The sequence below is a fragment of the Triticum urartu genome, chromosome 3A (assembly GCF_056163025.1).
Source record: "Triticum urartu cultivar PI428250 chromosome 3A, HENAU_Tu73, whole genome shotgun sequence".
Lineage (NCBI taxonomy): Eukaryota > Viridiplantae > Streptophyta > Magnoliopsida > Poales > Poaceae > Triticum > Triticum urartu.
Window position 1 is genome coordinate 700,329,861 of NC_141875.1, and position 72,089 is coordinate 700,401,949.

General features: G+C 46.0%; 1 pseudogene across 1 annotated transcript; it reads right to left on the reverse strand.

The window, feature by feature from the left end:
- Positions 1–14,991: 14,991 nt before the first annotated feature.
- LOC147981829 (uncharacterized) lies at positions 14,992–20,267 on the reverse strand (annotated as a pseudogene). The gene is made up of 2 exons (XR_015599056.1): positions 17,322–20,267; positions 14,992–16,027 (listed from the first exon to the last, which is right to left on the reverse strand). The product of XR_015599056.1 is annotated as an uncharacterized LOC147981829 (transcript).
- Positions 20,268–72,089: the final 51,822 nt, after the last annotated feature.

Genomic DNA, 72,089 nt, shown 5'->3' on the forward strand with positions numbered 1-72,089 from the left:
TTGTAACCGACTTTGTGTAACCCTAACCCTCTCCGGTGTCTATATAAACTGGAGGGTTTTAGTCCGTAGGACAACATACACAACATACAATCATACCATAGGCTAGCTTCTAGGGTTTAGCCTCTCTGATCTCGTGGTAGATCTACTCTTGTACTACCCATATCATCAATATTAATCAAGCAGGACGTAGGGTTTTACCTCCATCGAGAGGGCCCGAACCTGGGTAAAACTTTGTGTCCCTTGCCTCCTGTTACCATCCGCCCTAGACGCACAGTTCGGGACCCCCTACCCGAGATCCGCCGGTTTTGACACCGACATTGGTGCTTTCATTGAGACTTCCTCTATGTCGTCGCCGTCAGGCTTGATGGCTCCTACGATCATCAATAGCGATGCAGTCCAGGGTGAGACCTTCCTCCCCGGACATATCTTCATCTTCGGCGGCTTCACACTGCGGGCCAATTCACTTGGCCATCTGTAGCAGATCGAAAGCTACGCCCCTGGCCGTCAGGTCAGATTTTGAAGTTTAAACTACACGGCTGACATCCGCGGGGACTTGATCTTCGACGGATTCGAGCCACTGCCGAGCGCGCCGCGCTGTCATGACGAGCATGATCTAGCTCTGCCACCGAACAGTGCCCTGGAGGCCGCACCCGCGTCGGCTTCGACCCTTAATTCGGAGCCAACTGCGCCGATTGAGGATGGACGGTTGGACGCCGCCTCGGGGCCTGCGATCCCAACGGCCATCGAGCCGAACACCAGCCCCGCACTCCGCGAGACTCATGACTCTAAGGAGCCGGGCTCCTCTCCGGACTCCGAACCCTCCGCGCCCCTGCCGATCGACTCCGATTGGGCGCCGATCATGGAGTTTACTGCCACGGACATCTTTCAGCACTCTCCTTTCGGTGATATTCTGAAGACGCTAAAGTCTCTCTCTTTATCAGGAGAGCCCTGGCCGGACTATGGCAGCAAGGTTGGGATACGGACGATGAAGAAATTCAAAGCCCACCCACCACCCACTTTGTAGCCACTGTCGACGATTTAACCGACATGCTCGACTTCGACTCCGAAGACATCGACGGTATGGACGCCGATGAAGGAGACAATGAAGAACCAGCGCCTATTGGGCCCTGGAACGCCACCTCGTCATATGACGTATACATGGTGGACGCACCAAAAGATGACGACGAGGAGCGGAAGGACGAACCGAAGGCCTGTTCCCTCGAAAAGTAGTCAAAGCGGTGACGCAAGCGCCGCCCCAAATCCCGCCTCAATAGAAACAGCGATCACACAGACCCAGCGCTGGAGCAGGGCGAACCGCTACCGAACAATGGCAATCCGGATAATCAAACCAAACAAACAAATGCTATCAAGGATAATGGTCCGGATGATATAACGCCGGACAGGCACCCGGAGCAGCAGAATGCCCATAAAAGGCTTGTTGCCACCGCGAGGAGTCTTAGAAAGCATAAGCAAAGGCTCAAGGCTGCGCACGACACACTCCAAATCAGATGGAGTAAAATACTCAACACAGCAGCAAGGTACGGCGACAATCACCCCTCCAAGAGCTACCCAAAGCGGAAGCTGCTACCAGAATTCGATGAGGAGGCCTCAGACCCCCCACAACCAAATATAAAAGAAGCCACCTGGTTGGATAGACGACCCCTCTACCAACGCAGAGCGGCATACAACGCCGCTCACAATACAACACGCGACCCATGCGAGGGCTCGCACCCAAAGGACAGCGCAACAAGATCCATCTATGGACCACGCAAGCGCGCCCCAGCATACAATGCAACACAACAAACATCCGAACAACGCAGTACACCCAGCTACAGGGGTGCCGCACACCCCCTATGTTTCACCGATGAGGTGCTGGACCATGAATTTCCAGAGGGATTCAAACCCGTAAACATAGAGGCATACGACGGAACAACAGACCCTGGGGTCTGGATTGAGGACTACATCCTTCATATCCATATGGCTCGAGGAGATGATCTCCACGCCATCAAGTACTTACCCTCAAGCTCAAAGGGCCAGCTCGTCACTGGCTTAAAGGCCTCCCCGAAAGCTCCATTGGAAGTTGGGAAGAGCTCGAAGACGCCTTTTGGGCACATTTTCAAGGGACTTATGTCCGACCTCCGGATGCAGATGATTTGAGTCATATAACTCAACAGCCCGGAGAGTCAGCCCGGAAGCTTTGGAACAGGTTTCTTACTAAAAAGAACCAGATTGTCGACTGTCCGGACGCCGAAGCCTTGGCAGCTTTTAAGCATAGCGTCCGTGACGAATGGCTCGCCAGACACCTCGGCCAAAATAAGCCGAGAATGATGGCCGCATTAACAAACCTCATGACCCGCTTTTGCACGGGTGAGGACAGCTGGCTAGCCAAATGCAGCACTAGCAACCTCAGTACATCTGAAGTTAGAGATGGAAACGGGAAATCACGGCGCAATAGCAATGACAAATGCCGGAATAAAGAAGACCACACGAAGGGCACGGCAGTAAACGCCGGATTCAAAAGCTCTCCACTACTAGGGAAAAGCCTACCAGCAGTGAGGGTTTTGGGCCTCTCAGTAGCGCGGGCACCGGCACTACTAATAAGGCGCTACAGCTAATGTATAGCAGTAGCACCAGTTGTCCCACGCTACTGCTATACATGAATAGCTGTAGCGCTCTTTGGGAAAGGGCGCTACTGATATTGTCTGCAGCGCTGTTTGCTGGGATGCGCTATTGACAATGCGGCGCTACTGCTAAATTTCCCCCCTCGCTACTACTAGTTTATTTATTAGTTTTTTTCCTGCATATTTGTTTTGTATTTGAATAGGCTTTATACAATAATCTTTAGCATATCATACACATACAAATGTAATCATAGCATATACATACAATTAGTCTCATCAAATCATGTCATCATCATAATCATCATCCAACACAAAGTGGTCTCTCGTCATCATCTCGAAAATAGCGATACAAGTCTCGAATGATATGTAAAATACATTGTCATCCATCTAAACAATGATATACGCGAGAAGAGCTATCACTTTGAGAACATGAGTTCGTATCCCTCTTTCGCATTAGCGTGAACCTCTAAACTAACTACTGCCTGTCGCTCGGAAACCGGAAGGGCCTGACACTCCGGCCACTTGTCGTATATATACTCCTGGCATAGCACTTCTTCGCCATCTATGATCTATGCACCTGCATCATCACATGAGTCGATGATATGCAACATATATAGTTGAGCAACAAAAAGAGATAGACTTGGCAAAAATAAAAAGAACATATTATAAGCATAAATAACAAAGTTCATCGTACCCCAAAATGCCCTAACTAGAGTGATTTTCGCTAGTCGAGGAGGAGGACGGTTTAATTACATCACAAATAAAGTTTCACCGTGCATAACTCAAAGTTTTGTCATACAGAAAGTATGGACTAAACGGACACATTGTCATATATCGGCAATCACTCCAACATGTCGTTCCATCCATCCAAGTCAGGGAGATAGTCCCCGAGCCTAGTGAAAGGCTTCAGGTCGAGACGCTGAGAGGCTATCCATGTTCGGACGTCTTCCCGCGACATTTGTCCTTCTTCGTAAAACATCCCTGTTTTTCCGACGACCTCCTTCATGATGATTTGGGCAAGTTCGCGCTAGATGTTATAGAACTCAGCTCGAAGTCGATGATCCTCGATATCTCCTATGTCCTTTGCCCATTGCAGAATATGGGCATCGCAGGAAGAAGGTGCCATGCGAAGGTTCTGGTGATCCCGCCTGTACTCCAACATGTGGTGTAGGACATAGAATCCATCATTAAGAGAATCGTCCGGTTGCTGGATGCAGCAGAAGTTGGTCTTATGGCCAAAGGCGACTCTGCTGCCCCTCATCTTCTTGTCCCTGACCTCTCTACCTAGTGATTGGTAGTGATACATAGCACTGTCGAGAACATCCTTGATGTGGGTGTAATCCTTTTTGTGAATGTTCTTCGACGTGTCCAAGTAAAAAGCGTGGGAGAATCGGGGGTAGAGGATGATGAGGACGGCGCGCCCACCGCTGCGCAAAATAAGTCCTCAAATTAATTAGCCTCCACCGTGCAAATGAATGATTGAAATCGAAGGAAGGATAGAAGCGCGGATGACTTACATGGGATGATAAGGCACGAGAATCGCCCCCTTGTCCTTATTGGTGAGCATGAAACTGACGATGTAATCCCTCGCGTATTCACGGTGATTTGCGCAGACTCCCAAGAAGCCCTCGTGCATGTAGTACAGGTCAGCGACATAGATATGAGATATCTGGTCAACCCCGATGGTGTAGTTCATGTGCAAGGCATAAAGGCAGACAAACGTAAAATCCAGCTTCTTCACGTGAAACATGTCGAATATGTAATCGAATCGGAGGAAGAACTTATCCGCGGGGAAGCTGTTGACGTATGACATTTGCCGCGCAACGTTAACCACATAGAGTGGGTATCCTAGATCTTTCGAGGCGATGAGGTCTTTCTCTACCCGCAGCACATCGTCATGAAGTCTCTTTAGATCGCCGAATCTAGCCCGTAGCGCTGTTGCAGGTAAGATTGGTTGACCGGGGATATGCCATTTATCCGCACCGGGGATATTTATACGGTCTTGAAGCCGAGGCTGCTGAGGCGGCTGGATCATAGAAACATCTTTTTTGCCTTTCCTCGCTCTCTTCCTAAACTTCTTTACTACCGGAAGGTCGTCCATAATATGTTGAGACGGCAATTCAGGCACCGACTCATGGCGCTCAAACCCTGAGGAGGCGCCAGTATAGACATACTGTTCAGCAGCGCCATCGTCGTCCTCATCCTCATCCATGGCGACGTCATCAGCGACTAATGGAGACTCCTCCTTACCCCGCCCGCTATCACCCAACCCGACACCCGACGATAATTGGGTAGGTGGGGTGTTGATGTTCATACCTTGCTGAGGCTGCGTGCTCGTGGGTGTGCTCCCGGCCGCCTCCAGAGGCAACAGACTCTGGCCACAACAGGACCCACCTAGCATTGCAACAAACACCAAGCCGCCATGGTGTCTCGTCGTCATCCCCCAGTAGTACTGGAGGAGGCAAATTCTCGTGGCCCGGTTTGACACTGGCCACGGAAACCTTGAAGACGTTCGGGGGGATCGGCCGGCTATGGAACAATGGTTCCTTCGGCTCCATTATCATCGCCTTCCCCACGTCCACCTTCTGGTCGCCGATGGTGTACAATATGGTGCACGGGGTTTCGTCGGCCTGCAAAGAAAAGTTAGCGACGTGAGACATCCGAACAGCAACGAAAACGGGAGATTATACATTTATATTGAAGGGTGCCGGTGTGACAGATACCGTGAGGGCGTCGAGATCAGCCAAAGACGAAGCACCGCCTGGCACGTCTGGTGCGGGAGCCGATGCGGGAGCCGGTGCGGGAGCAGGTGCAGCTACAGGTGCTGGTGCAATGCTAGTCGAGCTGCTCCCCGCCAAGAAGTCAGCAAGGGGAAAGTCCGCTGCATCTTTTTTTGGATTCAGCGCCGGTCTCGATGCCGGTCTGAGTCTGAGCGCCGGTCTCAGTCTCAGCACCGGTCTGCGTGTCGGTCTCAGTCCCCGATGCCACCGGTGGGCCCAGCAATAACATCGGTTGATCATCGGTAAGGCTAAAAAATTTGTCTGCCGCCCAGTATGCGTCGTCGCAATCACCAGAACCCTGTCCTTCATCGTTGCTAGCCATGTTTCCTATGATTAAATCTAGTTAATTAATTCTAGATCTAATAAAATGAATAATGACATAAAAAAGGCCTATTGTTTTGCAGGAATGTTGACTCCTTCCTGGTGCGGCAAATCACGGGCACTCGATATGTCCTAGTTTGTAGCACAAGTCATGCCGAAATTCACAGAAAATTTCGGCATGAGCTTTGCTAAAAAGTGGACAAATCGAGAACCTGAAATTTTCCGGAAAAGAAATGAATCAACATTCCGGCAAAACATAGGCCACTAAGCATCATTCCCTGCAAACAGTGTCCAAATATACACGAGCAACCACATGTGCAAACAGTGTAGAAGAAAATTCATTTAACTACTAATAGAACAAAATTTAGTTAACTTTAGTGCTCTATAATGATGACAGGAAAAAAATTTCAGTTAACTACTAATTTCATTCATTTAGGTTATTCATTTAACATCACCTAATTAACCTACTGTACCAATACTACTAGCAGCACTACTAACCTAATTAACCTAGCAAAACTCTAGTGCCCTAACTGAAAAACATCGAATTAACATCTAATTTTTTCTCTAAAATACAGAGAGAGATGAGTGAGGAGGAGGGGTGGGGGACTTATAGAGAGGGGAGAGACGGTGGCGGGGAGGTGCTCAGTGAAAGAGGCAGGGGCGGAGAGGGTGGGCTCGGGAACGGGCAAGGGCGGTCCTGGGCGGTCTCGGGCGGCGGTGAGGTGGAGGGCACCGACGGTGACGTGGAGGGCGGCCTTGGGCGGCAGCTGTGAGGCTGAGGGCGGCCTCGGGCGGCGGCTGTGAGGCTGAGGGCGGCCTCGGGCGGTGGCGGTGAGGCTGAGGGCGGCCTCGAGGGTGAGGCTGAGGGCGGCCTCGGGCGGCGGCGGTGAGGAGACAGCGGCGAGGGCGAGGGACGATTTGGGGAAGAATTGGTGGCCGGGGGCGGGGTGGGGGGAAACCACTGTTTAAGTGAAACGTAACGATAGCGCGTTTCCAGAAACGCGCTATAGCTAAGTTACCTATAGCGCGTTTACTGAAACCCGCTACTGCTATTCCTTTCTCCTTTTTTCCCTTTTTTCTTTTATTTTTCTTTACATTTTATTTTTTCCCTTTCTCCTTTTTCTATTTCTTTCCTTTTCATTTACTTTTCTACTTGTTTTTCACTTTATTTTATTTCCGTTAGCCGCAGCGCTTTACACGTAAGCACACTGCAGCTAAGGAGATTAGCAGTAGCGCTGGGCCATTATACGCGCTACTGCTAGGTTGGGCTAGCCATGTGCGCCCAGTTCAAACGTAGCAGCAGCACTTTTCGCTAGTACGCGCTATTGCTAAAGTCATAGCAGTAGCGCGGTTTATTTACGCGCGCTGCTACTAAGTAGCAGCAACGCTTGATTTTGTATAGCGCTACTGGTAAAATTCTGTGTATAGGCTTTTCCCTAGTAGTGTTGGACCAGGTCAAAGCCGCCCTCTAAAGGCACCAGGGATGAACTATCCAGCCTCAACAAAATTCTGGACCAAGTATGCCAGATCCATAGTACCCCTGGTAAACCTGCCAATCATACCCATAGAGAATGTTGGGTCTTCAAGCAGTCCGGCAAGCTCAACGCCGTACACAAGGGGGAGGATACACCAAGTGCAGACGAGGACGAGCCTCCTAAGCAAGACACGGGGGAACAAAAGAAATTTCCACCAGAAGTCAAAACAGTAAACGTGTTACACGTGATCAAGGGAAAAAACAACACGGCACTCCCAGGAAAATATACCCAAGTGCCTGTCACCGCGAAGTCCTGCCACTGGTCGTCTCAACCGATCACTTTCGACCATCACGATTACTCAGCAAGTATCCGACACGCAGGATGGGCTGCCCTGGTATTAGACCCAGTAATTGGCGGATATCACTTCACACGAGTCTTGATGGACGGCGGCAGCAGCCTAAACCTAATATATCAGGATACAATCCGCGGGATGGGGTTAGACCCAACACAAATTCTCCATAGCAATACTACCTTTAAAGGAGTAACGCCAGGCCCAGGGGCTCATTGTACGGGCTCCCTCCTACTACAGGTTATATTCGGCTCCCCCGATAACTTCCGTCGCGAGCATTTAACCTTCCACATCGCTCCGTTCCAAAGTGGCTATCAAGCACTGCTCGGACGCGAAGCTTTCGCTCGCTTTAATGCAATACCATACTACGCCTCCCTCACACTCAAGATGCCCGGTCCACGTGGCATCATTTCAGTGCACGGAAATATCAAGCGTTCTCTGCGCGGCGAAGAGAGTGAGGCTGCCTTGGCAGCCGCACACTAAAGGCGCCCGGACCAGCAAAAGCATCCAATAGGTCGTCACGACCTCAGACACAACTAATCGAGTCTGGCGCCACTACTTATACCGAATAAATGGTCACACCCCTATTTGTCAATACAAGGAGCTCAACGCGTGCAGACAAGTGGCAATTTCTTCTCATCTTGAATTATACATGGTTTCTTTAAAAAACTATCTTTTTGCACGACAACTTTTTCACTTAACTTCCTCTCTTTTACAGACGATCATCATGCTACACCCATCCAGGATACGGCACAACGGAGACACAGGCGCAGACGTGCAGCAGGGACCCGCTCCAAGGATTCTTTTTAGATTAAGACCCTGCGTAAACCTTTTTTTACTGTCTCTTGTTGATACATATCCACCGTTGAGAAGGATGTTGACGTCTTGGCATGTGGCCACGCCAGAACAATGCACGTACCTGGACACAAGGGGCTTCTTACAAAGGCCATTATTTAGGCCTGGTTTATACCACAAAGACCGAATACCTTAGGGAGTGTTCGGCGTCGCGAGTTTGGCCCTATATGCATCAGCTCCGAATCATTGTCTTTGGTCAAATGTTGGGTTTGCCCGGCTCCTGTGTTTTTGTGCCTTACGTTCCACTTTATCGGCTAAGATAGCACCAGGAGAACTACTGCAATTGTGCCCTAGTTCATCCGGACGAGCACCTCAGTAGAGAAAGCCGAAAACTGACTGTCATGATATAGCGTGAGACTGGTCAACCACTCGATGACCTGTGGGAATGTTAGAATTCCTCCGCCTTAATGAAGGGCCGTTTTCCGGCCAGGCATGTACGCACCCCGGGATCGGGAGAGTGCGAAGCCACCAGGGGCTATCTAGTAGCCCCACTGTCAAACTCCTATGGCTGAGTCAAAGTGTTAAAGCATTATAGTCCGGTTGCCTCGCTCGCTCCGCTATCACCTCCTTAATAGGACCAAGACGTTGGGTTAAGTGTGAACACGTGTTTTTGCGAGCACCTCCACATTATATGCATGGGGGTTGAAGCTGACGACTGCAATCTTTCAGGTTATACACATGTATACATAAATGGCCGCCCAGGAGGCATCATATTACTTTCAGGAAAAAGTATAAAAATAGCCTTATAAAAATTTATAAAAGCATTTAGTTTACAGTGACATTACATATCACTCAGACATAATATTTTTTGAGCACTGGGTCTCTATCAAACGAGCACCCTCAAGAACTTCTTCAAAGTAGTGCTCAACAGCCCTTCGACCTATGGCTGAATCCGCCGCTGCAACAGTGGTAGCATCCATCTCCGCCCAGTATGCTTTAACACGGGCAAAGGCCATCCGTGCGCCCTCTATGCACGTCGACCTCTTCATCGCATTAATATGCGGCACCATGTCAAGGAACTGCTGCACCAAGCTGAAATAGCTGTTCGGTTTTGACCTTTCCGGCCATAGCTGATCCACAACATCCCTCATGGAGAGTCCGGACAACCTATTCAGTTCGGCCCATTTGGCTAATTGGTCAGTCAATGAAAGCGGACGCTCGGGAGAATGGAATTTTCTCCAAAACAGCTGGTCTAATTTACGGTTCGTTTGACCCTGGAAATACTTGGCCGCATCGGCAGCGCTCGCCGCCAAATCGATATATACATCATCCGAACTCCACAGCCGATCCAGATGGGCATACTGTGGATCTCCGAACTTCCTCTGCAACATAAAGGATTTCCCGGCTACAATATCCCCGGCTTCCCGCAGCTCCTCCTTCTTTGCCCTCATAGCAGAGCCGAGGTCCTTTCTCGTCGCAGCAGCCTTCCCAAGGTCCGATGCCTTCGCTTGGTTTTCCTTTTCAAGAACCCGGCAACGGTCGGCGGCGGCTTTTAATTCTATGGCCATTTTGGCCATCTTGTCTCGGCTCTCACCATGCGCAGCCTTCTCGTCTTGCAACTCTTCGGCCGCCTTCAAAGCAGCCGCATTACCCAACCTCGCTTGTTCCTTGGCTCGGGCAAGTTCTGCCCGCAAGGCTTCAACAGTGGAAGCTCCATCTGCAGTCACAACATATTAAAGATACTGGCATCATGCTGCTCTTCCTATGTGGCATTTACCAGATAATGACACTTACCCTGTGCCTCGTCAAGCCTTTTGTTAACAAGATCGATGTCGGCGTCTGCCGCATCCAACTGTCGTTCTAAATGGGCAAACTTGCTAGTCTGGCTAGCCACCGGAGCTTCCATCACCTGCACATAGAGGCAGTATGGTTACTACCTAGGAATATGATCCTTTGTTCGTCGTCGTTTCTGACGACAACCAGAGTCTCAGGGGCTACTATCTACACAGGGCACATCTAGCATGTGCAGGACTATCATACATTCTTTTACGTACCTCAAAGCTTGTCAGTAGACTCATAAAAGCTTCGTGCGATCCGCTTTCGGCGGACGATATTCTCTCCATCACCGTATTCATCAGCACACGGTGTTCATCTGAGATGGCCGCTCGCCCCACCAACTCCCTCAGAACATCCGATCACACACTAGACGGTGCCGGACTCTTTTGTCTGCTCTCTTCGGGAGCCCGACACTGGGAGCTTCGGGGGTCAACGGGATTATCTTCTAGCCTCACCGGACTCGGAGAGGCCCTCCGCAACGACACTTCAGGGTCGCCCACTTCCGGAGCGGAGGAGTCTGGAGGAGGTGTTTCACTCTCCATCATCTCTGGAAGAAGATCCCCCGAAGACGAGCTCATTTGAGAGGGGCTAAGGCCCGAACTGCAAAGATATATGCGGTGGTTATTTTCTCAGAAGAAAAAGATGGCATATCTGTACTATTAAAGTATTTCGGGTCACTTACGACTCGCGGGAGACTTGATCCCCCCGCGGACTTTGTGCGGCAACAGCGCCCCCCAAGGTAGGACCCTCTGTGGGAGACTTCTTCTCCCGTTTGGAAGCTTCGGCTTCCGAATCCCCGGGCGCAGTCCTTTTCCTCTTCTGGTCGTCTTCCTTCATGGAGACGCTCGCTCCCTCAGTTAGAATGGGCAGCGTTGGGGGGCCGTGTCTGCCCGTATTATCCTCCATAGTATCTTCCTTCAAGGGCTCCGGGCAAGGTGCGGTCTGGAGCATTTTTTCCAATACCGGATTTTCCAAACCCTCAGGGAGGGGAGCCGAACACTGAATCAACTTCGCCTTTGTTAGCTAGTCCTAGTCAAAAAGCGAACTCTCAGAAATAACTTTGTAACAAAGAAGAGATAGTATGTTCGGCCGGAAGATGCCTTACCTGTTCGGCGGCGCGGTTACTACTCAGGCCCACGTCCTCGGTGATTTCCGGACACTCCACCTGAGGTCCAAAGAATGACTTGTACATCTCCTCGTGCATCAGGCCGAGAAAATTTTGAATGGCACGCGGTCCCTCGAGATTGAACTCCCACAGGCGAAGAGGCCGGCGTTTGCAAGGCTAGACTTGACAAACCAGCATAACTTGTATTACCGCAACCAAACTGAAATCTCCATTGAAGAGATCTCGAATGCGGCTTTGCAGTATAGGCACGTCCTTGGCTGGACCCTAGCTCAGACCTCTGCTGATCCATGACATTAGTTGTGGTGGAGGGCCCGAGCGGAAAACAGGGGCGGCCGCCCACTTGGCACTTCTAGGAGCCATGATGTAGAACCACTCCCATTGCCACAATTCAGACACCTCTGGGATGGAACCTTTGGGCCACGGAGCTCCCGTCATCTTGCGTATTGAGGCACCTCCACACGCTGCATGTTGCCCCTCGATCATCTTCGACTTTACTTCAAAGGTCTTGATCCATAGGCCAAAGTGAGGGGTAACCCGGAGGAAGGCCTCGCACACGACAATAGATGTCGTGATATGGAGAAAGGAGTCCGGAGCTAGATCATGGAAGTCTAGCCCGTAATAAAACATCAAACCCCTGACGAAAGGATCCAGAGCAAGGCCTAGACCTCGGAGGAAGTGGGAGACGAACACGACATTCTCGTTGGGTTCGGGGGTGGGGACGGCCTGTCCTCAGGGAGGCAGCCGATGCAAAATCTCGGCGGTCAGATATCTGGCCTCCCTCAACTTTTTGATGTCTTCTTCTGTGACGGAGGAAGGCACCCATCGGCCTTGAAGGCTAGATCCGGACATGACTGAAGGTTCGAAGCACCTGACCTGAACTTTGGGCGTTTAAGCTTGAGGTGGGGGAAGGATTCGATTAAGCACGGGAGGGAAAAAATAAAAGCCTTGTCCCTTTATAAAGAGGGTCAATATCAAGCGTCCTCTCCGTGTCCACTTGCCTATAATCTAGGAGTCCTAGAAGCGGTTGGGTTACCCACGCCCGTATTGATGAGAATCCCGGAATAAGGGGACACGATCTCTGCTTTAACAAGACACGCCAAGGAAACCACCTCGCATGACGCGCTGAGGTGGGATAATGAAACGACTCGGATAAAGGCTTGGTCGTGGTGTGTCACACCACGGAATACGTCAGCAGATTAGATTTGTGTAAATATTATTCTCTCTATGGCAATATGTGGAAACTTATTGCAGAGCCGGACACTATCTTTGTGTTCAAAATCTTCTATGAAGTACTTGGAGGAGGAACCCACCTTGCAATGCCGAAGACAATCTGTGCGCCGGACTCGTCGTCATTGAAGCCTGGTTCAGGGGCTACTGAGGGAGTCCTGGATTAGGGGGTATTCAGATAGCCGGACTATACCTTCAGCCGGACTCCTAGACTATGAAGACACAAGATTGAAGACTTCGCCCCGTGTCCGGAAGGGACTTTCCTTGGCGTGGAAGGCAAGCTTGGCGATACGGATATGTAGATCTCCTACCATTGTAACCGACTTTGTGTAACCCTAACCCTCTCCGGTGTCTATATAAACCGGAGGGTTTTAGTCCGTAGGACAACATACACAACATACAATCATACCATAGGCTAGCTTCTAGGGTTTAGCCTCTCTGATCTCGTGGTAGATCTAGTCTTGTACTACACATATCATCAATATTAATCAAGCAGGACGTAGGGTTTTACCTCCATCGAGAGGGCCCGAACCTGGGTAAAACTTTGTGTCCCTTGACTCCTGTTACCATCCGGCCTAGACGCACAGTTCGGGACCCCCTACCCGAGATCCGCCGGTTTTGACACCGACAACACCCTTTTAGTTCGGAAGGGGGGTTTAGTGAGAGCCGGAGGGTCCCAAAATTTTGTTTGGGTTTTCCAGGTGCTTTCCATTGCACAGTACTTTCATACTATGGCCGCCAAATCAGTAAAGTGTGCTATCTCACGGCGACTTATGGCGTTGAGGATTCCCTTGTCCGTGCAATTTTTGCAAAAGAATGAAATTGCGTCTTCCTCGCGATAGTCCTTGACCTTTCTCATTATAAGGAGGAATCTGACCCAATAGTGATGTACTGTCTCTTGGGGCTCTTGTCTAATGTGGGAAAGATCACTTGAGTTTGGGTGGGTGGGCAGATTTAGGTCCGAACCCTGACCCGATCTAAGTCCCAGGGGCGGAGGAGTTTCCGAGCTTGACAGTTCGGACTCCGGGATGTTGCCCAATAGTTCTGGCCCGCTGTCTAATTCTAGGTTCGAAGCTTGGGCCGTGTCCTCCTGTGGATGGGTATCCGGCTCGGAGAACTCAGGAATCCGAACATAGTTTGTCCTCAAAATAGAGGAAGAATTGCTACATTGCTCTTCCACCACCGCTATCTGATGGGTGACCGGCGGAGAGTTAATCTCCCTTTGGTCGGGTTTAAGCCCGATCCGATCATAGTCCATTGCGACTCCCAGGGTGGCGATGCGATCCAAGAGATCGTTCAAGGAAGAGAGCTCTATTGGATCCATCTGCTCAGTGAATCCTGAGTCGACGTGGAGGATGTTTTTGATGATCCGAGAAGTCATTGTCGGCGCGACGGCCGAACACGCGATCATGATGAAGCCGCCCAGTCGGAGAATTTGGCCTACAGCGAGGGCTCCCCCCGAGGTAATGTTGTCCTTGACAACAAGACGAGCCATCAAGCCTTATCGTGGCGGCACAGTGGAACTCTCAATGAAAGCACCAATGTCGGTGTCAAAACCGGCGGATCTCGGGTAGGGGGTCCCGAACTGTGCGTCTAAGGCGGATGGTAACAGGAGGCGGGGGAGACAATGTTTACCCAGGTTTGGGCCCTCTCGACGGAGGTAATACTCTACTTCCTGCTCGATTGATCTTGATGATATGATTATTACAAGAGTTGATCTACCACGAGATCGTAGAGGCTAAACCCTAGAAGCTAGCCTATGATTATGGTTGTTGTTGTCCTACGGACTAAACCCTCCGGTTTATATAGACACTGGAGGGGGCTAGGGTTACACAGAGTCGGTTACAATGGAGGAGATCTACATATCCGAATTGCCAAGCTTGCCTTCTACGTCAAGGAGAGTCCCACCCAGACACGGGACGAAGTCTTCAATCTTGTATCTTCATAGTCCAACAGTCCGGCCAAAGGATATAGTCCGACTGTCCAGGGACCCCCTAATCCAGGACTCCCTCACTAAGCCTATTAGCTGTTGTGCGGGGTCAGAGCCCACGCTACTGATAAGTGGGCCGGGGAACTAGGCACGGGCTGGCCACAGTAGCAGCGGGAGTTATGGAACTGCGCTACTACTAACATTCTTAGTAGTAGCGCAGTCCGGAGACCCACACTGCTACTGTGGCCAGCCCGTGGGGCACTGTGGTCCCCTTGCTACCACTAAGCATCTACCTATAGCCATTTCCCTAGTAGTGAATATGAATAAACCCCATCTTTTTATTCTTAATGGCAACAATAAAAATACGTGTCATGTCCCTTTCTGTTACTGGGATTGAGCACCGCAAGATTTAACCCATCACAAGGCACCTATCCTATTACAAGAAAAATCAATCTAGTTGGCCTAACTAAACGGATAGATCAGAGATAAATACAATGCTATAATAATCATGCATAAAAGAATTCAGAGAAGTCTCAATTAATATTCATGAATAATCTGATCATAAACCCATAATTCATCGGATCCCAACAAACACACCGCAAAAAAAGATTACATCGAACAGAACTCCAAGAACATCGAGGAGAACATTGTATTGAAGATCAAAGAGAGAGAAGAAGCCATCTAGATACTAGCTTTGGACCCGTAGGTCTATGGTGAACTACTCACACATCATCGTAAGGGAAACAAGGATGATGTAGAAGCCCTTTGTGATCGATTCCCCCTTCGGCAGGGTGCGGGAAAAAGGCCTTCAGATGGGATCATGGAAGAACAGAAACTTGCGGTGGTGGAAAAAGTGTTTCGGGTGGCTCTCTGATGTATTGGGAATATTTAGGAATTTATAGAGGTGGAATTAGGCTAGGAGGCACCGCGAGGGGCCCACAAGCCTGGGGGCATGCCTGCTGAGCTTGTCGCTTCCTCGTGACTCCTCAGGTCTTCTCCCGAACCTTCGTGGGTCCCTTCTGGTCCAGAAAAAATAAATCCAAAGTTTTTTCTCTGTTTAAACTTTGTTTGATATTGATTTTCTAAAAAGCCAAAAACAAGCAAAAAAACAGCAACTGGCACTGGGCACTAGGTTAATAGGTTAGTCCCAAAAAATGATATGAAATTGCATATAAAACATCGAAGATTGATACTATAATAGTATGGAACGATAAAATAATATAGATACATTCGAGATGTATCAATATCAAACGAGCTCCCTGTGGGCTCCCCAAAATCCAACCGTCTAGACAATCCGGGCTCCACCAAATCCACTCCATATATGGGGAATAAATGTGGTTGTCCGGACTACCCGTCATGTCATCTCACGTTGTCTTAGAAAAACCCCATGACGCACCCCTCCCTTTTCTTGACAAACCCTCCCGTTCCTGCTCAGTTTCCCGCCATTGTGGAACATTTCTCGCTGGAGCCCTCTCCTTTAAAACCAGATGACGTCCACATTTTAATCACGCCGACCTCGACCTCTCTTTGATGACATTTCCTCTTAGCCGTAGTCTCCTCCCCGCTCCTGCAACAGGCAGGGGCCATGAGCATCCTCCCATGTGAGGTGAATAAGAGATAGACATATCCACAAACACAACGGTAGGGCAGATGCTAATGTAGCTAGCCTGCGCCCAGTCTGCATTTTCAGCTCAGGTCCTCAAGTGACGCTTCCTTTTGATTTTCTCATGATTCCTAAAGCAAGCATCATATTCTCATTGACGGATTAACACTTCAGGGAAGTAGTGAGTGATTTAAGAAGTGAATGAGAAGCTAGGCTCCTCCAACCCATACAACATGAAGTAGATGGAGAACGGAAGGTTGTAATACATTAATGACTTAGGTCAGAAGCGCATTGATCATTCGGTCTCAGTCAAAGCCTTGCCGGTGGGTGTATGACGTGGCGAGCATAGAAACCGTGTGCGAAGCAGGGAAACATGACTGGAAAAAATGCACCGCACACCCAGGAATTTACCCGATCGGGAGCAGACGAAAGCCTCCATACCATCTTTGGAATGAGCTAGCGACACATCCCGACCATTCCATGGATAGTAGATAACTCGTCGGGTGCCACATGTAGGTGGTAATCATAGCAACACAGACGCGACAAGCCTTGCAACACACACACGGCAAGCATAGCAACGCGGCTGGAAGAAAGGCATGATTAAGCAACTATACATCACAAGTGTACAATACAACCGAACAAGCATGATTCCTCCCTACCCATCGCAAAAAAACACATGGTTGTTCTAAATGCACAAGAATGGATACATTGGTCAATACATAGTTATAGATGAGATGAAAGCAAACAGGAGGGAGGGATCATTGTGTAGCATAAGGTGGCATCTTTGTTGCATGTTTGGTGTATTCGGCTTTGATCTTCTTCAGCGCCACGACCACATCATGCATAGTCATCCTCTGGTTAGGTGAGTCACTAGTACAAACCAAACCTAGCTCAAATACCGACTCAATAAAGCCATTGTCCAAGCCACAACTAGAAAGAGATGAGTCTTGTAGTAGCTGGCCATCGATGACCTGGACAAGCTTTGTGGGAAATGCATTGTGAACCCATTGCCTAAGGTTTAGTTGTGCGCCGAATGTGCCATCAGTGGGTCTCCTTCTAGTGAAGACTTCTAGGATCATGATTCCATAACTAAACACATCACTCTTCCTTGATGCTTTTCCAAGTGACCCGTACTCTGCTCAAGAAAAATATAAGTGGAAATTAAGCCTTATCCTTGTTGTTTTTAGTGAATCCATATATTTTACCAATGATTAACAGCTTGGTTGATAAAGATAATAAGTGCTAGCTAATTGAGTACCTGGTGCCATGTACCCAACTGTTCCAGGCATGCTTGCACTTATGATGGAGTTGTCCTCTAGAAGCAATCTTGCAATCCCAAAGTCCGCCACATGCGCTGTCATCTCCTCATCAAACAACACATTGCTAGGCTTAAGGTCACAATGCAATATCAACTCGTAGTGCTCGTGGTGTAGATAATTCATTGCCATCGATACATCGAGCATGATGCTTAGTCTGTCAAGAAATCCCAAGCACCCTGCACTCTGAGACTGGTGTAGGAGCATCTCTAAGTTGCCTTTGGGCATGTACTGAAGTACTAGTGCTCGGAAGTCCAGGTTGGAACATGTATTGACTATCTTTATCAGATTACGGTGTCGCACCATGCGAAGCACTTGACACTCGGCATCAAAACTTTGGATGGCTTGCTCCAGCCGCATGTCAAGAACTTTTATCGCTACAACCAAACCATTGCTCAATTGACCCTTGAATACTTTTCCAAAGCTTCCGGACCCCAATATGCTATCTTCACTAAAATTATTGGTGGCACGAATGAGCTCATGATAGGAGATAATCTGATGTCCTATGACATCAGGTGGATCAACAGAAGTTTCGTCATCTCCTCTCTCAAGTTTCCTTCGAGTCCATAGGAATAGAAAAATGGCTATGGCGCCAAAAGCTAATGCAAGTATTGGGAGTAGAAACAGAAGCAAGTGTCTTTTACTTGTGGGGGATCTGTTGTGGCATGGCGGAAATCTTAGGCGTGTGTTCCCACATAGCCCAACATTGCCAACCAAAGATTCCGAGGTGAGGTTTGAGAAAACACCCCCCTCGGGTATTTGGCCTTCTAGACTATTGAATGAGAGGTTCAAGGTAGTCAAGTAGGTAAAGTTGGCAAGAAACATGGGAATGGTGCCAGAGAGATTATTAAATGAGAGGTCTAATGATGCTAAACTTTTTAGCTTTTCAAGTGGGGAAGGAATTGAATTGTCAAAAGAGTTATGTGACAAATTTAGGTAGGTTAGCATAGTAAGTTGTCCGAATGAATTTGGGATGCTTCCAATCAAGAAGTTGGAAGAAATGTCCATGTAATTGGTTTGTCTTAGACCAGAAACATCAGCTGGTAGTGCACTGACAAAGGAATTCTGAGAAAAGTCTAGTTTGATCAGTTTATCTAGATGGAAAAAGCTCGTGGGTATCATGGAACTTAAATTGTTACCGGACAAGTCGATGTATTCTAACAAAGTTAGATTACCAAAGTTGTTTGGTATGGATCCTAAAATTTTGTTTCCTTGGAGAAACAAACGTTGTAGACTCCCAAGCATACCTATTTGTGTTGGGATAGGGCCTAACATTTCATTGTGAGAAATATCAAGCAATACCAGATTTTCCAACATACCGATGGATTCTGAGATTGGCTCGGTGAAGAAGTTGTTACTAAGATCTATCCGTTGAAGGTTAGTTAAGTTTGAAATTGTTGTTGGAATTCTACCGGTTAACTTGTTGTCACCCGCAGTAAAAGTGATTAGTTGTGAACTAAGGTTCCCCACATGGCCATGGAGGACGCCTGTGAAATAATTAGACTGTATCATAAGGAGTTGGAGTTCCCTGCACTTGGAAAGAGTTGATAAGAAGTCTATATTTCCCTCTAAATTGTTGTTTGTCAAATCAAGCGTGTTTAGAGCCGAATTTTCTCCAAGTGTTGTTGGTACTTGACCGGACAATTGATTACTTCCCAAAGAAAGGAAATACAGATTGGATAGGTTGCCAAGGGAAGCTGGAATTTTACCTGTCAATTGGTTGCCTCCAAGGTACATATACGAGAGTTCATGCATAAGACCTAATTCTGGTGGAATCTCCCCTATGAGGTTTCCGTTGGATATATCTAGATCAGTAAGACTAGTGAAATTGCTGAGAGCAGTTGGGATTGAACCAGTAAGGCCACTAAAACCTAAGAATAGTTGTTCTAGGTATGGCAAATTGGCTAACCATGTCGGAACAACATCCACAAAAGAATTTTCACCCAGATCAATTACCTTCAGGTACTGGCATGATGCAAGCCCTACCGGAAATTGACCAAAAAAATTATTATTATCTATTGAAAAAATTTGCAACACTGGGAGGCCGAAACTTTGATTCCCCGGAAACATTCCAGTTAAGTTATTTCCGGTGAGTACAATGTTTTGTAGACTAGACATGTTGTAAATGGCCTGTGGCACTAGGCCGGAAAATTGATTAATTTGTAGGTTGAGGTACTCTAGCATGGATAAAGATGCAATGGTGTGTGGTATAGGACCTGACATGCTGTTATTTCCAAAATCGATGACCGTCAAGGAAGGCGTGTTATTGAACAAATATGGTGGAATTTGACCAGTCAAATAATTTTTGGCGACAGCAACGACCTTAAGGTTGTGCATATGCGACAACATCTCAAAAGGGAGTTGGCCTGAAAGTTGGTTTAGAGATAGACCAAGGTACTCGAGCTTTGTGAGGTTCCCTAGGGAAGTAGGTATAGCATTTGACAGGCTATTTCTTGAGAGACAGATATACCTAAGACGATGTAGCCTACCAAGTTCAGGTGGAAGGGAGCCCTGAGATTGGTGCGGGTGAGATTGAGGACAGAGAGAAAAGAGAGGTTACCGATATGAGGTGCCAAAGAGCCAACGAGAGGCATGCCATGGAACGATAGAGCAGTGACGCGTTGCCTGCGGTGGCTGCACGAGACACCGATCCAATGACAGAAAGAGGTGCTAGTGGTCCAGTTGCCGGCAAGGATGCGGAGAGGATCGGCGAGCTGGGCTTTAAAAGCCTGCAGCGCCGCAAGGTCGGTGCCGCTCACGCTGCCGGTGGTCGGACTAGGAGAAAAGGCTGTAACAGCTGAGAGTAGTATGAATGCGAAGATAGGGATATGGGCGGCCATTGAGCTAGGTGGCTGAGGGTTTGCCTGTGTGGTTGTGTGTGTGCAATGAACAACGGGGGTAGAGGTGAATTTATACGGGATTTCCGTTGAGCCTCATCCTTTTGTGGGCCACAAGCGCAAGGACCCTTCGATCTCAGCCAACGCCTCTTGCCGGCGGGCCGACGGCGTCGCGAGAGTAGCAACACAGTGCAGAGCGGAGCGGCACGGCTGGAACGAACGTGCACGGCACGCCCAGGAATTTATCCGATCGGAGCGGACGAAAACCTCTACACCAGCTTTGCAACTAGGTAGCTGGACTTGTCGACCATTCCATGGAAGTCAAGTCACCGAGCGGCAAGCATAACAACACGGACGCGCGCGGAACTTTCTAACCTTGTCCCGAGCGATACTGCTCGAAACTGCACCGCACGTCCACGAAATACCCCCATGGAATCGGACGAAAACCTCCACGCCAGCTTTGCAACTAGACCCGCAGGAAAGATGCTTCATGCGTACTAGTCAAGCGCTCATCGGTAATATCTTTCGTAACGTAGCGGCCGGGCTCGGGGACAAGCCAACATTCACGTCGCCGCTATAGGAATGCTGCCTCAGGTTTCCAAAAATTGTGCTGTATAGTTTTGGTCTTACGCCGTTACGCGAACGTGGCTACATAGCCGCGACCAGTACATTTTCTCGGTTTTGTTCTGGAAAACAATTCGCATCATGTAACGGTAAGAACCATCATCATTCTAGAAATTAAGAATATACTTTTGAAAAACTAATATTACATAGTTTGTCCTTGTTGTCAATTCGTTTGCTATAGTTTAAAGCCCTCTTTGGTTAAACATAATTTATTGCGATTTTGTAGGATGAGTGCCTTGCAATCTTTCTTATGAGTCTTCAGTCATAGGAATTCCTATAGGCTTCACATTCCAGTCCATTCCGAAGAAAATATTCATTGGGTTCAATCTACTGAAAATTTTCACTATTTCTATGACCACTAATGCATGTACCTAAGCCGCTAAGAAAATCCAGTTTTTTTTTCTCGTATTCCCATGTTCTCAATTCCTACAGAAAATGCAGATTCCAGTCCAGAAAGAGGCCTATCAGCCTCCGCAATGTCATTTATAAAATTATCTCAAAGTGCCTAGTGAACAGATTGAGGCCGCTCCTTGATGGTATGATCTCGCCAACACAAAGTGCTTTTATTCCTGGGAGATTGATATCTGATAATGCGCTTATTGCGTTTGAATGTATGCACTCCTAGAACACTCTCAAGGATGGGCGGGGTGAGTTTTGTGCGTATAAACTTGATCTAGCTAAGGCTTATGATAGAGTGGATTGGAATTTTCTGAAGTGTATGTTGAGTGTGCTCGGGTTTGCGAGTGGATGGATAAAGTGGATTATGGCATGTGTTACCTCGGTGAAATTCTCTGTTCGCTTCAACGGACAACTCTTGGAGTCATTTACGCCTTCATGTGGTATCACGCAAGGAGACCCTCTATCTCCTTATTTATTCTTGTTCGTGGCCGAGGCCCTCTCTGTGTTGTTACAGGATGCGTGTAATAGAGGAGCGCTGCTAGAATTCAAGGTGAACAGGCAAGCGCCGGGTATTTCACATCTATTGTTTGCAGATGACTGTCTTTTATTTTTCAAGTGAGCCATTGATTAAGCGTTGACAATTAAAAATATTATTTCAACATATGAGAAAGGGACTGGCCAATTGTTGAGCCCAGATAAATGCTCTATCATGTTTGGTAAAAAATGTAGTATGGAAGTTCAAGTGGCTGTTATGGTAATTTTGTGCATTACCGCCGAAGGATTTGAGGACAAATATCTTGGTTTACCGGTGCCTCAAGGTCGAATGAAGGCGGGCAAATTTCAATCCACTAAGGACAAAGCTCTCAAAATACTATCGGACTGGATAGAGAAATATGCTTCTTGTGGGGCAAAAGAAACGTTGATTAAATCTGTTCTGTAAGCTCTTCCGGTGTATGCTATGGGTATTTTTAAATTCCTGGCGCTCTGTGCGAGGAATTATCTCAGATTATAAGGAATTTCTGGTGGAGGGATGAGGAAAACAGAAGGAAGACTCATTCGTTGGCTTGGGATAAGATGACAAAGCCTAAAGCGGAGGGTGGTATGGGTTTTCGGGATCTCAGATTATTTAACCAGGCTCTTTTAGTGAAGCAGGCATGGAGGCTGGTGGTGAATCCGGAATCTCTGTGTGCCAGAGTGATCAAGGCAAAATATTATCCACAGGGGCATATTTTAGACACAGCTTTCCCGCAGTCGGCTTCTCTCACATGGCAAGGTATTCTGCATGGGTTGGAGCTGCTTAAATCCGGAGTTATTTGGAGAGTGTGTGATGGGGCTAATATACATATTTGGAGAGATAATTGGCTTCCTAGAGCTTCTGGACTTAAAATCTCTGCAAAGAAGAATAGAACTAGAGTTAAATGGGTTGAGGAATTGTTCATGAGTGGTGAAAGGAGATGGAATGAGGAGCTGGTTAGGCATTTATTTTACCCTTATGATGCGGATGAGATTTTGAGGATGCGGATCCAATCAAATGGGGAGGCAGATTTTGTTGCTTGGCATTATGAAAAGTCAGGGTTGTTCTCAGTTAGGAGTGCGTACAAGTTAGCGCTCACCCTTAAGGATAACAAAGAGGATGAGGGACAATCCAGTGAGGTGGTAGGGACGGAGAGGAAAATTTGGAATATTATTTGGAAGGCAAACATTCCTCAGAAGATTCGTATTTTTGCATGGAGGGTTGCTTCCAATAGCTTGGCCGTACAGGTTAATAGAGTGGCGCATCATCAAGCCTCTGTTAGTACGTGTTCTATTTGTGGCATGGAGGATGAAAATACCTTCCATGCGCTTGTCTTGTGCTCGAAGGCGCGTGCGCTTCGCATGGCCATGAGGAACATTTGGGCTCTACCTAATGAGGAGATTTTCAGATATACGGGGTATGATTGGTTTATTGTTCTCCTGAGTCAATTAAACCCCGTAATGCGAGACCAAATTATATTCTTATTCTGGAGGACCTGACATTTGAGAAATGATTTGATCTTTGGTAAAGGAAAGGAATTAGTTTCAGCTTCTGCTTGCTTTGTGGAGAGTTATTGGGCGTCCTTTGGTGCATATCATTCTCCGAGGCCGGTGGATTTTCAAAATAAAGGAAAAGGGCCGTTGGTCCGGATTAGCGGAGTTCCTAATTCTCTGGATGCGAGTAGTGGCTGATCCCCGCCTCCTGCAGGTTGGTTCAAGATTAATGTCGATGCTAGCTTCGTGGAGTCCATTAGAGAAGCCAGTGTGGGGGTGGTGGTCAGGGACGAGGAAGGGGAAGTTATTGTTTCGTCGTGGGATTTCATTGGTGCCTGTCAAAGCGTGAAGGAAGCAGAGCTTAGATCTTGCATTGCCGGTCTCTACATAGGTATTTCTCTTCATAATCCTATAATTTTAGAGACTGACTGCGCTTTTGTGGTAGCGTCTCTTGCATCAGGGGACTATGACAGGTCTGCTATGCATGACCTGAAGATGGAAGCGTTGAGTATCTCGAAGTTGATCAACAATCTTCAATTGTCAAAGATTAGCCGTACGGCCAATATGATGGCTCATTTAATGGCTAAGTATAGCATTGACAATAGATTAGATGGTATTCTTGTAAATGATGTACCGCCCTGTATGGTGAATATTGTATTGAACGAGTGTAATAGTGTGGTTGGTTAATTAATATAAGTTGGTGTTCAAAAAAAAATTCCTACAGAAAATGCTACTCCCTCCTTCCATCTATATAGGGCCTAACTTCTGAATCTCTCGTACCAAGGCATGTACGCAGAAGGAGGAGCAGATTTTGGGAGTAGTATTTGACCAACCGAATTTTGAGTCCCGTGTAAATCTTGCACGCGGCCTCTTTTAAATGCCTAGCCGCTGGCCTCCCTCACTTAATCCTTCGCATGCAAATTTATCTCTTCCCTTCTCTACATGCATGCCCAATCATAACTCCTCAAATGATGCATGCATTGGCTGAAAGTTAGAGCTCGCTGCTCCATTGGAAATATGGTGGCGCTATGCATGCAAGCAAATCAATGTGGCGGCCAGCGAATTTTCACGAGGAATGGGCCACACACGACTTGCAAGAGATAATTAAAAGGGAGACACATCGGTTAGCTTATTTGGCCTTGTATAGATGGAAAAATGAAATTTGGGGTTAGACCTTATATAGATGGATGGAGGGAGTATGTCTTATGCACCTAACTCTATGGTTGTCACATTCCTGTGTTTTGATAATAATGTGAACAAAAGCTGTGCTAAAATACTCTATATATATGTGCACTGAGACCTAGGAATAATATAACATACTGTATAACACAACTGGAATGGCGCTGACGCCGAGTGCATCACGCCGGGTACTCGTTAAGAGCATGGTTAATAGTATATCTAACATCCGACTATATGTAGTTGCCACATCACATAGACACAACCTAATAGCCTGCTAGTACAATTGTTAGTACTACTAGTATACTATATCATTAATATGTGGCCCACTTTTTGTCTCACAAAGTATGTTGGAACTCGTATTACAGCCGGCTACAAGCTTACAGTCCGCTTCTCTTCTCTCTCCTCCAACTAAACACAAATATTATATTATTTAAATCCTTATAGCCTGCTTACATCATCTTATTGTACTTACTCTAAAGACCCCCATAAACCGAATGAAGAGAAAAGCACTTTCGCCCTTTGCCAAGTGTCGGCAAGAGAACACTCGGCGAGACATCAACTCTTGGTAATGGCCGACATGTTCCCTGCTCACCATAGTTAAAGGGCGGGAGGGTGGGGGGTTTGACTGCGTTGCCTCCTTTGCAAACTGTTGGCAGACATCTGAGACATGTGGCGCACGACACTCTGGTAGCCCCTCCAGGGCCCATGGTAAGCCTTTTTGCCAAGTTATCTTTGCCGAGGCTGGCATCTGCATTCTACAAACATCTGGACACGTGGTGGCCCCTAGTTGCTTCTAGCAAAGCATTGCCACATGGAGCGTCCATCTCGGTCACTTTCCCGTTTGGTTGCTTTTTTTGCCAAGTATCCGATGTAAAGGACTCAGCAAACATCGCTTTGCCGGACCGGGTATGACCGAGTACTCTTCATCGAGTATTACCTGATAGACCTTGTGGATCGGGTAGGTCAGATCATCGGTGGTCTTACCTTCACTTGTGGCTCGAGGAGCTTCCGGTGCCGGCCATGATGATGGTGTCCGGTGATGGCAGAGAGTAGCGGTGGCGGTGCTTCCCGTTAGCACTGCACTAACCCTAGATCGGTAGGGGATGTGGTGGGGAGTACGGCATCGCGACAAACCTCGTGTTGCAAGCCGCGGCCCCCACCTCTTTATATAGTGCAGGTGACAGGGGGGCGTCAACCATAGTGGGTTGAGCGCCCCCGATAAGGGCGCGGATCTAAGGGCCCGGTGGGCTGTTGGGCCCACACGCTGGAGATCATCTTAACATTCTCCCCCTTGATCTCAACTTTTACTTTTGACCTTATACTTATACTTTACTCGTTTCATAATAGATCAATACATAGAACATGTTTCATCGTCACAGCTCAATTGCCGATGGAATCAGACAACCACAACATACCTTTCTGTTTTGAAACAAATTCTTTAACCTTGGGCCCTTTGTTATCCAAAAATCTTAGAATATACCATAAAACCCATGTCGACTGTGCGTTCTCCGAACACACTGGGCGGTAAGCCTTTAACATTCTCCTTTGCAAACTGTTGGCAGACATCTAAGACATGTGGCGCACGACACTCTGGTAGCCCCTCCAGGGCCCATGGTAAGCCTTTTTGCCAAGTTATCTTTGCCGAGTGCCCTGGCATCTGGACTCTACAAACATCTGGACACGTGGTGGCCCCTAGTTTCTTCTAGCAAAACATTGCCACATGGAGCGTCCATCTCCGTCACTTTCCCGTTTGGTTGCTTCTTTTTGCCAAGTATCCGATGTAAAGGACTCGGCAAACATTGCTTTGCCGGACCGGGTATGACCGAGTACACTTCATCGAGTATTACCTGATAGACCTTGTGGATCGGGTGGGTCAGATCATCGGTGGTCTTACCTTCACTCGTGGCTCGAGGATCTCCCGATGCCGGCCATGATGACGGTGGCCGGTGATGGAAGAGAGTAGCGGTGGCGGTGCTCCCCGTCAGCACTGCAGTAACCTTAGATCGGTAGGGGATGTGGTGGGGAGTACGGCGTTGCGGCAAACCTCGTGTTGTGAGCCGCGGCCCCCACCTCTTTATATAGTGAAGGTGACAGGGGCCCGTCAACCATAGTGGGTTGAGCGCCCCCGATCAGGGCGCTGATCTAAGGGCCCAGTGGGCCGTTGGGCCCACACGGTGTAGATCATCTGAACATTCTCCCCCTTGACCTCAACTTTTACTTTTGACCTTATACTTATACTTTACTCGTTTCATAACAGATGAATACATAGAACATGTTTCATCGTCACAGCTCAATTGTCGATGGAACCAGACAACCACAACATACCTTTCTGTTTTCAAACAAATTCTTTAACCTTGGGCCCTTTGTTGTCCAGAAATCTTAGATTATACAATAAAACCCATGTTGATTGTGTATTCTCCGTACACACTGGGCGGTAAGCCTTTAACATTCTCCTTTTCAAACTATTGGCAGACATCTGAGACATGTGGTGCACGGCACTCTGGTAGCCCCTCCAGGGCCCATGGTAAGCCTTTTTGCCAAGTTATGTTTGTCGAGTGCCCTGGCATCTGCACTCTACAAACATCTGTACACGTGGTGGCCCCTAGTTGCTTCTAGAAAAGCATTGCCACATGGAGCGTCCATCTCCGTCACTTTCCCGTTTGGTTGCTTTTTTTGCCAAGTATCTGATGTAAAGGACTCGGAAAACATCGCTTTGCTGGACTGGGTATGACCGAGTACTCTTCATCGAGTAGTACCTGATAGACCTTGTGGATCGGGTAGGTCAGATCATCGGTGGCCTTACCTTCACTTATGGCTCGAGGATCTCCCGGTGCCGGCCATGATGACGGTGGCCGGTGATGGCAGAGAGTAGCGGTGGCGGTGCTTCCCGTCAGCACTACACTAACCATAGATCGGTAGGGGATGTGGTGGGGAGTACGGCGTCGCGACAAACCTCGTGTTGCGAGCCGAGGCCCCCAACTCTTTATAAAGTGCAGGTGACGGGGGCCCGTCAACCATAGTGGGTTGAGCGCCCCCGAATAGGGTGCGGATCTAAGGGCCCGGTGGGCCATTGGGCCCACACGGTGGAGATCATCTTAACATTCTCCCCCTTGATCTCAACTTTTACTTTTAACCTTATACTTATACTTTACTCATTTCATAAAAGATCAATACATAGAACATGTTTCATCGTCACAACTCAATTGCTGATGGAATAAGACAACCCCAACATACCTTTCTGTTTTGAAACAAATTCTTTAAGCTTGGGCCTTTTGTTGTCCAGAAATCTTAGACTATACCATAAAACGCATGTCGACTGTGTGTTCTCTAAACACACTGGGCGGCAAGCCTTTAATAAGCAGATCTGCAAACACTTGTTTGTTGCTTTTATGCTTCAAGCATTTCTACATAATTCTGGACTTTCTCCTTTACAACACATAACTTTGTGCCAGTGTGTTTGGCATCAACACTTGACTTGTTGTCATAGGAGCGAAAAACATAAAATGGTTATCGCTGTTGTCAACCATTATCAACTCTGGGTACAGGTCTCCTTGACCATTTTTCATATCCCTCAGCCTCATATCAAGCTATAACATGTCTTTGCATCACATTGATGATAATTGTTTTATTCTTTGGAGCTTTTCCACACAAAAACTCCAAGTGTGAAATTTAGCATAATTGTGGATTTCACTATACATTTCATAAGTCATGTATTTGTACTCACAATCTTTTGAGAGCACTTACTTCTTTCAGCATGAGGCCGATATCTTTGACTCCATTCCAGTGGTCTATATATGGACTGGACATTGCCAAAACAACCCGGATACGTGGACTCTGTCAGGGTAATATATTGAGCGTCCAACAGCTGAAGCACATGGCACCATATCCATTTTCAATCTTTTCTCATCAACTTTTGGAACACTATAGTTTCCAATTCCATTACCCTTTACTATAAGAACAGGCGTAGGTTTTCTCGCATGCATACTTTGGAGACCTTTCTTAGCATGCCCATGCGACATTCCTAATAACCCTTTTATTCTTTCCTTGGTGAATCTCAATACTTATAACGAGAGACACTCTACCGAGAACATTCTTTTGAACTTTGAGGACAAGAACTTCTTTTCTCCTCCTTCAGTAGATTGACATCACCACTAGCAAGTAGGACGTCATCCACATGCACATGATTAGGAAATGAGTTTCCCATTCTATAACTTTGCACGAATACAATTGTTCTCACATTTTCTTTAACGCAAAATAACATCTGACTCTTTAACTTTAAATGCCACTGTCTAGAGACTTGCTCTAGGTCATAAAAAACTTCTTGAAGCAGTATCCCTTGTGTTCTTTACTTTCATCGGATGTAACTTAGATCATGATGTCGGTCATGATGTCCCACAAAACTCATTGTAATTTATTCATTCTCTTTGCACAAAATCTTTCGATTTAAGTCACACTTTACACCTTTACATATTTCCTTTGGAGTCACATTGACCTTGTAGACCCTTTACAGCCTATTGTTTATACTCCATTGGAAATTACTTATGAGTCCCAAACATCGTCGGGATTCAGCAATTTTAGTTCATCTCATATAGTCTCTTATCATTTAGACAAAACATACACTTCATTTCAACTGAGCGCTTTAAATGAGGTGGGATCAACCTCCATTTGGATTTCACTAACATAGACTTTATAGTAATCAAAAGTATCTAATTTTCTCATTCCTTGAGACCATCTATGTCTCAGGTACTGGCACTTCTTTCATATGGGGCTGTTGTTGCTCTGTCATTGCCAAGAGGCAAATTAATTGTATAGTCTTTCATTTCCAAGAGGCAATAGGTTTTACAGAGACCTGTGTCACAAGATCCATGTGTACTCATTCATCCTTTATAGAGCTAACATTAGGCGTTGTATAGGTCATACAACATGCTCCCCCAGATTACTCCATCTTCACTAAAAAAGGCGTATCTTTAAACTTTATTATTTGGGTTTATTCTGTTAAAACTTTCTTCTTTATGGCACTTTAAGCTCCGTCTTACTATTCCTTAGTCTGCATTCGGAACTGTAAAAGATCCAGGAATACAACTATTTCTTTTCTTTATGGGGTATTATTATGATCGTCGTACTCCCCTAGATGATCACATTCTTCATTAATGAATCACTTTAGATGCATAATGTGCATCACATTATTGAAAGTATAGAGGAGTTTCATCATTCTTAATTTATCTCATATTTCTTTCTCCCCCTCGAAATGTGGCAAGAACTTTTCTGCCACAATTTTGAAAAACCATTCGTAACTCCTGTGAATTGAGGAAACTTCGACTATCTACTTCATTTATCTGATTACTTCATACGAAATGAAGTTATCTGTTAACTGGTATGGGAGTACTTTTTCCTAATTCCATTTCAGAAACTCAATAGAGTTCTTTATCATTAGTACTTTTGCAAGTCACACTTGCATATCATTCTTATCTTTATGTTTGTCTTTAACTTTTATTCTCTTTCGATTTATTGAGTGCTTAATGACCGTTACACATAAGGTGTATGGTCGATACTAGGAAAGCATAATAGCTACTCCATACTTTTCTTCCAGAGTGGGACACATTAAACGCACATGAGTCATCATATCTTTCTCCTGTCATACATGATAAGTCCTTTGCCTACATTTCTCCTGCCATATAGGATGTTTGACATAATACTATGTCAACTTTACCCAGTTACGTGGGTATTTTCCCAGACTTTCCCTGCCATGCGGGTTTTATCATAATCATCTTTTCCCACTATGCGGGTAATTCCCTGTAAGGGACATAAATGCTAGAATTGGCTCTTTTGACTGCATATTCAATCATCAAATTCAAAAATAAATCCGAATTCTCTTTGACACACATGCTTGATCTGACGTTAGTCAAATTAAACACGCATGTTGCTTGTTTCATCTCAAACAATGTTGACTGAAAAATCTTCTTCATAGAGAGTACATGAAAGACATTCGTCAACCAAGATTTTTCATAGCGGAACTATCTAAATCCGATTTCACCCACAGGGGAAAACATTGCTAAAAACAGTTCTTCCAATTAAATTTTCCCGTTGGTTCCAATTTAATTTAAAGATAAAAGCTTTTACTTTGCAGCGGAAAACATGAATAAAAAATTCATGAAATTTTATTCTGTCAGAAGAATTTCCTTTTTCCCTTTTTTCAAAAAGGAAATTATATTTATTTGCAGCGGAAAAACATGAATAAAAAAATCATGAAGCTTTTACTTTTCAGAAGTATTTCTTTTACTTTTCTGTCCTCTAAACAAAATTTGTTTGAATAATTTTGAATAGAAAAACTGTACTGAAATTTCTCCAAAAACTGGACAAAGAACAAAAAACAAAAAAATGCAGCGGGCCCGGCGCACGGCTGCGGCCTCTGCCCAGTGCCCCGCGCGCGCCTGCGGCGGCTGGCCATGGCTTGGCGGCGGTGGCCTGCCTCCACTTCCAGCCCAAAGCCACGCTCTGAGCTAGGTACGGAGCTAGGGTTTCAATCCCGGCCGTCGAACGCGATCCAACGATCCAGCGTCGATTGTGCGTGAACAAAACAGACCCCCGACCGATCCGAACACCCTAGCCCATTTCTGTTTCTTCCCTTCAATGTCTCTGTCCCACTCGCCGTGGCACCGCGCCTCGCCCAGGGCGCCGGCGACGGTGGCGACGGCGTCGACCACGACGCCGTGCGAGCCCCAGCCACCTTCTCTTCCTTCCCCCCTCCATTTCATCCACCCTCCTACGACAGAGAGAGACAGAGGCGCAACCTAGGCCCTCCTCCGCTCCGCTGTCAGCTCGAGTGGCAGCGCGTTCGGGTTGCGCCGGCCGCCGGCGACGAGTCCAACCAGCAACCGCGCCACGAGTCCCTCCCCTTTCTTTACTCTCTTGCACTGCTCGTTTCCCCTCTGAATCAAGATCGACGACGACGGCAGAGCTACAAGCGGCGGCGCCGTTGCCTCCCCGTCACTGGTGACGCGTTTCCCTTAGCGGAAGTGCGCCGCCGTCGAACGGCGTGGCTGCGGTGCCCCTTTGCCCTTTGCAGGGTGATGTCCTTCTTTCAGATGCCTTGGCTTGCCGATGCGCATCTAAATCGAGAGGGACGACGCGGCCTTGCGGCGGCGCTCTTTGCCGGCGAGACCCGAGGCCCTTCTCCGGTGAAATATTTGCCTTGTCGTTTTAGGGTTCTTTGGGGAGGAGGGGGATACTTTCTTTCTCTGTATATCCTTTTCTACCGAAGATCTAAGCCTTCATGGCTCTGATACCATTGATAGACCTTGTGGATCGGGCAGGTCAGATCATCGGTGGTCTTACCTTCACTTGTGGCTCGAGGAGCTCCCGGTGCCAGCCATGATGATGGTGGCCGGTGATGGCAGAGAGTAGCGGTGGCGGTGCTTCCTGTCAGCACTGCACTAACCCTAAATCGATAGGGGATGTGGTGGGGAGTACAGCGTCGCGACGAACCTCATGTTGCGAGCCACGGCCCCCACCTTTTTATATAGTGCAGGTGACAGGGCCTGTCAACCATAATGGGTTGAGCGCCCCCGATCAGGGCGCGAATCTAAGGGCCCGGTGGGCCCTTGGGCCCACACGGTGGAGATCATCCTAACATTACCCTCAGGAAAGCCTTTTGCTGAGTGTAATTCTCCCATAGCATCCAATAGTGATAGCTCTATACAAGAAGAGAAGCCTTTTTCCAATTTGCGATAGTTCTGTGACCACTGTCCTAAAACCCCCCTGTTAGTTGACATGCTATGAGTAGATTTGTTTACAGTGATGTATCATCTATTCGTTAGGAATCCACATCATCGTCCAATTGAGAGTAACCAAAGTCATCTAAGCAAAAAAATAGTAAAGAGTAAATCACCTTCAGCTCCAGCCAAACAGATTCTGCAAACCGAGGTGCGACCTCCTGTTCGCCAACAACCTATGGTTGTGCATGAACCCCAACGTACGTGTTCAAAGCTTCAACTGACTGAAAACACACATAGAGCTGCCTCTATGTAGGAACTTGTGCAAGTTTGGACTTCTTTTTTGTCTCTCTCTCAGATTCAGAAAAGGAGAGGAACATGGCTTCTCAGCAGGAGTGATTCCCCGAAAAGAGATTGTTCCCAACATCCTTGAGTTCGTCGTCTCTCCGCTGTCATCGGTGTGCATGCGAATAAGGCTATTCCTAACTGGTTGGGCGCGCAACCAGTATCGGAGCCGTTGCTGTGCCTTGTGGATCCGCGCGAGCCCGGCCCACATGGCCCCACCCGAATTTGGCGATTTCATTTTTCTGAGCGCAATACGAAGCGAATACAGGTCCTATTGTATCTGGCTCCTACCTACGCCGGCGCCTAGCCCGTACTCGCCTACTCCGCCGTCCACTACCCCGTGACCAGGCTGCCCCATCCACCAAGCCGGACGAAGTTCCAAATTCGAATCTCGTCTGGCAGATACAACTCCATCGACCGGCGGAACCACACCCTCCCCATCGCAGCGCCTGGATCTCGAGATTTCCTTACATATCACCAATGAATCGTGGTGGGGAGTCATTCACGGATCTCCTGTTCAGGTATCTCCACTCACAAGATCCTCTTCTTCTTTCTTTGTCTTCTCCAGCAAATCCTCAAATCTTCATCTTCTCCTGTTCATGTGCAGCTTTTGTTCCCAGCCGGTCGCAGCCGAGGGCGTCCCAGATCTGCCATTACTAGATAGAGGAAGGGGAGGACAACGACGAGTGCAGGGATGGAGGGGAATATAGTGTTACCGATTCTCCTTCCGCAAGTTCTGCATCTCAAGTTCATGAAGCCACAAAAGAATTTTTCAATGTCCCAGATATTGACAACACCAACAGTCACAAAGTGCCCTCATCTGAATCACATGCACTCCAAGTCCGTGGCCTCAAAGGTAGTACCTCAATCGCTCAATCGACCCCCCCCCCCCTCCCTCCCCGCCCGCTATGAGATACAACTTTCAGTCAACTAGTCCTGTTTTTTCAGTAAAGTAGTTTGCTTGATGAAGATTTGAGCATTCTAGTCAGACTGAAATTAGATAGATCAATGACATGTTCAGTTTCTCGTTTTCAGTAGAGTAGTTCGCTTGATGAAGATATGGGCATTCTGGTCAGCCTGATTTTTCAGTAAAGTTGTTGGCGTGATGAAGATTTGACTGCACCTAAAATAATTAGGGGAGCATCAGCACTTCAATCTTTATCACCAACATTAGGGGAGCATCATCACTTCAGTCTTTATCATGGACATATACATGAACAGGAGGAAGTGCTTGATAGGGTTCCGTTATTTGCTGTCAAGAGTTTGTCTATCTGGGGTGCAGTATATGATCCAAATTCTTATTTGTGTCAAGGAATCATAATCTCGTCTCTTGGTTACAGTTCATTTGATAGTCAGACTTTGTCGCCTTTTATGTTGGCTTTTATACTGTCAAATTTGCAGGCTACATTGTTCATTATTTTGTAGCAATTGGTTGTTACATATTAGACAGATTCTGCTTTCATTCCAATTGAGGTTAACATCTCAGACATATTTAGGGTCCGACTTGGGAAGATACCCGACCGCCGCGCGTCATTATCAGGAAGGAAAAGTGCTTTGGAGAAGACCATGAGAAATTAAGCAAATAAGAAGTCAGGCATCGTCGTCAAGCCGGAGATCAGCCAGGAATTTGATTCTTTGGACGAAGCTGAAAGAGAAGGATCCAAATTTTGTCGATAGTGTGCTTGTGGATGAAGAGAGCAAAATCAGAGCACTTATGTGGACAGATGGTAAGAACCGCCACAAGTACAAATTCTTTGGAGACGCAATAACTCTCAATGTTGGAGTTCACTCGCTTTGAATTGCTCAATGGTCTGCTTATACTTTTTTTTGGATGTCCTCTGCTCACAGAGAAACTTAGTGCCTTTTTTTTCACCCGGAAAAACTTAGTGCCTTCTGTTGTAAAGTGATGAACAAATATTTTTTGCTATTCAATAGAGCAATTCTATGTAAACTTCTCACTGCTCATTGTGCACCAACTTGAAAACTTATTGATGTTACTGTTGTGGAAGATAAAATTCCATCTTATCTTAACATTTGCTGTACATTTTGCCCAAGTCTCTGTAAATTTCTCCTTGTTCGGATTGTCCATTACTTAAGTTAATCTAATCATGTCGTTGTGAAGTTTACATGCATGATTATTCTTCATTCTGCACGACACTATTTGTGCAAGATTAAGACCATCTCATCAAGCTGTAGAAAAGTGTTCCAGATTACGTTAGTGCGCACTTTATATTCCAGGTTGCGGGTCTCGTCCTCGACCACGAAGAACCTTACAGTTCGAAGTCATATTTTCAGCACTTCATATAACCTTTTCCGACACTCATTTTGTCGTTGATGAAGAGCTTTTCCTTATAATGTTACTAGCCATATAGTCGGAATTTTATAAGATCAATTCTCGGCAACTCCCTCTTATGGTTGACCGTGGAGAACTTTAGAGATAGCAGCCATATATACTCGAAGGCGGGCCTCTTGCACTCGACCATGAAGAACTTTAATGTTATATCTATCGATAAACTTTTTCGTTGGCGATCATGGGAAATCAACTGTGATATTGTCATCACTAGACACCGCGTCCCATATAACCGTTGATGCGCACTTAATATCCTTAGTTATAGTCCTCTTATGGTCTTTCGCGAAGAACTTTAGAGATAGCAGCCATATGTACTCGAAGGCGGGCCTCTTGCGCTTGACCATGAAAAACTTTATTGTTATATCGATTGGTAAGTTTTCTCATTGTCGATCTCCGAAAACCAACCCCGCAATTATTGTGATATTATCATCACTAGACACTACATCCCATATAACCGTCGATGCACACTTTATATCCTCGATTCCGGTCCTCTTATGGTCGATTGCGAAGAACTTTAGAGATAGCATCCATATGTACCCGAAGGTGGGCCTCTTGCACTCGGCCATGAAGAACTTTAATGTTATATCTGTCGGTAAGTTTTTTGGTTTGGGATCTTGGAAAACCAACCCCATAATTACTGTGATATTGTCATCACTAGACACCACGTCAAATATAACTATCGATGCACACTTCATATTATTGGTTGAGGTCCTCTTATGGTCGACCGTGGAGGACTTTCGAGATAGCAGCCATATGTACTCGAAGGCGGGCCTCTTGCACTCGATTATCAAGAACTTTAATGTTATATCGATTGGTAAGTTTTTTTCATTGGGGATCTTGAAAAACCAACCCCACAATTACTGTGATATTTTCATCACTAGACACTATGTCCCATATAACCATCGATGCATACTTTATATCATCGGTGTTGGTCCAATTATTGTGATATTACCATCACTAGACTCTACGTCCCATATAACCGTTGATGCACACTTTATATCCTCGGTTATGGTCCTTTTATGGTCGACCGCGAAGAACTTTAGAGACGGTAGCCATATGTACCCGAAGGCAGGCCTCTTACACTCGACATGGAAGAACTTTATTGTTATATCGCTGGTAAGTTTTCTCATTTGGGATCTCGGGAAACCAACCCCACAATTATTATGATATTGTCATCACTAGACACTATATCCCATATAATCATTCATGCGCACTTTATGTCCTCGGCTACGGTCCTCTTATGGTCGACCGCGAAGAACTTTAGAGACTGTAGCCATGTGTACCCGAAGGCGGGCCTCTTGACTTGACATAGAAGAACTTTATTGTTACATCGGTCGGTAGGTTTTCTCATTGGGGATCTCGGAAAACTGATAACCCACAAGTATAGGGGATTGCAACAGTTTTCGAGGGTAGAGTATTCAACCCAAATTTATTGATTCGACACAAGGGGAGCCAAAGAATATTCTCAAGTATTAGCAGCTGAGTTGTCAATTCAACAACACCTGGAAACTTAATATGTACAGCAAAGTATTTAGTAGCAAAGTAATATGATAGTAGTGGTAACGGTAGCAAAAGGTAATGATAACAAAAGTAATGTTTTGGTATTTTGTAGTGATTGTAACAATAGCAACGGAAAAGTAAATAAGCGAAGAACAATATATGGAAAGCTCGTAGGCAATGGATCGGTGATAGAGAATTATGCCGGATGCGGTTCATCATGTAATAGTCATAACCTAGGGTGACACAGAACTAGCTCCAATTTATCAATGTAATGTAGGCATGTATTCCGAATATAGTCATACATGCTTATGGAAAAGAACTTGCATGAAATCTTTTGTCCTACCCTCCCGTGGCAGCGGGGTCCTAGCGGAAACTAAGGGATATTAAGGCCTCCTTTTAATAGAGTACCGGACCAAACCATTAACACATAATGAATACATGAACTCCTCAAACTACGGTCATCACCGGGAGTGGTCCCGATTATTGTCACTTCGGGGTTGCCGGATCATAACACATAGTAGGTGACTATAGAATTGCAAGATAGGATCAAGAACTCACAATATTCATGAAAACATAATAGGTTCAGATCTGAAATCATGGCACTCGGGCCCTAGTGACAAGCATTAAGCATAGCAAAGTCATAGCAACATCAATCTCAGAACATAGTGGATACTAGGGATCAAACCCTAACAAAACTAACTCAATTACATGATAAATCTCATCCAACCCATCATCGTCCAGCAAGCCTACGATGGAATTACTCACGCAGAGCAGTGAGCATCATGAAATTGGTGATGGAGGATGGTTGATGATGATGATGGCGACGGATTCCCCTCTCCGCAGCCCCGAACGGACTCCAGATCAGCCCTCCCGAGAGGTTTTAGGGCTTGGCGGCGGCTCCGTAGCGATAAATCCTTCTCCTTTATTTTTTTCTTCCCGAAAGTGAATATATAGAGTTGGAATTGATGTCGGAGGAACTCCAGGGGGGCCATGAGGTAGGGGGCGCGCCCAGGGGGGCAGGTGATACGTCCATTTTGCATCATGCTTTTATATCGATATGTATTGCATTATGGGTTGTTATTTCACATTATGTCACAATACTTATGGCTATTCTCTCTTATTTTACAAGGTTTACATAAGGAGGGAGAATGCGGGCAGCTGGAATTCTGGGCTGGAAAAGGAGCAAATATTAGAGACCTATTCTGCACACTCCAAAAGTCCTGAAACTCTACGGAATACCTTATAATAAATAATGAAAAATCCTTGCCAAAGATGAAGACCAGGGGGCCCACACCCTTTCCACGAGGGTGGGGGGCGCGCCCCCTACCTCGTGGGCCCCCTAGTGGCTCTCTGATGACCATCTTCTCCTATATGAAGTCTTTCGTCGAGAAAAAAAATAAGAAGCAACCTTTCGGGACGAAACTCCACCGCCACGAGGCGGAACCTTGGAGGATCCAATCTAGAGCTCCGGCAGAGTTGTTCGACCAGGGAAAGTTCCCTCCCAGAGCGGGAAATCATCGCCATCGTCATCACCAACGGTCCTCTCATCGGGAGAGGGCAATCTCCATCAACATCTTCATCAGCACCATCTCATCTCAAAACCCTAGTTCATCTCTTGTATCCAATTCTTGTCTCGAAATCCGGGATTGGTGCTAGTAGGTTGCTAGTAGTGTTAATTACTCCTTGTAGTTGATGCTAGTTGGTTTAATTGGTGGAAGATCATATTTTCAGATCCTTTATGCATATTAATACCCCTCTGATTATGAACATGAATATGCTTTGTGAGTAGTTACGTTTGTTCCTGAGGACAAGGGAGAAGTCTTGCTATTAGTAGTCATGTGAATTTGGTATTCGTTCGATATTTTGATGAGATGTATGTTGTCTAGCCTCTAGTGGTGTTATGTGAACGTCGACTACATAACACTTCACCATTATTTGGGCCTAGAGGAAGGCATTGGGAAGTAATAAGTAGATGATGGGTTGCTAGAGTGATAGAATCTTAAACCCTAGTTTATGCGTTGCTTCGTAAGGGGCTGATTTGGACCCATATGTTTCATGCTATGGTTAGGTTTACCTTAATACTTTTGTTGTAGTTGCGGATGCTTGCAATAGAGGTTAATCATAAGTGGGATGCTTGTTCAAGTAAGAACAACACCCAAGCACCAGTCCACCCACATGTCAAATTATCAAAGTACCGAACGTGAATCATATGAACGTGATGAAAACTAGCTTGACGATATTCCCATGTGTCCTCGGGAGCGCTTTTCCTTATATAAGAGTTTGTCCAGGCTTGTCCTTTGCTACAAAAAGGATTGGGCCACCTTTATGCACTTTATTTACTTTTGTGACTTGTTGCTCATTACAAATTATCTTATCACAAAACTATCTATTACCACTTATTTCAGTACTTGTAGAGAATACCTTGCTGAAAACCGCTTATCATTTCCTTCTGCTCCTCGTTGGGTTCAACACTCTTACTTATCAAAAGGACTACATAGATCCCCTATACTTGTGTGTCATAAAGACTCTTTTCTAGCGCCGTTGCCGGGGAGTGAAGCGCCTTTGGTTGGTGGAATTTGGTAAGGAAAATTTTATACAGTGTGCTAAAATTTACTGTCACTTGTTACTATGGAAATTAATCCTCTGAGGGGCTTGTTCAGGGTATCTTCACCCCGACCAGTAGAGCAAAGAGTTGCTCCTCAACCTACTGAACCTATTGAAAATGAAAATCCTTATGAGTATCCCTTGAGTATGATAGAAAAACTGGTAGCTAATCCTTTTACAGGAGATGGAACAAAGCATCCTGATGAACACCTAATATATGTAGATGAAGTTTGTGGATTATTTAAGCTTGCAGGTATACCAGATGATGTTGCTAAGAAGAAGGTCTTCCCTTTATCTTTGAAGGGAGATGCATTGACATAGTATAGGCTATGTGATGATACGAGATCATGGAACTATAGAAGATTGAAATTGGAATTTCATCAAAAGTATTACCCTATGCATCTTGTTCATTGTGACCACAATTATATATATAATTTTTGGCCTCACGAAGGAGAAAGCATCGCTCAAGCTTGGGGGAGGCTTAAATCAATGTTATATTCATGCCTCAATCATGAGCTCCCAAGAGAAACAAGTCTTCAGAGTTTTTATGCTCGGCTTTCTGAAAATAATTGCACCATGCTCGATACTTCTTGTGCTGGCTCTTTTATGATGAAGACTATTGGATTTAGATGGGATTTATTGGATAGAACTAAATGTAACTCTGTAGATTGGGACCTCGACAATGGTAAGGAGTCAGGTATGACACCTAGTTTTGATTGTGTTAAATCTTTTATGGATACCGATATTTTCCATAAGTTCAGCACTAAATATGGACTTGATTCTGAGATAGTAGCTTCTTTGTGTGAATCCTTTGCTACTTATGTTGATCTCCCTAAGGAGAAGTGCTTTAAATATCATCCTCCCATAGAAGTAAAAGTAGCTTCACCTATTAAAGTTGAAGAAAAGACTGTCACTTATAATGATCCTATTGTTCCTACTTGTTATGTTGAGAAACCTCCTTTCCCTGTTAGGATAAAGGATCATGCTAAAGCTTCAACAGTGGTTCGTAAAAGCAATATTAAAACATATACACCTCCTGAGCAAGTTAAAGTTGAACCTAATATTGCTATTGTTAAAGAGCTCTTGTCTGATAATATTGATAGGCATGTTATTCAGTTCTACGGTGAAACTGCTAGAATTGCTAAACCTTGTGCTAAAGATAAACATAGACCTGTGGTAGGCGTGCCTGTTATTTCTGTTAAAATAGGAGAACATTGTTATCATGGCTTATGTGATATGGGTGCTAGTGCTAGTGTTATACCTTATGACTTGTATAAAGAAATCAAGCATGAAATTGCACCTGCTGAGTTAGAAGATATTGATGTCACAATTAAACTTGCTAATAGAGGTACTATTTCAGCAGTGGGAATTGTTAGAGATGTTGAAGTCTTGTGCGGGAAAAATAAATATCCTGCTGATTTTCTTGTTCTTAGTTCCCCACAAGATAGCTTTTGTCCCATTATATTTGGTAGACCCTTCCTGAACACTGTTAATGCTACGATAGACTGCGAAAAGAATGTTGTTACTATTGGCTTGGATGATATGACTCACGAATTTATTTTCTCTAAATTTAGTAAACAACACCGTGAAGAAGAATTGCCTAGTAAGGATGAAATTATTGGTCTTGCTTCTATTGTCGTACCTCCTAGTGATCCTTTAGAACAATATTTGCTAGACCATGAGAATGATATGTTTATGAATGAAAGAAGGGAAATAGATGAAGTATTCTTTAAACAGGAACCTATTCTGAAACACAATTTGCATGTTGAAATCCTAGGGGATCCCCCTCCACCTAAGGGTGATCCCGTGTTCAAGCTTAAACCATTTCCTGATAATCTTAAATATGCTTATCTTGATGAAAAGAAGATATATCCTGTTATTATTAGTGCTAACCTTTCAGAGCATGAAGAAGAAAGATTATTGAAAACTCTAAAGAAGCACCGTGCTGCTATTGGATATACTCTTGATGATCTTAAGGGCATTAGTCCCACTCTATGTCAACATAAAATAAATTTGGAAGCAGATGCCAAACCAGTTCGTGATCCTCAACAACGTCTGAATCCTAAAATGAAAGAAGTGGTAAGAAAAGAAATACTAAAGCTTCTGGAGGCAGGTATAATTTATGCCGTTGCTGATAGTCAGTGGGTAAGTCATGTTCATTGTGTCCCTAAGAAGGGAGGTATTACTGTTGTTCCTAACACTACTAGGAAAAGTCTTATACATAGAAGTTTACCAGTAGCGTGCTTTTTGGAGCCCACGCTACTGATAATTAGCAATAGCGTGTGTTACAAAACGCGCTACTGGTAGAACTTAGCAGCAGCGTTGGTTTCTAGAAGGCACGCTACTGGTAAGTTCGCCCTACCACACCCCCCGGCCAAAAAATAGTAGCAGCGTTGGTACCCTAACAAGCGCTACTGTTAAGAAAATAGCAGTAGCGCGGTGCCACCAAGAAGCACTACTCCTACTTCTTCTATGTGTAATCTTTTAGCAGTTTTATGTACCAGTAGATATTTTGGCTGCCACCAAGAAGTGCTATAGCTAGTTTTATGTAACAGTAGATATTTTGGCTGGCACATATAGCAGTAGCGCGCTTTGGTGCCCAGCGCTACTGCTATGGTCGCTAGCCAAAATATCTGCCACCTTCCCCCCTCTTCTTCCTCCCCCTTTCTTTCTCCCCCCTCCCTCTTGCACTTGCTTGTCCTTCAATGCTTCCCCCTCTTCTTTGCCCCTCCTCTCCCCCTCCATTAATGCCCTCCCTCCTTTCTCTTACTTGTTTTTTCCCCTCCTCCCCTTCTCTTCTTTGCCCATCCACCACCCTCTCCATTAATGCCCTCCCTCCTTCCTCTTCCTTTCTTTTGCCCCTTCTCCCCTTCTCTTCTTTGCCCCTCCACCACCCCTCCATTAATGCCCTCCCTGTTGGAAATATGCCCTAGAGGCAATAATAAATTGGTTATTATTATATTTCCTTGTTCATGATAATCGTTTATTATCCATGCTAGAATTGTATTGATAGGAAACTCAGATACATGTGTGGATACATAGACAACACCATGTCCCTAGTAAGCCTCTAGTTGACTAGCTCGTTGATCAATAGATGGTTACGGTTTCCTGACCATGGACATTGGATGTCATTGATAACGGGATCACATCATTAGGAGAATGATGTGATGGACAAAGACCCAATCCTAAGCCTAGCACAAAGATCGTGTAGTTCATTCGCTAAAGCTTTTCTAATGTCAAGTATCATTTCCTTAGACCATGAGATTGTGCAACTCCTGGATACCGTAGGAATACTTTGGGTGTGCCAAACGTCACAACGTAACTGGGTGGCTATAAAGGTACACTACGGGTATCTCCGAAAGTGTCTGTTGGGTTGGCACGAATCGAGACTGGGATTTGTCACTCCGTGTAAACGGAAAGGTATCTCTGGGCCCACTCGGTAGGACATCATCATAATGTGCACAATGTGATCAAGGAGTTGATCACGGGATGATGTGTTACGAAACAAGTAAAGAGACTTGCCGGTAACGAGATTGAACAAGGTATCAGGATACCGACGATCGAATCTCGGGCAAGTATCGTACCGCTAGACAAAGGGAATTGTATACGGGATTGATTAAGTCCTTGACATCGTGGTTCATCCGATGAGATCATCATGGAACATGTGGGAGCCAACATGGGTATCAAGATCCGCTGTTGGTTATTGGCCGGAGAGTCATCTCGGTCATGTCTGCATGTCTCCTGAACCCGTAGGGTCTACACACTTAAGGTTCGGTGACGCTAGGGTTATAGAGATATTAGTATGCGGTAACCCGAAAGTTGTTCGGAGTCCCAGATGAGATCCCGGACGTCACGAGGAGTTCCGGAATGGTCCGGAGGTAAAGAATTATATATAGGAAGTGCTATTTCGGCCATCGGGACAAGTTTCGAGGTCACCGGTATTGTACCGGGACCACCGGAAGGGTCCCGGGGGTCCACCGGGTGGGGCCACCTGCCCCGGGGGGCCACATGGGCTGTAGGGGGTGCGCCTTGTCCTATATGGGCCAAGGGCACCAGCCCCTAGAGGCCCATGCGCCAAAGGGACAAGAGGAGGGGAGAGTCCTAAAGGGGGAAGGCACCTCCGAGGTGCCTTGGGGAGGATGGACTCCTCCCCCCCTTGGCCGCACCCTTCCTTGGAGGAAGGGGCAAGGCTGCGCCCTCCCCCTCTCCCTTGGCCCTATATATAGTGGGGGGAAGGGAGGGCAACCATACCTAAGCCCTGGCGCCTCCCTCTCCCTCCCATGACACATCTCCCTCCTCCCGCAGCGCTTGGCGAAGCCCTGTTGGAATCCCGCTACTTCCACCACGCCTTCGTGCTGCCGGATCTCCATCAACCTCTCCTCCCCCCTTGATGGATCAAGAAGGAGGAGACGTCGCTGCTCCGTACGTGTGTTGAACGCGGAGGTGCCGTCCGTTCGGCGCTAGGATCATCGGTGATTTGGATCACGACGAGTACGACTCCATCAACCCCGTTCTCTTGAACGCTTCCGCGCACGATCTACAAGGGTATGTAGATCCACTCCTCCCTCGTTGCTAGATGACTCCATAGATTGATCTTGGTGATGCGTAGGAAAATTTTGAATTATTGCTACGTTCTCCAACAGTGGCATCATGAGCTAGGTCTATGCGTAGTTTCTATGCACGAGTAGAACACAAAGTAGTTGTGGGCGTTGATTTTGTTCAATATGCTTGCCGTTACTAGTCTTATCTTGATTCGGCGGCATCGTGGGATGAAGCGGCCCGGACCAACCTTACACGTACGCTTACGTGAGACCGGTTCCACCGACTGACATGCACTGGTTGCATTAGGTGGCTGGCGGGTGTCTGTCTCTCCCACTTTAGTCGGATCGGATTCGATGAAAAGGGTCCTTATGAAGGGTAAATAGCAATTGGCATATCACGTTGTGGTCTTTGCGTAGGTAAGAAACGTTCTTGCTAGAAACCCATAGCAGCCACGTAAAACATGCAAACAACAATTAGAGGACGTCTAACTTGTTTTTGCAGGGTATGCTATGTGATGTGATATGGCCAAAAGGATGTGATGAATGATATATGTGATGTATGAGATTGATCATGTTCTTGTAATAGGAATCACGACTTGCATGTCGATGAGTATGACAACCGGCAGGAGCCATAGGAGTTGTCTTAATTTATTTATGACCTGCATGTCAACATAAACGTCATGTAATTACTTTACTTTATTGCTAACCGTTAGATGTAGTAGTAGAAGTAATAGTTGACGAGACAACTTCATGAAGACACGATGATAGAGATCATGGTGTCATGCCGGTGACGATGATGATCATGGAGCCCCGAAGATGGAGATCAAGAGGAGCAAAGTGATGATGGCCATATCATGTCACTATTTGATTGCATGTGATGTTTATCATGTTTATGCATCTTATTTGCTTAGAATGACGGTAGTAAATAAGATGATCCCTCACTAAAATTTCAAGAAGGTGTTCCCCCTAACTGTGCACCGTTGCGACAGTTCGTTGTTTCGAAGCACCACGTGATGATCGGGTGTGATAGATTCTAACGTTCACATACAACGGGTGTAAGACAGATTTACACACGCGAAACACTTAGGTTGACTTGACGAGCCTAGCATGTGTACAGACATGGCCTCGGAACACAGAAGACCGAAAGGTCGAGCATGAGTCGTATGGTAGATACGATCAGCATGAAGATGTTCACCGATGTTGACTAGTCCGTCTCACGTGATGATCGGACACGGCCTAGTTGACTCGGATCATGTAATCACTTAGATGACTAGAGGGATGTCTATCTGAGTGGGAGTTCATAAGATGAACTTAATTATCCTGAACATAGTCAAAAGGTCTTCGCAAATTATGTCGTAGCTCGCGTTTCAGTTCTACTGTTTAGATATGTTCCTAGAGAAAAATTAGTTGAAAGTTGATAGTAGCAATTATGCGGACTAGGTCCGTAAACTGAGGTTTGTCCTCATTGCTTCATAGAAGGCGTATGTCCTTAATGCACCGCTCAGTGTGCTGAACCTCGAACGCTGTCTGTGGATGTTGCGAACATCTGACATACACATTTTGATAACTACGTGATAGTTCAGTTAAACGGTTTAGAATTGAGGCACCAAAGATGGTTTTGAAACATCGCGAAACATATGAGATGTTTCGAGGGCTGAAATTGGGATTTCAGGCTCGTGCCCACGTCAAGAGGTATAAGACCTCCGACGATTTTCATAGCCTGCAAACTAAGGAAGAAAAGCTCAATTGTTGAACTTGTGCTCAGATTGTCTGAGTACAACAATCATTTGAATCGAGTGGGAGTTGATCTTCCAGATGAGATAGTGATGTTTCTCCGAAGTCATTACCACCAAGCTGCTAGAGCTTCGTGATGAACTATAATATATCAGGGACATATATGATGATCCTTGAGATATTCGTGATGTTTAACACCACAAAAGTAGAAATCTAGAAGGAGCATCAATTGTTGATGGTTGGTGAAACCACTAGTTTCAAGAAGGGCAAGGGCAAGAAGGGATACTTCATGAAACGGCAAATCAGTTGCTGCTCTAGTGAAGAAACCCAAGGTTGAACCCAAACCCGAGACTAAGTGCTTCTGTAATGAGGGGAACGGTCACTGAAGTAGAACTACCCTAGATACTTGGTAGATGAGAAGGCAGGCAAGGTCGACAGAAGTATATTGGATATACATTATATTAATGTGTACTTTACTAGTACTCCTAGTAGCACCAGGTTATTAGATACCGGTTCAGTTGCTAAGTGTTGGTAACTCGAAATAAAAGCTACAGAATAAACGGAGACTAGCTAAAGGTGAGATGACGATGTGTGTTGGAAGTATTTCCAAGGTTGATCAAATATCGTACGCTCCCTCTACCATCGAGATTGGTGTTTGCGTTGAGCATAGACATGATTGGATTACGTCTATCGCAATACGGTTATTCATTTAAGGAGAATAATGGTTACTCTGTTTATTTGAATAATACCTTCAATGGTCTTACACCTAAAATGAATGGTTTATTGAATCTCGATCGTAGTGATACACATGTTCATGCCAAAAGATATAAGATAGTAATGATAGTACCACCTACTTGTGGCACTGCCACTTAAGTCATATCGGTATAAAACGCATGAAGAAGCTCCATGTTGATGGATCTTTGGACCCACTCATTTTTGAAAGGATTGAGACATGCGAACCATGTCTATTCGTGTATATGCATGAAGAAACTCCATGCAAATGGACCGTTTGGACTCACTTGATTTTGAATCACTGGAGACATGCAAATCATACCACATGGGAAAGATGACTGAAAGCCTCGTTTTCAGTAAAATGGAACTAGAAAGCAACTTGTTGGAAGTAATACATTTTGATGTGTGCAGTCCAATGAGTGCTGAGGCGTGTAGTGGACATCGTTATGTTCTTACTTCACCGATGGTTTGAGTAGATGTTGAGTACATTTACTTGATGAATCACGAGTCTGAATTATTGAAAGGTTCAAGTAATTTCAGGGTGAAGTTGAAAGATCGTCGTGACAAGAGGATAAAAGATCTATGATATGATCATAGAGATGAATATCTGAATTACGAGTTTGGCACAAAATTAAGACATTGTGGAAATTGTTTCACTACTGATACAGCCTGGAACACCATAGTGTGATGGTGTGTCCGAACATCATAACTGCACCATATTGGATATAGTGCATACCATGATGTCTCTTATCGAATTACCACAATAATTTATGGTTTAGGCATTGGAGACAACCACATTCACTTTAAATAGGGCACCACGTAATTCCGATAAGATGACACCGTATGAACTATGGTTTAGAGAAACCTAAGCTGTCATTTCTTAAAAGTTTGGGGCTGCGACGCTTATGTGAAAAAAGGTTTCAGGCTGATAAGCTCAAACCCAAAGCGGATAAATGCATCTTCATAGGACACCCAAAACAGTTGGGTATACCTCCCGTCTCAGATCCGAAAGCAATAAGGGATTGTTTCTAGAATCGGGTCCTTTCTCGAGGAAAAGTTTCTCTCGAAAGAATTGAGTGGGAGGATGGTGGAGGCTTGATGAGGTTATTGAACCGTCTCTTCAATTAGTGTGTGGAAGGGCACAGGAAGTTGTTCCTGTGGCACCTACACCAATTGAAGTGGAAGCTTATGATAGTGATCATGAAACTTCAGATCAAGTCACTACCAAACCTCGTGGGATGACAAGGATGCATACTACTTCAGAGTGGTACGTAATCCTGTCTTAGAAGTCATGTTGCTAGACAACAATGAACCTACGAACTATGGAGAAGCGATGGTGGGCCTGGATTCCGATAAATGGCTCGAGGCCATAAAATCCGAGAGAGGATCCATGTATGGAAACAAAGTGTAGACTTTGACAGAACAGCTCGATGGTCGTGAGGCTGTTGAGTACAGATGGATTTTAAAAGGAAGACGGTCAATGATGGTAAATGTCACAATTAAGAAAGCTTGACTTGTCGTTAAGATGTTTTCCGACAAGTTCAAAGAGTTGACTATGATGAGACTTTCTCACTCGTAGCGATGCTAAGAGTCTGTTGGAATTATATTAGCAATTACTGCATTATTTATGAAATCTTGCAGATAGGATGTCAAAACATTGTTTCCTCGACGTTTTTTTGAGGAAAGGTTGTATGTGATACAAACCGGAAGGTTTTGTTAATCCTAAAAGATGCTAATAAGTATGCAAAGCTCCAGCAATCCTTCTAAGGACTGGAGTAAGCATCTCGGAGTTGGAATGTACGCTTTGATGACATGATCAAAGATTTTGGGTTTATACAAAGTTTATGAGAAACTTGTATTTCCAAAGAAGTGAGTGGGAGCACTATAGAATTTCTGATGAATATATGTTGTTGACATATTGTTGATCAGAAATGACGTAGAATTTCTGGAAAGCATATAGGGTTATTTGGAAAGTATTTTTCAATGGAAAGCCTGGATTAAGCTACTTGAACATTGAGCGTCAAGATCTATAAGGATAGATCAAAACGCTTAATGGTACTTTCAAATGAGCACATACCTTGACATGATCTTGAAGGTGTTCAAGATGGACCAGTCAAAGAAGGAGTTCTTGCCTGAGTTGTAAGGTATGAAGTTAAGACTTAAAGCTCGACCACGGCAGAATAGAGAGAAAGGACGAAGGTCGTCCCCTATGCTTAAGACATAGGCTCTACAGGGTGCTACGCTGTGTACCGCACCTGAAGTGTGCCTTGCCATGAGTCAGTCAAGGGGTACAAGAGTGATCCAGGAATGAATCACAGGACAGCGGTCAAAGTTATCCTTAGTAACTAGTGGACTAAGGAATTTTCTCGATTATGGAGGTGGTAAAAGAGTTCATCGTAAAGGGTTACGCCGATGCAAACTTTGACACTAATCCAGATTATTCTGAGTAGTAAACTGGATTCGTATAGTAGAACAGTTGTTTGGAATAGCTCCAAATGTAGCGTAGTAGTTGCATCTACAAGATGACATAGAAATTTGCAAAGTACATACGGATCTGAATGTTGCAGACCCGTTGACTAAAACCTCTCTCACAAGCAAAACATGATCAAACCCAGAACTCATTGAGTCTTAATCACATGATGATGTGAACTAGTTTAGTGACACTAGTAAACTCTTTGGATGTTGGTCACATGGCGATGTGACCTGTGAGTGTTAATCACATGACGATGTGAACTAGATTATTGACTCTAGTGCAAGTGGGAGACTGTTGGAAATATGCCCTAGAGGCAATAATAAATTGGTTATTATTATATTTCCTTGTTCATGATAATCGTTTATTATCCATGCTAGAATTGTATTGATAGGAAACTCAGATACATGTGTGGATACATAGACAACACCATGTCCCTAGTAAGCCTCTAGTTGACTAGCTCGTTGATCAATAGATGGTTACGGTTTCCTGACCATGGACATTGGATGTCATTGATAACGGGATCACATCATTAGGAGAATGATGTGATGGACAAAGACCCAATCCTAAGCCTAGCACAAAGATCGTGTAGTTCGTTCGCTAAAGCTTTTCTAATGTCAAGTATCATTTCCTTAGACCATGAGATTGTGCAACTCCCGGATACCGTAGGAATACTTTGGGTGTGCCAAACGTCACAACGTAACTGGGTGGCTATAAAGGTACACTACGGGTATCTCCGAAAGTGTCTGTTGGGTTGGCACGAATCGAGACTGGGATTTGTCACTCCGTGTAAACAGAAAGGTATCTCTGGGCCCACTCGGTAGGACATCATCATAATGTGCACAATGTGATCAAGGAGTTGATCACGGGATGATGTGTTACGAAACGAGTAAAGAGACTTGCCGGTAACGAGATTGAACAAGGTATCGGGATACCGACGATCGAATCTCGGGCAAGTATCGTACCGCTAGACAAAGGGAATTGTATACGGGATTGATTAAGTCCTTGACATCGTGGTTCATCCGATGAGATCATCGTGGAACATGTGGGAGCAAACATGGGTATCCAGATCCCGCTGTTGGTTATTGGCCGGAGAGTCATCTCGGTCATGTCTGCATGTCTCCCGAACCCGTAGGGTCTACACACTTAAGGTTCGGTGACGCTAGGGTTATAGAGATATTAGTATGCGGTAACCCGAAAGTTGTTCGGAGTCCCGGATGAGATCCCGGACATCACGAGGAGTTCCGGAATGGTCCGGAGGTAAAGAATTATATATAGGAAGTGCTATTTCGGCCATCGGGACAAGTTTCGAGGTCACCGGTATTGTACCGGGACCACCGGAAGGGTCCCGGGGGTCCACCGGGTGGGGCCACCTGCCCCGGGGGGCCACATGGGCTGTAGGGGGTGCGCCTTGGCCTATATGGGCCAAGGGCACCAGCCCCTAGAGGCCCATGCGCCAAAGGGACAAGAGGAGGGGAGAGTCCTAAAGGGGGAAGGCACCTCCGAGGTGCCTTGGGGAGGATGGACTCCTCCCCCCCTTGGCCGCACCCTTCCTTGGAGGAAGGGGCAAGGCTGCGCCCTCCCCCCCTCTCTTGGCCCTATATATAGTGGGGGGAAGGGAGGGCAACCATACCTAAGCCCTGGCGCCTCCCTCTCCCTCCCATGACACATCTCCCTCCTCCCGCAGCGCTTGGCGAAGCCCTGTTGGAATCCCGCTACTTCCACCACGCCTTCGTGCTGCTGGATCTCCATCAACCTCTCCTCCCCCCTTGCTGGATCAACAAGGAGGAGACGTCGCTGCTCCGTACGTGTGTTGAACGCGGAGGTGCCGTCCGTTCGGCGCTAGGATCATCGGTGATTTGGATCACGACGAGTACGACTCCATCAACCCCGTTCTCTTGAACGCTTCCGCGCGCGATCTACAAGGGTATGTAGATCCACTCCTCCCTCGTTGCTAGATGACTCCATAGATTGATCTTGGTGACGCGTAGGAAAATTTTGAATTATTGCTACGTTCTCCAACACTCCCTCCTCCCTCTCATAATTCTATCTAGAGCTACTTGCTAATTATAAGAAGGTGCTCGATATTCCTCTCGACAAATTGGTGAGCAAAAAAAGAGTTGTGCAAGAATGGAAATATGTATGTTTGCGATTAGGACCGAAACTATGTACGATATGGATATACCAAATTGTGTGTGGCATGTGAGTGACATGAGTTGACCATGTTACGTCGAAATGTCGATTCAATTCCGTTTCGGCGAATTTCGGGCATGCAAACTCAATATGTCCTATATTTAGGGAAGGTCATGCCTAATTTTTGTATGAATTTGATCCATGCATGCATATATACGTGTTTAAAATATTTGCTTCGTGCGCAGGTGATCACGAAGGTCAATGGAAGGAAGGTGGAAAGATACTGGCAATCCGCTGTGGATGACATGTATGAAAAAAGACTGAAGGATGTTTTATGTCCATGTCGAAAATGCAAAGGAAGAGTCAGGCTTGACCCCTTTGAGGGTGGTAAATTCAAGGCACACCTGCTCATGCATGGTTTCATGCACGGCCATACTCGGTGGATAAGTGATGATGATGATGATGATGATGAGGACGTCGACGGGGCAGGAAATAACGACATGGGGCCACCAGACGAAGAGATGACCGATTATGTGCCCGAAGAGGAAGACGGCCTCAGAAATGTCGATGGCGAAGAGGCAGTTCAAGGCGGAGAAGACGCGGACACGCCACCGTCTTCGTCGCTACTAAGTTCAGCCATGCGGGACCCGCATGTTCGAGACCTGCTTCGCAAGAAGACGACTAGCGACAGAGCTGCTTCTAGAGAGGAGGCCAAACTGGCGCAACTGGAGGTAGACTTGATGACTCCTTTGTATGATGGTTGCAATAATCCTGAGGTGACCGGCTTGAGTTTCACACTAGAACTTCTAAAGATGAAGGCAAAAAACAAATGGATAGATACAAGCCTGGATGAGCTTCTAAAGCACCTAAAGAAGGTTCTTCCCGCGGGAAGCCTGTGTCCTACTAGTGTCGAGGAGGCAAAGAAAATCGTGTGCCCTCTTGATCTGCCACATATTAGATATCACGCATGCATCAATGATTGCATCATATATCAGAACGAGCATGCTGAAAAAACCATCTGTCCAAAGTGCAATGCTTCATGATATAAAAAGGCCGGAAAGAAAGCTCCAAAGAAAGTTGTATGGTACTTTCCGATCACTCCGCGTCTACATTGGTATTTTGTAGATTCTAAGGAAGCAAAGCTTATGCGCTGGCATGCGGAGAGGGTGAAGCCAGATGACGGAGATGAGCCAAAGCTAAGACACCTCGTAGATGCTAGCCAGTGGAGAGCATTAAATGCTGAATTTGTTTTTTTCACAAATGATCCAAGGAACATCGTGCTTGGTGCTAGTAGTGATGGCATGCATCCATTTGGCAACCAGGACACCAATCATAGCACATGGCCCGTGTTTGTATGGATGTACAACCTCCCCCCTGGTTGTGCATGAAGGAAAAATACATACACATGGCTATGCTTATTCAAGGGCCGAGACAACCGGGAAATGATATAAATCTGTATCTCGGGTTACTAAAAGAGGAGTTACAGACCTTATGGACAACGCCGGCCAAGACATGGGATGCAAGCAAAGGAGAGTATTTCTACATGAGAGCCGCGCTGATCACGACGGTGCAGGACTATCTCGGTTACGGCTATCTCTCGGGCCAGGTGTGCCACGGATATTGCGGATGCACGAGGTGCATGGATGATACAACTTCTCTGTAGCTATCGAAAGATGGCGGGTCTTCGAAAATCATGTACATGGGGCATCGAAGATGGCTCGAGAAGGATGACCCATGGAGAAAGCGCAGAGATCTATTCAATGGTAAGGCTGAGCATCGAGGTCCTCCACGTAAGCGTAGCGGTGCAGAAATATATGAGTTATTAAAGAACTGGAAAGAGTGCCCCTCACCGGGAAAGATGAAGAAAAAGGCGCCGGAGCCCCTGCTGAAGGTATGGAAGGCGAGATCTGTTTTCTGGGACTTGGAATACTGGCCCATACTCGACACGCCTCATAGCCTTGATCAAATGCATATCACAAAAAATATCGTTGAGAGTTTGCTTGGAACATTGATGAACATGCCGGAGAGGACCAAGGATGGGCCGAAGGCAAGAAAAGACTTGGAATTTTTGAAAATCAGGAAAGATCTCCAAATGCCCGGTAAAAGGTCGTCATAGGAGACCGAGACGGAGACGGAGACGGAAGATAGGGGAAAAAAGTAAACAAGAAGGAAGAACAATATTGCCCCCCCTCTTGCTTCACCTTAGATCCGAAGGAGGTCGATCAAATGTTCAAGTGCCTTGCCGGAATCAAAGTTAGTTCCGGATACTATGGGAAGATAAGCAGATATCTGGACACTAAGAAAAAAAGGTTCAGTGGGATGAAGTCTCACGACTGTCATGTGATGATGACACAGTTACTCCCGGTTGCACTTAGAGGGATTACGAACACACATGTGTGTGAGACGCTTACTGACCTATGCCACTTTTTTGATGCTGTCTCTCGAAAGTCGATCAGTGTGAAGCAATTCCATAGGCTACAGGAAGAGATCATTGTCATACTGAATGAGCTAGAGATGTACTTCCCGCCCGCGTTCTTTGATGTCATGGTGCATCTATGTGTCCACATCGTGGACGACATCATCGACCTAGGGCCGACATTCCTGCATAGCATGATGCCGTTTGAGAGGATGAATGGGGTCATCAAAGGATTCGGTCGTAACATGTCCCGTCCAGATGGAAGCATAGCCCAGGGATATCTGACCAAAGAGTGCATCTCTTTCTGTGAGAGTTATTTGACCAAAGACCGTGTTGTTGGTTTGCCCGTCAACAAGCACTATGGAAGGCTCGAAGGCGAATGTCACACCAACGGTCATAGGGATTTGAATGTGTTACGCTCGGGACGACAAAACGGCGTTGACATGGAAAACTTAGTAGTGCTACAACACCTAGATGTGCTAGAAGATTTCGTGACACTGCAAAAAGAGACCATCGCAAAGAAATACCGTGACCGTGGGGTGCACAGGACGGACGCTGAAGTTATTAGAGAGCACAACTCCACTTTCGTGCGTTGGTTCAAAGAGCGAGTTCTGGCTAATCCCCCGGAAGATGGTTGTCCGAACGAAACACTCATATATGCCTTAGCACATGGCCCCTCGACCAACCTCGCGACTTATCAAGCATATGATATCAACGGATACACGTTCTACACGGAGGAGAAAGATATAAACAGTGATGACCAAAACTCAGGGGTGACGATGGAAGCCATGACCGGTAATGTAATTGAAAGATATTACGAAAGGGTCGAAGAGATATGGGAGCTTAACTACTCTGGATTGGATAGCGCGACGATGTTCCGTGTCAGATGGGCTAAAAATGTACACAGAGAAAACCGGCATTTCACTACCATGTGTATTTCCGACTACGATTATAGTGGTACCGTCAACGCCATCGCCAAAAATGAGCCATGGGTACACGCTAAACACGTGACACAATGTTTCTTCATAACTGATCCGATCAATCCCAGCCGTGTTCTCGTGAGGAGAAGCAAAAGGAGCATCGCCGGAATGGATGGAGTCGCCAACGAGGAAGACTATGACCAGTACGGTGATCCGATGAGGGAAGATGATGCTGATGACGACGAAACATATGTCAAAAGAAGAATGAAGACTACATTACCTACGAAAGATCGTAATCTCTGGAGAAGGAAAAGTCACGACCATGGGCTCAATTATTCGACAATGAACAAAAGAGGGAAGAAGATCAGTCTAAAGCGTCGTCGGCGGCCAAGCTGACAAACTAATCCCCAAAGTTTGTGTGTGTCTTTTTTGTATACCGGTGTTAGCGGTCAAATCATGTAATATATATTATACTAATTATTATCCGGAGGGTAACAGTGGTATTGCTCTAACGACAGACCAAATTAAAGGAAGGAAAGTGCAAAAGAAAGATAAGAAAAAGAAAAGTGCAAATGAAAGAAAAAGAAAAAGAAGAAGAAAAAGAAAGGAAAGGAAGTTTTGCAAAATGAAATGAAAAAAATAAATAAAAAAGAACTAATAAGTTGTGGAAACTGAAATGAAAGAAAAATAAAAATGAAAAAGGAAGGAAGTTTGTGGAATATGAAAAAGAAAAAGTAAAAGAATAATAAATATAAAAAGAGAAATATAAATAAAATAAAAAGGAAGAAAGTTTGTGGAATATGAAAAATAAAAATAAAAATAAAAATAAAAATAAAAAAATAAAAAATTAGCAGTAGCGCGTTTTGGCCTGGGCAGCGCTGTAGCTAAGAAAAATAAATAAATAAAAAAATAGATAGCAGAAGCGCGTTTTGGCCTGGACAGCGCTATAGCTAAGAAAAATAAAAAAATAAATAGCAGTAGCGCGTTTTGGCTTGGGCAGCACTATAGCTATAGCGCGTTTTGCCAACACGCGCTATAGCTAAGTTGCCTACAGCACCGTCCGCTAGATCCTATCTCTTTCCTCTCTCCCACTCTCGCTCGAATCCCCTTTCTCTCGCCACCGCCGACGCCTGCACCCGCCCACGCCGCTGACGCCCGCCCGCCCACGCCACCGCCGACGCCCGCACCCGCCCACGCCGCCGACGCCCGCACCCGCCCATGCCACTGCTGACGCCCGCACCTGCCCACGACGCCGTCGACGCGCGCCGCACCTGACCTCGACGCAGGCCACTGGCCACCCCGACGCTCCCTCCCCCCACTACTAGGAAAAGGGCTATAGATGAAATTGACACTAATGGCGCACCAGAGAAGTGGTGCGCCACTACTATATACTAATGGCGCACCATGTGGTGATGCGCCATTAGTGTGGAAGACACTAATGGTGCACCAGACACAAGGTGTGCCACTAGGAACAATTTTTTTTTCATTTTTCCAAACATACTAATGGCGCATCCAGGCAAAGTGCGCCATTAGTGTTTCTAACTAGTAATGGCGCACCAGCCACAGAGTACGCCATTAGTTGTTTTGAAAAAAAATAAAAAAAATTGTTAGTAATGTCGAGCCCCACCTCCCCTCGCCCCGTCGCCCCCCTCCCCTCGCCGCCCCCTTGCCCCACCTGCCCTCGCCCCATCGACGCCCCACCGTCCCAACCACCCGCCGCCGCCGCCCCCTCGCCCCACCACCCCTCGCCCCGTCGCCCCGTTCCTCCGCGGCGCGCCCAGCCGGCCGAGGCCCCCGCCGCCCCACCGCCTAGCAGCGCCTCACTCCCTCTCGCCCGCCTTGGCGCGGCCGGTCCCGCCGCCCGCAGTGACCCCGGCGACCGGTCCATAGGCAGGTACCTAGCTACAGCTCCTCCCCCTTCCCTCCCCCTTCCTCCTGCATCCTCTGCCCGTTCAATTTCTGTTTTCCCGATTCTTCTGTCGGATGAGTGTTTTTTATTCTAGAAGAATACGTGTCTGATGAGTGCTTGTTGTAGTAGATTGGCTGGTATTGCGAGAAGGATGTATGCAACGATGGCTGTTCCTTGACGAGTAGTTGCCGCGTGATTTTCCCAGAGCGTGTTCGAGTTCACTTGCGTTGCCTGATAGGTGTTTGTGATAATGCTTGTAGGGGGCAAATCTTCATGAACCATAGTTTGACTTTTTTCAGATGAGCAAATATACATGTTAGCAGCAGCGAAACATGTTTGCGTCAATTCTAGCTCATTATTCAGTTCAGCCTCTGCTTGCTACTTAATTATGGTGGTAGCTAGTTTAATTTAATGATGTGGCCTGCCTGGAGCGTCATTTTTCTTTCTAATAACAATCTAGAGACAGATAAGGTGCTACCTAGCTAGCTACTTTAATAATAAATCTCTTAGCAAGGTCTTATGCTCTGGAACTTTTTTTACTCATGGATTTGTCCAGCCGAGAGAGATAGAGAGAGAGAGAGTTCGGATCGTGGTTGCTTTTTGATTCATGACTGCTTGTTGATCCAATATTTACTCAAACTAATGTTGTCCAGTATATGTCTGCAATATATGCTAATGGTGGATAATGTTGTCCAGTACGAGCCTCCTCTGCAGCAGAGCTCCGGCTGTGTTGGTAGTCACACCCCGTGGCACTGGTGTGGTTGAGTTTCTGCTATGGCTACAACCCCTCTTGGTGAGCTCCTCCTTTCCTCTCTCTGTTCTCTCTATGATCTAGCCCTAGTTTATGTTTTAGATGCTTTGGTAGTCCTGCTAGTTCTGGCTGTATGTTCCAGATGATCATCAATTAATTTTGTTTCTCTCTGTGATAGCTATATCTTGATCTAGGGTTGCCAGTTGCTGTGCTCTAGGTCATTTGTGATGGCTCTCTGTGGTGGTCATCTTGCTCACTGACCTTGCTGCATACATGCTCCCGTGGGTGCCGTTGGCTATCTAAGTGTGTGTGTAATTTAACTTGGGTGCTGTTGGCTATCTAAGTGTGTGTGTAATTTAACTTATGCTAGGGTTCTAGGCACTCTAAGGGCTGAATTTGTTCTGCCATGCAGCTAGACATTACTAATGTTTGATTAAATAAGCATGGGAAACATTCAGATGTTAACTTCTTTTCTTTCTACCATGCTGCTAGACATTACTAATGGCATGTTCAAGCTCCTTGGCAGCATGTTAATAAATAATATGGCATCTGATTGAATAACTTTAAATGCATGCAAGATTGGATAAGCATGGGGGGAAGCAGCCACCGCCGCTCTGCCTCACCGGAGTACGAGTTGGATGCTTTCGAGTTCTTCAGTATCATACTTTCTTCTTCAGTATCAGCCACGAGGCAGGTATATAAAACGAGAGATCTCCCCTTCACCCATCTCATTATGATAACTCTGTTGTTTGCTACATCACTCCTTGTCCCAAATTGCAGAGGCTGCCTGACACTTTTATGAAGATGCTGGGTGAAGATCCGCCAGATAATGTGAAGCTCCGACAGGCCGGCTGTAACGCCCTCGATGCGGCTATATCGCCCATGTGTCGAAGCACGACTTAGAGGCATAACTGCATTGAAAGCAATGTCACAAGTGAGGTAATCTTCACACAACCCATGTAATACATAAGGGAAAGAGATACATAGATGGCTTACAATCACCACTTCACACAATTACATGAATAAAGCATTACATCATCCAGATACAATCAAGGTCCGACTACGGAACTAAAATAAAAGAAGAACCCCAAATGCGACAAAGGTCCCCGATCGACCCCAACTGGGCTCCACTACTGATCAACTGGAAACGGGACAACACAAAGGACAAGATCTTCATCGAGCTCCTCCTGAGCTTGGTTGCATCACCTGCACGGTTCAACGGCACCTGCAAGCTGGTTTTGGAAGTATCTGTGAGCCACAGGGACTCAGCAATCTCGCACCCTCACGATCAAGACTATTTAAGCTTATGGGTAAGGTAAAGGTATGAGGTGGAGCTGCAGCAAGCGACTAGCATATATGGTGGCTAACATACGCAAAAGAGAGCGACAAGAGAAGGCAAAGCACGTTCGAGAAAGTATGATCAAGAAGTGATCCTAAAACAACCTACGTCAAGCATAACTCCAACACCATGTTCACTTCCCGGACTCCGCCAAAAAGAGACCATCACGGTTACACACGCGGTTGATTCATTTTAATTAAGGTCAACTTCAGGTTTTCTACAACCGGACGTTAACAAATTCCCATCTGCCCATAACCGCGGGCACGGCTTTCGAAAGTTCAAATCCCTGCAGGGGTGTCCCAACTTAGCCCATCACAAGCTCTCACGGTCAACGAAGGAATAGACCTCCTGCCGAGACATTCCGATCAGACTCGGTATCCCGGTTCTACAAGACATCCTCGACAATGGTAAAACAAGTCCAGCAAGACCACCCGCTGTGCCGACAAATCCCGATAGGAGCTGCACATATCTCGTTCTCAGGGCACACCGGATAAGCTAAGCGTACAGGAGCCGACGTAACCCAAGTTGCCAAGGGATGGCCCTGCACGATGCTCTGGGTTGGAGCAACACTCAGAGGAGCACTGGCCCGGGGGTTTAAAATAAAGATGACCCTTGGGCTGGCCGGCCCAAGGGAAAGGAAAAGGCTAGGTGGCAAATGGTAAAACCAATGTTGGGCCTTGCTGGAGGAGTTTTATTCAAGGCGAACTGTCAAGGGGTTCCCATTATAACCCAACCACGTAAGGAACGCAAAATCCGGAAACATAACACCGATATGATGGAAACTAGGGCGGCAAGAGTGGAACAAAACACCAGGCATAAGGCCGAGCCTTCCACCCTTTACCAAGTATATAGATGCATTAATTAAATAAGATATATTGTGATATCCCAACAAGGAACAACATCTCCATGTTCCAACAAGGAACAAACTTCAATCTTCACCTGCAACTAGCAACGCTATAAGAGGGGCTGAGCAAAGCGGTAACATAGCCAAACAACGGTTTGCTGGGACAAGGTGGGTTAGAGGCTTGGTTCAACAATATAGGAGGCATGATAAGTAAGTGATCGGTATCGCAGCATAGGCATAGCAAAAGAGCGAGCAACTAGCAAGCAAAGATAAAAGTGATTTCGAGGGTATGATCATCTTGCCTGAGATCCCGCAAGGAAGAAGAACGAGTCCATGAAGAAGACAAAGCAGATGTAGACGAATGGGTCCTCACAAACGCGACGTTACCGGAATCAACCCGAAGAAGCAAACACCGGAAAGAAGCACACAACATAGTAAACAACCAACATATGAACATGATATGATATGCGGGATGCGGTATCCGATGCATATGCATGATTTGCAAGAGAATGAATGAACCTGGCCTCAACTTGGAAATCCAAGTGTGCCACTGGAAATATGAGATGAAATCGCTTGAAAACAATATAAAGATCACCGGAATCGGAGTTACGGTTTGGAAATGGCAAGCGATTCAAATATGGCACCGATCTGCGATTTACAGCAAGTAGCCATCTAAATGCAACAAGATGAACATGCTACAGCACCCAAACATGGCATCAAAATACATGGCAGGAATCCATTCATGAAGCTTAACAAAAGTCTAGCACTGAGCTATGGCCAATTCATCCATTAACAGGTTCAAACAAGCATGGCAAAAATGCATTTGACAAACATATTTCAGACTTAGTGAAATTAACACTTGTCTGGAATTTCAGATCAGATAGCACTCTTCCGAGCATGAAAACTATATGCTACAGGACCTGAAAATGGCAAAGTAAAGCATGGCATGGAGCTACTCAAAGAGCTTAACAAAAGTCCCTTAGTGACCTTGAGCCAAAAGGGATCAGAAAATACATTTGTAAGCATGTGAACATGGCAAAAACATAATCAGTTCTCAGACTTGGTGAAAACTGGAGCATGCTGAAACAGATATCAAGTAGGCATGTTTACGAGCTCGATGCACTCACTACAGAGCAAGTCATGAAAATCTAAGCATACACCCATCAAGAATACACAAAATGCAAGCTAGACATGGCAGGAACAATAACATAGCATGCACGGATCAACTACAACATCATCAGCAAAATCTCTAACAAGTAGACAATCTGCCCAGATTCACGAAGTAGCAAAAGTAGAGCTCGATTGAGTCAAGCTAGGGTGCTCCATAATTGAAAACAAAGACATGGATGGATAGAGCACTACAAGATTAACAAAACATCCTTACTGATCATCCTCAAAAGAGGCACGGATCACTAGAAAACAACATGAACATATGGCCATATGAGATAAACAGGTCAAGGACTTGGTGGAAATGCTAAGTCCCTGAAATCAGTATTAACAAATGCCTCACTTTGCAAGCTTGTGCTAGTCACCACACACATCACAAAAATACATGGGTTGCACCTCTGGAAACATGGCAAAACACTTAACAAAACATATGTAGAGCTCAGGGGCATATCATGCACACATTAATCATGGCAAAAATGACAAATATCTAAATGGAGCAGCAGATCTGACAATTAACTCAAGTAGCACTCTTCTAACAGCATTTCGGGCATCAAGATGAACTCAAATGAAAATGATGCAATGATATGAAATGATGTACTCTCTGAGACGAACATTTTGATATGCTATATGCATAAATCGGAGCTACGGATGCAAAGTTATGGCATGATGAAGATGAGCATATGAAACGTGGAAATCTCGGGGACTTAGTGAAATTCTCACCCCGCGGAAAAAGTCAACGCGGCGCGGAGAACGAGGATGGCGGCGGATCTGGCCGGAACTTCGCCGGAGATGGCGGGGAGAGGGGTGGATCTCGCCGGAGATGGCAGATCCGGGCCGAATCTCGCCGGATCCGGCCGGATCCTGGCGCGGGCGGCGTAGGGAGGTCGGCGGCGGCCGGTTGGCGATGGCGCGCGGCGACGGCGACCTGGGGCGAGCGGGGCGTCGTGGAGGAGCCCGCTGGCGGGGCGAGGTCGCCGGAGCAGCGGCTCCTTGGCGGAGCGACGATGAGGTGGCCGGGCGGAGCGCTCCGCGGGCGGCGCGCATCTCGGGAGGCCGCGGGCAGGCGGCGGCGACGGATGGGCCCGCGCGGGCCTGCGATGGGCTCGGCGGGCCGCGCGGTGGAGAGGCGGGGCGCCGGGACGACATGGCGGCGCGCGATAGGTGGAGGGAGGCGGCGGCGCTGAGGTGGCAGCCGGCGATTGGCCGGGGTGAGGTGGAGGCTGGACGCGTCCGGCGGGCGTGGACATGTCCGGCGGCGGAGTGGGAAGAAGCTAGGGTTTGGACTGCGCGAAAAATCGGGAGAGCCACATATATATATATAGGTAGAGGGAGCTAGGAGAGTCCAAATGAGGTGCGGTTTTCGGCCACGCGATCGTGATCGAACGCTCTAGATGATGGAGAGGGTTTTGGTGGGTTTTGGGCCAAATTGGAAGGGTGTTGGGCTGGAACACACATGAGGCCTTTTCGGTCCCTCGGTTAACCGTTGGAGTATCAAACGAAGTCCAAATGGTACGAAACTTGACAGGCGGTCTACCGGTAGTAAACCAAGGCCGCTTGGCAAGTCTCGGTCCAATCCGGAAATGTTTAATCCCCACACACGAGACGAAGGTAGAAATGACCACCGGAGGAGAACGGAGCGCCGGAATGCAAAACGGACAACGGGGAAAATGCTCGGATGCATGAGACGAACACGTATGCAAATGAAATGCACATGATGACATGATACGCAATGCACGACACGCAAGCAATGACAAGGCAACAACAGCGAATAACTGGAGGACACCTGGCACATCGGTCTCGGGGCGTTACACCGGCAGCGGGGTTCGCAGGCTGTGGGACATGGAGTTGGTGATCGAGGAGGGCCACATGTACCTGTGCCGTGGCTGGGAGAAGTTCTACAGTGCCTACGACCTATGGACTGGTTACTTTCTTCTCTTCAGGTACGACGATGACGCCACAATGCTCATCGTGAAGGTTTTCAACGCGACTATATGTGTCGCATGCGCTACGCTGACGACGAAGATGCCAGTGCGTTCTGCCTCTTCTTATTCCTCTACATTTGGCTTTGTCTCATATCGATTGTTAACGCTCATTGTTGCATTTGGACAGGCAATAGGAGCAGCAGCAGCGACACTGGCTACAGCCAAAGCAGCAGCGATTATGGCTGTAGCAAAAGCAACAACGATTCTGGCTTTAGCGAAAGCAGCAATGATTCTGACAACAAGAAGGATGATCCGGACTGGAGTGGGGAGAAGAGGAGCAGAGTGTGGATGAGGAGCTGCAGGATGACGATGGGCATCAGGCTGAGGATGACCTAGCGCTGGTGGTGGCTGACCAAGGGCAAGATATGGTGGTGGCTGAGCATGGGCAAGAGATGGTGGTGGCTGACCATGGCCAAGAGATGGTGGTGGCTGAGGATGACCTAGCGATGGTCGTGCCCGTCCTGCCTGAAGGTGGCCTCGCGATGGTGGTGGTGCTTGACAATGACCACGCACCGGTGGTGGCACTAGCGATCCCACAGCTGGGCGACATGACCACGCCAATTGTAGTAGAAGACTACATCCCACAGCTGCCTCCACCGCCTCGCCACTCTTGGTGCATCAGGCTGAGGAAGGAGAAGGAGAAGAACAATGAGAACTGAACTATGTCAGGTATGTCAGATCTCCAAAATGATATATATATATATATATACTTAGTTACCTATGTTATCTCTAATATGCTTAGTTTCCTATAGGTTAGCTCCAAAATAACTTATGTTAGCACAAAATGATCAAGTTTACATAATAAGCTTATAGTCTTCTTCTTATTCTTCTTCTTTTCCAAAATGACATAGGTTAGCTTCATTTTACCTAAGTTGGCTCTAATATGCTAACTTAGAGCTTATATGCTTAGTTTCCTATAGGTTAGCTCCAAAATAACTTATGTTAGCACAAAATGATCAAGTTTACATAATAAGCTTATAGTCTTCTTCTTATTCTTCTTCTTTTCCAAAATGACATAGGTTAGCTTCATTTTACCTAAGTTGGCTCTAATATGCTAACTTAGAGCTTATATGCTTAGTTTCCTATAGGTTAGCTCCAAAATAACTTATGTTAGCACAAAATGATCAAGTTTACATAATAAGCTTATAGTCTTCTTCTTATTCTTCTTCTTTTCCAAAATGACATAGGTTAGCTTCATTTTACCTAAGTTGGCTCTAATATGCTAACTTAGAGCTTATATGCTTAGTTTCCTATAGGTTAGCTCCAAAATAACTTATGTTAGCACAAAATGATCAAGTTTACATAATAAGCTTATAGTCTTCTTCTTATTCTTCTTCTTTTCCAAAATGACATAGGTTAGCTTCATTTTACCCAAGTTGGCTCTAATAAGCTTATAGTCTTCTTCTTATTCTTCTTCTAGTATTCTTCTAGTGTTCTTCTTCTTCTAGTATTCTGCTAGTCTTCTTCTTCTTCTAACTTCTTGTTTATCATTTTGTAGATTTGATTTAATTCACGGAAGCTTGCATGGATGGAGTGCTTCTTTTCCATTTGTGTTTTTATTTTGTATCAATGTGAAACTTTTGTGAATTGATGGATAACGGTGTTGGATGAACAATGTGAAACTTTTTGTAATATGTAACGATGGAACTATGTGTTGGCTATGTATGTATATATGATGGAACTTGTGTGTTGGCTATGATTGTTATATGGATGCTTGTTGTATATATACTAGTGGCGTGGTACTAGTGGCGCACCAGTAGTGCGCCATTAGTAGGCAAAACTGGTGCGCCACTAGTAGCCCTTTTCCTAGTAGTGCCCCGTGCTGCCCCCTGCCCTAGGTGCACCCCTGGCCCGACGCCTCCCCCCGTGCCGCCCCTGCTCTCTCTCTCTCTCTCTGACCAAATTTGGTCTCTCTGCAGATCGACGAGGAGGAGAAGGACCCCGGCCCCTCTGCCCCGGCGACCCCGACCCTGATCCCAACCCCGGCCGAGGTGTGCCACCCCCTCTTCCCTCCCTTTTCATATGCTTGTTTTGTTCAAATGCTTGCTGTCCAAATGTTGAATGTTGTTAAAATGCATGTTGTTAGAGTGTTAAATGTCTATTGTTAGAGTGTTCAAATGTGTGTTGTTAGAGTGTTCAATTGCTGTTAAAATGCCTATTGCTAGAGTGTTCAAATGCTTGCTGTTAAAATGCATGTTGTTCAAATGCTTGCTGTTAAAATGCCTATTGTTAGAATGCTGTTAATATGCTTGTTTTGGATTTTGTTGCTAGAGTAAATGAAAATGAGTGTTCAGTTTGTTTATAGAGTAACTAAAATGAAAATGAACATTTTATTAGGCAGATTGTAGGTCCACAATTGATCTTGTGTGTCTACAATAATTTATCTTGTGTGTCTACAATAATTTATCTTGTGAATGCTTGACGCACAGGTAGATCACCAACGTGCTGCTCGACGACGCCGCTCGAAGATCATCGACACCACACCCTCATCCTCGACATGCAGATAGTGAGCATCCCAAAAACCCACACTATATAGAGCTCTATCCATGCAGATGCTAGAGGAGAGTACATGTGCATGTGGTTGTTGTGCTGCTATAGTGAGCATCCTATATTGTTGTGTTGCTGTAGTTCTACCGGACTTTGTTTGTTGATTCATTTCCCGATTGCGAGTGACCTATGTTTTGCCGGAAATGTTGATTCATTTCCATTCCGGCAAATTTCAGGCCCTCTATATGTGCACTTTCTAGCAAAGGTCATGCAGAAATTTTCCGTGAATTTTGGCATGACTTGTGCTAGAAAGTTGGACATATCGAGTGATTGAGATTTGTCGCGACGGGAATGAAAGCGGGCTACGAGGGTCTCCCTCGTCCGATACAAACCGATGGAGAGGATGACGAGACCCCCACACAGCTTGGGCAATGCAAAAATTGGCTGATCCTGTGGCCGAAAAATCTTCTTCATGTCGAGGTGGCCGGGAGCACACCAACGGGACCTCAGGAAGGTATGACTACAACACCACCTACACAAGTACAACCATCGTCTGTGCTGCTTGTTGAGATCAAGAGACATGAGGAAGGAGGGCCAACCGTTCCGCCGGCAGATGATGCCATCTGCCCCATGGAAGAGGATAGGGATCATGACATGGAGGAGGCCGACGATGACCCTAACCAGTATTTCAATACTGCCTTTGACAACGATGTAACAATGAGTCAACCATATGAATATGAGATGCATGTACCAGAGCCGGAACGTCCTCGAGAGTGCAAGAAGTCTTTGTTCATGCAATCCTCGCAGGACACGCCTCCAGATGCCGGCTCCACCCAAGCTCAACTGATTAGCCAGAGTCATCCAAAGTTGAGCCCGACAACACTAGGGGTGGTGCTCAAGGAGGGTCTAATAGACCCACCACCACCTGAGCCCAAGAAGAAGCACAGGAAGAGACCGACGGCGAGAAAATCCAATAAAGCTGGCAATGTTGGTTCGAGCAGCCAGCCGCCTTCGACCAAGGTTGACCATGTACCGATGAAACATGCGCCATTAATCCATGTCGCGGGACAGCCAATGGTACCGGCAAATGCACTAGCTGCCATAGAAGGGGATCTCAGGAGACTCCATGACCATGTGCTTTCGACAGAGAGAAGCCTCCTCGCCTCGGATGATCCAGGATACCCACATTATACGGTTCATGTGCCGAGCAGTTGCAAGATGTATGTCCACACATGCCCCGGGGACCTCTTCTTCTTGAGGTTTGATTACATCTTCCAGATGTTTCAAATGAGGACACTCGATTTTACCTTCGTCCGCATGTATGCGCTGCACATGAACTACATCGTCAGGAGAGAGCAAGTCGCCGGTCTTGCGGTCGCGGACCCATACTACATGCATGAGGGCTTCTTGTCAATCAACGACGCCAACCGTCAATATGCGAGTCAGTACATCGAAGAATTCTTGGTCAGCAATAAGGACAAAGAAACGATTCTCCTACCTTATCATCCCAGGTAAGACATCCACGGATAGCACACATACATCCTTTCGTGCATTTCAATAGTTACTTTGCACGCATGGAGGCTAAACTTGATCGTGTATTTTGCGCAGCGGGGGGTGTCGTGCCGTTCTCATTGTTCTTTACCCGCGTTACTCCCACGCTCTATATTTGGAACCGTCGAAGGACATACAGAAGAAAGATTACACACACATTAAGTATGTTCTGGACAGAGCTATACTGGGCTTCAGCATGCGGGGTGGCTACGTCCAATGCAAAAAAAAATAAGGTCGGGCTTTGTTTCAGCCACAAGACTGACTTCTGTTGCATCCAGCAACCGGCAAGAAGTGAGAATGATGGATTATACGTCATCCATCTAATGATGGAGTACAGAAGGGGTGTGCAATCACTTTGCATGAAATCTTCATCTGATACCCATATCCAGAGATGGGTCGAATCCTTTGGAGCTGTGCCAGATAATCGACTTCGAAATGATTTCTATCGGATCCAACAGGAAATTGCGTCCATCATCATCAAAGATGTTGTAAGTGCATCTAGTGCCACCCCTAGTTGGTTTTGGAGTATTGACGACAAACCTAGTTGAGGGACTAATGTGTTTGTGAGAATTGCAGGAAAACACAGGTAGAAGTCCCTCATTGATTCGGTTTTACTACCAGAGATGACCCCTAAAAATGTATGAAGACATTGAAGACAAAGGTGGTATATGAAGATATTCACATTGAAGACTATGACAAAAGAAGACACGTTATGAAGCTTATGGAGCTCGAAGACTTAGATCTTTCGTAGTTCTTTTTCTTTTGTGTTGAGTCATAGGAACCACCGTACTGTTAAGTGGGGTCCAGGAGAACCAGTCAGAATGACTGAAGTGATGCCTAAATCAAAAACCTATGTCTTCGAGTGAAGACAATGAGAGCAAATCTTGTCCAGAGCCGGACAAGTCAGCTTTGCTTGTAGCCCAAGTAAAGTTGCCATGAGAGTTCGATATCTGACCGTTGAGACACGTGTCAGTTCCTTAGTGACCCAGGGTCATTTCGGACAAATCAGGTCGGGTTGCCAAGTGGCTATAAATAGCCCACCCCCACAACCATAAACGGTTGGCTGCTCAGATTTCAGTGCACAGCTTTTGTCGTTTGAGAGCAACCCACCTCGAAGCCTTTGAGAAGAAAAAAACATTCCTAGTGAGGAGAAAGCCCTAACCACCCAGAGCCAGAGTAAATTGGGCATCACTTAAGTCCTCTTGTTTGTGTGATCTGAAGACTTATTACACTTGAGGACTGTGAATCCTCCAGACGGTTAGGCGTGGCGTTCAGAGCATCCAAGAGACATTGTGGATTGCCAGTGAACGAAGTCTGTGAAGGTTTGGGAGTCTACCTTGAAGACTTACCAGAGTGATTGGGCGAGGACTAAGTGACCTTAGCTCAAGGAGAATATGGTGAGGACTTGGTGTCCTGAACTGTGTGTTTAGGACTGGGTGTCCGGGACTGTGTGTCCTAAGGTTTAAATACCTAGCCGCTCCAACCAGACGTACAGTTGTCACAGCAACTGGAACTGGTCCAAGATATCATTGTCTTCAACGAGTCACTGGTTTCATCTTCACTTCCTTTTCTTACTGTTACTCATTGTGAATCCATTGCATGCTTGCTCTATCTTTTGTCTTCACAACGTGAATGTATGATCTGATTGGCTTCATAACTTCTTCCTACCTGATCCTTATTACACTGAAGCTGTTTGTTATTGTTCTTTCACTCTATTGAATACATGACCATGGCTAGCCTAGTGTAATCTAACTTCCGCTGCATAGTAATAGGCATAATCTTCACTGTTTGTCTTCATAACTCCCACGTTTTGAAGACTTTCATAAAAATCGCCTATTCACCCCCCCTCTAGTCGATATAACGCACTTTCAATTGGTATCAGAGCGAGGTGCTCCCTTGTTCTGTGTGATTCGGTTTAACCACCTGGAGTTTTAGCTATGTCGACTGCAGGGATAATCAAAGTCTCCGCTGCGTGCCCCGTCTTTGATGGAACTGAATATCCCTACTGGAAGAATAAGATGCGCATGCATCTTGAAGCCATTGACGTCGACCTATGGTATGTCATCGAGAACGGCGTTCCCAAGGCTGGAGAAGGTGTCACTGCTGCTGATGTCAAGAAGTTCACTCAACTGGACTCTACTGCCAAAAATATCATCTGTGGTCATCTGACAAAAGGACAGTATGGCCGTGTGAGTGCTTTGAAGACATCCAAGCTGGTCTGGGACTGGCTCTCCAAGGTCAATGAAGGCGTCTCAACCCAGAGAGATCAAAGAATCAGTGTTCTTCGCAACCTCTTCAACCGCTTCAAGCGAAATGACAATGAGAATGTCCAGCACACATTTGACCGGCTCAATGACATCACAAATGAACTTCAAGCCCTCGGCGCCACTGAGATCACCAAACATGAAATCGTCAAGACGCTGCTGAGATCACTTGATAGTTCGTTTGACATCCTGGCCCTGATGATTCAAGAACGTCCTGATTTCAAGACACTCGATCCGTCTGACATACTTGAGAGGCTCAACACACATGAGTTTCAGCTTTCTGAGAAAAGAGATATCTACGGTCCAAACTATGGGCGAACTCGTGCCTTGAAAGCAAAAGCTATTTCCTCATCTGAAGAAGAATCTGACTGCAGTTCTGATGATCCTGAAGGCATTGGAAGAGAACTTGCAATGCTAGTGAAGAAGTTCCAAAAATTCACCAAGAAGAAAGGCTTCAGAAAATCTTCACGATCAAGCTCAAGGAATGATGAAGCTTCTGCTCATGACTACAAGAAGAAAACATGTCACAAGTGCAAGAAAACTGGACACTTCATCTCTGAGTGTCCACAGTGGGACAATGAGAACAGAAGGAAGAAGAAGAGCAAGGAATATGATTCTGACGACAAGAAGAAGAAGAAATACTCAAAGTCTTCTTCCAAGTCTTCTTCAAAGTCTTCATCACACAAGAAGAGCTCATCTGGCAAGGCACGTGCGTTTGTTGGCAAGAAGATGGATTCAGAGGAGGAGTCCGCATCTGAGGAGGCAGAGGTGGAGTCTAAGGAGGAGTCTGATTCTGGCATTGCGAGTCTGGCTACAGCATACGTCGCCAAGTCCATCTTCAACACTGAAGACAATGACTGCATCACCGACACTGACGCAAATGACAAGAACGACTCCACTCCCACCTACTGCTTCATGGCACGCGGTGCCAAGGTAAACACACGCACTACTCGCTATCAAACATCTAGTGACGATGACTCTGACTGTGATTCAAAACCCAGCTACAAAACACTTGCTAAAATTGCAACTGAACAACACAAAGCTATGGAACATATTCAAAAACTGTTAGACAGAAGCGATGATCTGTTGGGTGCCGAAATGACTCGATCTGAATCCTTAATTGAAGACATAAAAACCTTCACGTTAAGTATCAGGAACTTGAAAATCGACTTGATACTCTCTCAACAACTCATGAAAAGCTTTCCTATGATTATCTTCAAAGGAAGCAAGAACTTGAGAAATTGAGAGCGACTCATGAAGATCTTCAAAAGGAGAACGAGTCAATTCGCGCCGAACAGATCAGTCCAGCTCAGGAAGGATTTGAACCAACATGTCTTAAATGCATTGAGCGTGATAATGCTACTTCTGTTGCTGATTGTTCCACTGCTACTGCTGTTGCAATATCTTCAACTGTTGATGTGGTAACTAACCCCTCTGCTGAGGATACCACTGCTATTGCTGATGAGAATGCTAGGTTGAAGACATTGCTTGAAACAGGGATGTACAAAAGTCTTAAAGGACATCAGACATTATGTGATGTACTCAAGAAGCAGATTCTGAACCGAAACCCTAGGAAAGAGGGTGTTGGGTTCGTGAGGAAAATAAATGCAGATGGCTCTTACTGGAAACCTGAGCAGTACCCCAAAACCACATGGGTTGCTGCAAAGGAACTTTCAGCAGATCCATCCAATTTATCTGGCTTCACTTGTGCTAACCCCATTATCATTGATGAATCCTTTGATGCAAACTATAAACTGTTTAAGAATCAGAATGGTGAAGTGGTTGCCAGGTACATTGGTACTAACTGCAGGAATGGACCGCCTATGAAGAAGATCTGGGTTCCGAAAAGGTGTCTGGAAAATCTTCCTGTGAATGTCTTCATGACACCTCACTTAAAGAAGACAAACATCAGACCAACGGCTTCATATGGTCCAAAGGCTTCATACAAACAAAGGACTCACCTAAGTCACACTAACGCAAATGTTTGGCAGGGAAACCTTACTCAGGCATATGAATATGAGAGCGGTTCTTCGAATCGTCATGTTCATATGACCAAAAATTATTCTGCTTATTCCTATGAGTATTATTGTCCACCTGCTAGACTGTTTGCTAAGGCTTCAAAGCCAAAATTCTCAGATGCTGCACTTAGACTTATTTCTTCTAAGCCACCCTTGAAGATGTGGGTGGTTAAGAAAGCTTAACTCTCTTTTGCAGGGAAAGGTCTCCAGCAGAAAAACAAAATCTTCTGATGCTATTGCTGGGGACCTTAAAAATCTTGTAGGGCGCAAGATAAAATGCCCGAATGGCATCATTATGTACTTCGTTCTTGAATCACATGCTACTCTCCCTATTAGTCCTAATCTGGATCTAAGTTTTCATAACCCACTGGTTCGTCGAATGTTTTTGCTTCACAATTCTCTTCGTGAAGCCTATCCCCCTAACTGCACTGTAGGGTACGACACCAGCGACTTCAAAGTCTTCAGAATGGATTATTGATAGTGGGTGTACAAATCACATGACTGGCAAAAGAAGCCTTCTTATGGACTCAACCTTACGTCCATCCGACAAGACCCACATCACATTTGCTGACACTGGTAAAAGTAAGGTATTGGGTCTAGGTAGAGTTGCAATCTCAAAGGATCAACACATGGATAAAGTCATGCTTGTTGAATCCCTTGGCTTCAACTTAATGTCTGTCTCAATGCTTTGCGATTTGAACATGATTGTAAAATATCGTTGCCTAGTACTAATGGAATCTGACAAGTCTCTAGTGTTTGAAGGGTACCGAAAGGGTGATTTGTACGTGGTAGATTTTTCAGCAGGGCCACAACTTGCAGTATGTCTTCTTTCAAAAGCTTCAGAATGCTGGCTTTGGCATCGGAGGCTTGGGCATGCTGGCATGAGGAACCTCCACACCCTTGCAAAGAAGAAGCATGTCATAGGCATCGAGGGCGTCAAGTTCAAGAAAGATCACTTATGCGGTGCTTGTGAAGCAGGGAAGATGACAAGGGCAAAACATCCTTCGAAGACAATCATGACTACTACACAACCCTTCGAACTGCTCCACATGGATCTTTTCGGTCCCACTCACTACTCAACTTTTACTACTTCTGCTTGCCTCTATGGCTTTGTCATTGTTGATGATTACTCTAGATATACTTGGGTGCACATAATCCTTTACAAGACTGAAGTGCAGGATGTCTTCAGACGCTTTGCAAATCGAGCTATGAACAATTTTGGCGCCAAGATAAAGCACATCAGAAGTGACAATGGCACTGAATTCAAGAACACTAGCCTTGATACATATCTTGATACCTTGGGCATCACACATGAATTCTCAGCTCCGTACATGCCACAGCAAAACGGCGTCGTCGAACGCAAGAACAGAACACTCATTGAGATGGCCAGAACAATGCTAGATGAATACAAGACTCCAAGAAAATTCTGGACAGAAGCCATTGACACTGCATGCCATACAATCAATCGTGTTTATCTTCACAAGCTTCTTAACAAGATATCGTATGAACTCCTAACTGGCAAGAAGCCAAATGTCAGTTACTTCAGAGTATTTGGAGCAAGGTGCTGGATCAAAGACCCACACCACACCTCAAAGTTTGCACCAAAAGCACATGAGGGCTTTATGCTTGGATATGGAAAGGATTCACACTCCTACAGAGTCTTCAATCTCTTCCATTACAAAGTGGTTGAAACAGTGGATGTGCGGTTTGATGAGACAAATGGTTCACAAAGAGAGCAACTGCCAAATGTTCTAGATGAAGTTCCAGCTAGTGAATCAATCAAGCTTATGGGAACTGGAGAGATTATACCTTCTAAAGCTCATCCTGAAGAAGAACTTATCATCTCAGCACCTGATCAACATGAAGACATTGAAAGGCCTGAAGACATTCCTCCC